The sequence below is a fragment of the Castor canadensis genome, chromosome 4 (assembly GCF_047511655.1).
Source record: "Castor canadensis chromosome 4, mCasCan1.hap1v2, whole genome shotgun sequence".
NCBI classification, from domain to species: domain Eukaryota; kingdom Metazoa; phylum Chordata; class Mammalia; order Rodentia; family Castoridae; genus Castor; species Castor canadensis.
In genome coordinates, this window is record NC_133389.1 from 19860633 (window position 1) to 19915494 (window position 54862).

General features: G+C 43.5%; 1 protein-coding gene across 1 annotated transcript; it reads right to left on the reverse strand.

Annotated features, from left to right (window-relative positions):
• Positions 1 to 257: 257 nt before the first annotated feature.
• Onecut2 (one cut homeobox 2) lies at positions 258 to 52513 on the reverse strand. Its single transcript, XM_020170556.2, has 2 exons — positions 51219 to 52513; positions 258 to 14960 (listed from the first exon to the last, which is right to left on the reverse strand). Exons 1-2 carry the CDS (start codon positions 52444 to 52446, stop codon positions 14674 to 14676), a joined length of 1515 nt encoding a protein of 504 aa, XP_020026145.1. The 5' UTR covers positions 52447 to 52513; the 3' UTR covers positions 258 to 14673.
• Between the last annotated feature and the right edge of the window lie 2349 nt (positions 52514 to 54862).

Here is a 54862-nt window from a genome sequence, read left to right on the forward strand (position 1 = left end):
TTAGGATAGGTTATCTCTAAAGTGTAAATAGGTTGAGAATAAGGAAATCTATGAGGCATTCCTCACTTTGGTGATTGGCAGCAGGGATGACATTTGTTGATTATAAAATGTGCCTTGTATCCTTCAGGAATAGAAGCTACAGTCTCACCAAGTGGAACGATGTGTCTTCTCTATGAAACCACAATGGGATGCAGTAGGAGGAGGAGTGCTTAATTCTTTCCATCCAAAGAGAAGGAAGGCAACTGAGGCACGGTCAATGAGTTAAAGCAGTTTATTTGACATTACTTGCAGAGTTTACAGCACTACCGTTTAATGATAGGAATAAAAGAAAGAAAGAATCCAGTGTAAGCAACATGGCAGACGAAACATCAGGGAGGGAAACGAACGAACTTGGAAATTCAATTAACATTCAAAGAAAATCTTCCTAACAAAAAGGACCAGGAACTTGTCAGGTGGTGAGCATCCCCTCAGTAATGAAGAGTGATCCTCATCCCACCAGGATTTTAGGGCAGCCACTGAACATATACCCTGTTGACCATCCCTGGAAAATCTTTCAGCACAGTCTTGACTTAATACATCTGAGATGGATAATATGCCTTGGAAATATAGCTCAGGGTGAAAAGAAAATAAGAATGTGGCCCAGTGAGTTGGTTTCCTCTAGCCAAAGAGAAGGGAGTGCAAATCTTAGGGTGTGTTTTCCTGATTTTAAACATGAGAGGTGATGTCAAAGGGACTGAGTAAAAATAATCTTTTAAATGATTCCCCTATTATTTTCTTGGAGATAATATCTGTAAAGCAAAGAAACAGAGCAAGAGGTGCCTCCCTGATCACTTCGCCTCTGAATCTGGCTGAAGTCCTAGGACAGACAGGTAGCTGCATTTCTACTAAAGAGCTGGATTTCTGGACCGGTCACCTAGAAGGCAGGTGGCACAGCACGGTCTTTGACAGGGAGACCCACACTCTATAGCCATTTCTCCATGGCTTTTCCATTTTAAAACTTTAAACAGAGCTGGGGTAAATTCTCACTTTACAACCTCCCTTCTCTCATTATTGTTACCTTTATATACCATAAAGCAACCAATAGACTAGAAGAAAGGATTAGAACACCAACAGGCCAGCACATGAAATTAAATGGCACTTTTCATATAAAAAATAGACACATTCTGAGGCCAAGCCCTAATGTAAGAAAATAGCTAAGACTGACTTGGATCACAAGAACAAAACTTGGTGAAAGAGAAGATACCAGAACCTGTTTTCACTCACTTTGGCAGGAGGTAAGTTTCTCTTGCAAGAACTCACTGACCTAGAAAGATTCTATAGTACCTACGCAAATAAAGCTCTAATTTTGGTTAGAAATATTCAAATAGGAAGAATGAACAAGAAAAAAGTGGCTAGGCTCTTTGTCTTCAGTCCAGGGAAACACCTTTGAGAAAAGCAAAGGGTGAAGAAGAGAACTTACTAGAATGTTGGTCAATTCCTAATTATCCTTGCCCATGAAATTCTCAGCATCCTAGATTTGTGAAGATAAAGTCAAACTGTTCACAGATTGAGGGGGAAGATAAGATTTGGTGACTGGGGATAGGAATTACAAAAAATTAAAAAAGAAATGAACACAAGATTACCATCTCCATCTTTGCCTCTGAACTTCAGCTGCTCTTTATCAATTTGTGAAGTGTGGAGCTTGTGCTCTTATTTCAGAAATTTTGACATGCCAGGTGTTTTACCACCTTTCATGGCAAGACATTTCCTGGTACCATTTGGGCTTGTGTCACACAAAACAAAATAGAAAGGATAACACATTTTACCTTCATGAACTTGTTAATGATATGACTGCCTGTCTGATAGGAAGGTAGTCTTTGGATATTTAACTTTTCTTTCCAGGTAGCAGGCTCCCTGACAATCTGAAAAAAAAAAACAACTTATAGATAGTAAACTGACTCTTGAGTTAAATGCCAAATTGAGCCAAAGCAAGGGATATGAAGGGTGGGAACCCAAGCTCTATAACATTTTGAAAAAAAAAACTTTCAAGTAAAGATAAAATAGGCATTGATGGGTCATATCCTTGGTGGGCTCAATGGCTGTGGTTCAGTCTGTCCCTAAGCAAGACCAACAGCCTGGGTGGTGTGCATGGCCCAGGAGATGGGAGCAAGGCACAGAGAAACAGTGGGGTCTCCTTTTCCCTCTTGCACATTTCCAGATCAAAGAATTGGCAAGCTAAAATATAGCTTAGAAACAAAACTTTAGAAAACCCTATTCTATACCTTTCTTTGATTTTCAAATAATTATCTCCAAAAATTATAGGTGTGATAGCTAAATGATATGCAGAGGATGGCAGAGGAGGAGGTTTCTGACTTGGAGAAGCCCCACTGGACTGAGTGCACCTGGACCCTTTGTAGCAATCAAGATGGAACAGTCCTTCAGCGATGGTCCAGGTGGAGCCAACCAGATGGACCACCATAGCCTTGGCTGGGTAGCTGCCTAGTAGGTCACAGAAAATTCAAGGCTACCACTTTCTCTTTCTTTCTTTTTCTATATGAATTGGGTCTGTCTTTATGCTGGAATGTGCTCAAGGCAGAGGGGTCTCAAAGAGGTGTTGGGGTCCCAAAAGGGAGAGGTTAGAGAGTTTGGACCCAGCTCTCTTTAAAGCTGACAGACATGGAGATCACTTTCCTAGTGCCCCAAAATTACTTTCTGGCCCAGAACCTTTCATGTATTTCCCAGGCTGGGTCCATGAACTCCCGTGAGGACAGGATAGAAAACCAAGCTGAGGTAATTCCATAGTTCTCTGTCTCCAAGGAAAAGGACATCCATCAGCACAAAGAATCGAGTAAAAACCCTTTAATAACAAAATAACATTCACAATGTAGCTACTTCAGTTGTCTGGAAAACCCAGTTTACACTTGATTCAACATATCACTTTCCATAGAGTTAAGAAAAAAAGGACATAAAATGGCATAACAAAATATACCTCAAATTTTATAAGACAAGTCTTCTTGGCAAATCCTAGTGATCCAGACCCTTGTTTTGTCTGTAATAAAAAGGGCTGGGCACACTCATGTCTCAGATACCCCTCTGGTTTTTTGGATTGAGAAATGCATTTGAACTTTGTAGATACAACATCTGTATCAAAAGGAACAGTCTGTGGTTTTGTGAGTGTGAAAAGAATTCATTGAAATAAATATCGATTTGATTTATTGCAGAAAAGCTTTCTGGAAGATTAAACACTATTACAATCATCAATTGTCTTACAAAAGCCGATTTTAAAATTCTTGTATCCATTCCCATCTTTGGCAGATTAATAAAAGGAAAAAAGAAAAAGACTATATTACAAAGCTTTCGTCATCATAATCTCCTTTATAAGACCAAATGAAAATATGTTTCTTTGTATTATTAATGAAGCATGTTCCCTATATATTCTCATTGGCAGACACCAAATGCTCTACTGGCTGTTGGTGATTTCCAATATTTTGCTTTGAAGACTGTGCCTTTGCACCACTGTTTCCTAATCTGTATTCTTCTATGCAAAAGAAAGTGTGCTTGGCAGTTGATTTGGCTCTATGTCAAGCATATTTGCTTGGGAAATAGGCATGAAACTTGAGAATCAATCTCAGATCCCAAATATAAGAATATGTTTACCCAATCCACTGCAACTTTTTGAGATGTAGAGACCTCAGATAATTGGGGAATTTAAAGCAAAATGGTTTTATAAACTGGGTTTCAAAACTTTTTATATTCCTCCCTCTTTAGAAGATACGTGTAGCATTGTGGGACAGGTGAAGAATAAGTTAGAACGACCTCTTACTCAGAGGATAAACATGATGCAGCCATACAGGTGATGTTTCAGGAATGGCCATGTATTTTTGCCCAAACCACTGGAATAGTTAGTCGGTGGAAATGTCTATGAGATTGGGTAAAAAAGGTCAGAGATGAATTATTGATATAGATACCATTTGAGTCTCCACTGGGAACTGACCTGACAACAAAATACTAGAAAAAACCATACACAGTCAAAAATAGCCATTCCCAAGCACAGACCCAAGAGGCCTAGAGCTGGATGAATTAGCATTGTCATGCATGTAGCCCATTAGGTCTGAGGTCATGAACATAAAGCCAAAAGAACTCCTTTTAGTGGAAATTAAAAATGCAGAGGTGAGTTGCTTTTCAGTGGTCATTTGCAAACCCCTCTTGGATATGGTGATCTATCTGGGTTACGAGGATCCCAATTTGTGGAATGCAAGTTGGCTAACTCAAACTTGGAATGACCTTTCTCATTAGAAAATTTGAACCCAATTCAATCTGACTCATTTTGAAATCCCAACAGATGGAAAGGTATTTTCGAGGTGAGACATTTCCCAATAGAACCAACATTACCACTGTCTGAGGCTGAACTGTGTACATTTTCACAGTTTACTGTATACACAACTGTTCCACAACTGGTAACAAACAATAGGCGCCCATGCATAAATAATTGAACCAAAGGGGAAGATCTAGTTCAAAATGAAAAATGTTGCTATCAAGACCACAATGCATCACACTGCTAAGTTTTTAGTTTCATGCATAAACTTATAGCACTGATTGGCAATTGCTAATTATAATACTACACTGTTAACACAGAACAATTAATTGTTCAGACCAAGTAGCACAAATGTAGAAAATAATTATTCTTTTTTTTTTCAACAGAGCAAATGAACACAGATTGTTTCTTCAGCAAAATATGAAACTGTAAACTTTGGGCTCATTCTGCAACTTTCCCCAATCCAGAATAAATAAAATGCAAAAGAGGGGAGGGGGAAAAAAAAGAACATACATTTTCTTTTTAAGCGCACCTTTTTGTCTATTACAAAAGCACAACCTAAAACGTATAAAGCTTTTTTTTTCCATTTTTCTTTTTTTTAAATCACAGTTACCAAAAGAAACAGTGAATAACTTATTACATACGCTATAATAACATTACTCTAAACACTATTATCTATGAGGTATATCTGAGAAAATTCGGTAAGGAATTGCGCGGTCTGCATTGCCAACATGCCCAGGTCTGTATTAAAGCTTTGGAACCATGAAGAACTAGAAAAGGGGAAGGATGGGGAGGCAGAAGAGGAGACATAGAGAAAGAACCTTTGGTATTAGTACAAATCTTGTTCTTTGCAGGGCTGCTCTGCAAAGCACCACAGTACTTTAAGCCCACCAATTTACTGTATGGAGGCCCAGTTGAAGCTGAGGTATTTACAGGAAGGATTAAAAAAAGCACAGAGAGGTCCAGACTGGCTAAATCGTTGCTTTGGTTCAAGCAAGGCACTCGTCCCGTGGTTATGTCACACTTTGCAAGTGAAGCATGAGGCTGAGGGGGATTTGCTGAGGAGGGGGTCTGCCAATTGGGATGTTTTCTGTGTTCAGGCTGCCATTGCTCTTTCTGGGTTCTCTCTCGTAGGGGCGTGGTGGTAGGAAGGCTGGGGAAGGTGATGCTGCTCACAGAGGAGCACTCCTGCTGCTGCTTAATGAGTTAGGTCATCTTTGTTGTCTCCCAGGCATTCTGAGAAGTCTTATTTCCAATAGGAATTTGGGAAGAAAACGAAAGCAGTTTGCTGCTTGGAAGGAAGGCCTTACAGGTTTGTCTTATGTGAGGAGAACATTTTGTTCTGAGATGGTTTGGATAGGAAGGAACTTTCAACATGTCAGGATGATGCTTGGGAACTTCAGAAAGAATACGGTTTGTTAGTCTATCTTCTAAATTCCTCTACTAGCTACACTTTTGATGTATGGAACTGATGAGTTAATTGGTCTTTTCTTTTCATAGCTTTTTTGTCTAAGTGGTCTCTTAAAAAGCTCAAAGACAACTGTATTATGTGAAAGGCAAAACATTAGTACTCAATAATATAGACCAGAGGTAGGTATTTGCAGATGGAGTTTAGACAAAACTGAAAAAGATTCTCTGGCTAACTTACAAATCACTTTGATGAATGATCTTAATAGCAATTTAATCATTTAATGGAATCTAAAGAAACTGAAAGAAGACGATTAATTTTTTGAGTAAGAAAAAAGAGAGAAGCCACTTTAAGTAACCATTTTTTTAAACTGGCATATCCATTTCTCTGATGTTTTGGGGTCATTTTTCATTTAGAATGAATAACCCTTTAGCATCAAACAATGCAAGGCTTACTTTTCTCATAAATACAGTTGGGTTAGAAGTGACATGCAAACACACCTATAAGTGAAAAGGAAAAGGAAAAGCTGACAGCTGAAATGTAATAATGGCAAATGATGGTCAAGTTCCCTTTCTTGGTAAGTACTGATTTTAAACTATCCATAATAATTAAACTAAATGGGCCAAGAATGAACTTTCCTCCCCCACATTGAATTCATAGCTTATTTATACAACACTTTGTAATGGGGAGGTTCATGAGCAATCACACTGCTTGGATCAATATGTGCCTCCTCGGGCAGAAGCCCCTGAATGAGCTCTAATATTTCAAGGCTGGCCACCCATATAAGCAACTGATCATATGTGACTCTGGAGATACAGCTACAGAGATATTGAAAGTGGCTGTGATTGTTCTTACAGGATAAATATAGGAAGTGATGAGCCCCATCCCCTGCTCATTGCTTAAGGATTACCACTTTCCTGTTTGGAAACATGTGACCAGTCTCATATTGAGCTGGCAGGGCACTGGGGTGGAGCTCAGAGGCTTGGGTGGGCTTTGGCCCTGGAGTTACTTGACTTGAGTTACTATTCCAGCCTCCCAGCCACAGGGGGCTGTCTAAATGAATCCTAAGATTCCTCTCAACTCTCCTGTCCAAACTTAAGAGTTTCTATGGTCCACAGTTTGGAAATCTTTCCTGTGAAAGCTCCAGAGCAAGGACAGAGGTCCTGGCTAGAACTGAAGGCCATCTCCAACCAGTCTTCTTCATCAATTTGGAATTTAAGGAATCCAATTACAGCAGCATCCGAACTTGCATCCTGGATACGTGGAGGGGACAGTGAAAGAATGGGAGAAACACAGAAAATATCCCTTTCCAAATTAGCAGCCACCGTCATGTAGACAATTATTTCTTTGGGGTGTCTGAGCTGTGGCTGTACAAACCATGTCAGAGAGAACAGTTCAAATTATAAAAGAGCACAAGGCAAAATGCAGACCACACAGAGAAAGAAATCTTTGGTATCTTTGGTGTCATCAACACGATTAAAATTACAAATGGAAAAAGTCAGTGAGGTAGCCTTCTTTGGTTCTCACTAGAAATAGAAAGTTTTTGCTTTTTTTTTTCTTTTTTTCTGTTTTTTTTCCTCCTTTTTTGTTTTGTTGCTTTACACACACAGAGTTCATTCTTGGAAGCAGCTAGTGTAAGGGTTTCTCTCTTTTTTTGGTTTATAAATTTTTTTAAAATTTATTTTTCCAGTTTCCATATTGAAGCCCCGAAATCTAGGCTGGTGAAGCAAGGTCTCAGCTCATGTTTTCTGAATGCACAGGTTCAAGTTGAGTAGTCGTTGCTTGTCCACAAAATTTGCTCTGTTGTTCTGACAGCAAACAAACTGTAGTGCTCTCTGTTGTTTTAAATAAAAAATATAAACTATACAGTGCATCTTTCACAGATGCTGAATAAGTTAAATAAATAAGTTACAATATAAAGGCTCTGAGGGCCCCAATAATTAAGAGGTGAAGTTCGCCTGATACCAGGTGGGGCTGTGAACTTAAATTAAATAATTTAATAATCATTACTTAAACTATTTTCAAAGTTAATTCAAGAAGGAAAAATACCCCAAATTCTTTTTTTTAACCTGTATTTCTTCCCTGTCTGTAACAGAATTTCACTGCTTTATAAAGCAAACTAAACTTTGAGATTTTTCTAAATAGAATTTTGCATCTCTGATGCACACCACTGGTCTAGATTTTGATAAATAAGAGCAAGAAGTAAACTCAAACTAAGGAAGGATGATTAAATAATTACCCAAATCCTACATATTTGTGTACTAGAAGCTAATTTAAATAAATTAATTACATTAATAGTACTTAGCTTATTGGGTCATAACCAAAGAGACAAGTTAAAAAATATTTGGGGGGGGTGCCTTCATTTTTGATGGAAAAAATGTAAAATCTCTTTCTATACTCTAAATGAAAATAAAGCAGGAAATATAACCTCTAATGCTTTCTCACTAAAGACCATTTAGATGTCACAAGCATGAGAAAAAAAAATCACCATTCCCCACCAGTTAATGCAGCTTCCATGAGACTATGTCACCATTGTCTGAACCCTGGAAACCAGAGCCCACTTTTTCCCATTGGTTTGCACTTTAAGTTACTATTTTTTCCTTCTTGTTCTTTTTTTTTTTTGTCCTTTTTCAGGTCTTTGGATTTAGCTTTAGTTATGAGAAATCCAGAATAAAGCTATTCAACCGAAGTTATCAAGCATAGGTGTCATTCTAACCCAGATGATTAAATAATACCCAAGTTACCTTTATTAAAAGTTGAGTTTATCTTGGATGTGCCCAAATGAAAGCAATTCCAAGTGTACATAATGAAGATGCTGGGATACTTTTTTGTTGTATTCCTGCACTTTGGTTTTCAATGTTACAATAAATAATAATGAAAACAATGTACATTGTAAAAGTACCACATACATGTTACGAGGTGATTTAAAATTTATTTATTGTAATGGATTACAATATAGCTATGTAAATTAAGCATGTCTGTACACTTGCATGTACACAGTCTAGACACCTATAGGTAATGTGTGTGGATATAAAGACAACTATAAGAACACATGTTGAAATATGTATCTAAATCTGTATACATCCAAGTCGACAGAGTGTATCAGCTTTCTGCAAACTTACCTACCAAGGTTTGTGTTAAGTAAAGTAAAATTCCTGCTGTTAAAAATGGAGCCGAGTAGAAGACTTCCCTGGAATGTCCAAACCTGTACTGAAGTTTTTTCTTAAACACATTTTCCTCACTAAGAATGTATTACATGGTTAATCTCAATCAATCTAAATGAAAACCTCCATGGGAAAGCCTGGGCTCTGGTGCTCATTGTCCTCAGACTGTCAGAGTCACTTCAGTATCTGAGGAGAGTGAGCACTCACGGTCCTGTGAGAGTCACGCCAGAGTCCATCAGCCTCAATTATAAGCTTGTATCTATCTGAGTTCCTGTATTGTTTTAATAATTATTTTTCATAAGTACTTTGTGACACTGTAAAACAAACAAACTCTCTCCCCTCTCATAAAGAAGAAACAAATCATTGATAGAAAACAGTCATGGGGATATCCACATTTAAAGCCAATGTCATTGCCTGGGCTACTATTCTTCTTTAGTAAGGATTTTTGTGGCATTATTTTAAACTGGAATCCTTTATTACTTCACAAGTTACTTGGTTTTAGCTAAAGGTAAGAAATTATTAAGCTATCCAGCTGTGCAGATAAATATCAGAAACGTATAGGTACACCAGCTATATCCCTTCTCCTTTACCATTTCTCATTCACTCTTCCTGGTTAGACCACCAGGTCCAAATCAGAGTATCAGCAGGAGCTCTGATGTGTTATGAAACTAGAAAGCAACTGTCCAAGTTCTTGTGTTTGGGCTTTGTGGTCAACCTTAACCACAGGTATCACCTCTTTCTCCAGTTTGCAGTAGATTCCATTCTCCTTCAACAATATTGGAACCCAGTCTGTTCTTAGATTTGGAAAAATTCCAATTATAAAACCTCTTGAAGATCCAAGTTCACTCCAAAAGCATACTGTCATGATACTTTGATAATGGCAATCAAACAGATACTCCTAATTTTACAGACATTTAAAAAAGTCTGTACCTAGGTAGTAATGATTTTTTAAAAAATCTCAATTTTAATTTATTAGCACTATAGATGGATGCCCAATATAGACAAGAAAAAATCTGGCAATTTAAAAACCATTTATACATGGCTTTGAAATATATTGTTTGACTTGGAAAAATGTATATGTGTATGTGTGTAAGAGATTTACCTTTCTAACTTTGAATTTATTTTTAGCTTGAAATGAACATGAGCTTGGGTTTCTTTATCTTACCAGAGCTTCATGAGAAGAGAAGAACTGTTTAGGTAACTGATTTTTCCAGAGAAAGCATCATGCTAGATCCTTCCTGATTCAGGCTAGACTACATGGCACAATATAAACACTGTTTTCCACTTTGAGAAAAGTTTTAAATATTGGTATTGAGCTTCTGTTGCTGTTATTTTCCTTTAAAAAAGAAATGTGTTGGTTCAACTTTTTAAACATATACTGGAATGAAAGAATTACATTCCCAGTGCCAAAAGCATACTGAAAATAAAAATCAAGCCTAATTATGTAAAAGCATAAAGAAAAATATCTTCCCACTCTGTAGTCGTGAGGCTTTTGTTGCCTCAAGAATGTGAAACTGGGTTGACATCTGTTCCTTCACATTGTTACCACCCACCTCTTTTTTTCTTTTATCTTTTTTTTTTGGTGATGACTGAGGCATGTCTGGAATTTTTCTTGGATTGAAGAAATGGATTCTAAATGATAACAAAGTCCCAATGGTTATTTTCTCTGAAATTATTAATTTAAATGTCTAAAATCTTTGAGGAAACTCACTGGGTCAACAATTTTTTCCTTTCAGCTCTCTAACAACTTGAAATTTGGCAGGGCTTAAAAGTTTGACACATAAAGATATAGCTGCACATATTCATCTGTCTATGTACTTAAATAATTTTTTAAAAAGCAAACAGTTCTTTCTGGTATGACATTATTTGATGTAAGATATGTCAAGAGTCTTTGAAGGGAAATTTTTGCCTTAATTTTTCTTTTAACATTATGACATCTTTCTCAGATCACCAGAGCACTGGTTTGACCAATATTGAAATGCCAGGCCACAAATGCTCTGTTGGCCAAGACATCTTCGGAGGATGCCAGAGATCCAAATGCTGACACTAGTGTGCCAAAGAATCACTAACCAAACCAAAAGACTCGGTTCCTCAACCTGCTCTCAAGAATAACAACCATTTCCACTGGCGACAAGTCACAGGACTCATTCAGAAATACTCAAATTAAAATTCACTTTTATCAATCTATTTGGGAGTAAAGCATGCACTTTCCTGGTCCTCTGAAAAAAGGTTATATGGAATATGAGCAAGGGAAAAAGGGACACAAGGAAAAAGTCAAGGAACAATCTCCCAGGTAGGATAAATTATAAAACATCACAGAGAGCCACATTGTCCCAGCTCCATGTCTGGTGCCCACACAAAGGACAACTATGTGGTGAGAGTGAGGAGGTGGCACTGTGGGCAATGGGACTCTCTAAGAACAGGACTCTGGGACTCTTCCCAAAATCTGTTGTACATTTTCTCTATAGGATTGAGACACCTCCCTCCAACAACACCTCCACTGTCTCACCCCAGTGTCAGTGGTAGTTGCACAAGGGCTTGTGAATGCAAATTGGTAATTACTACCCTGAGGAAACCTGATCAACCCATTGCAACAGGGTTGGACTTCCCTGTGAGAAGTCTTTGGTGAATCTGCATCACTGCCCTGATGAACAAGGCATCTCCTAGAAAATGGATTTCTAAGCTGACATCATACTCCATTGCTGGTAGGAATGGCCCACTGAGCCTTCCCAACAGTTATAGAACACGAGCCTCCCTGCCACCCTTCTATTGTCAGTCGCCTGGCTCTGGGCCAGTCTGGTGGATATATCTCACTCACCACCTTGATCGTGGTTGAGGCATAGAATAGAGATGGCACTAAATACAAACAAAACTCACTTATACCATGAATCCATTCATTGACAGATTGAATGTTGAAATTCTTGAAGTAGAATTTCAACACTTCCCAGAAATTTTCGTACAAATCTGAGTACTCCAAGTCATCCACAGTGGCAAATTAATGCTGGAATGGAAGAAAAGTGAGTACAGTTCTGAACTAACACTCAGCGAATGAAGCGCATGACAAAAATAAGACAGAAATTTGGACAGCAAAAGTTTTGGGTTATTACCAATGTCAACTTGATCTATATATAAACTCATATATTATATATATCTTTCTTTAGAAATGCAACTTTACAGCTGATTTTTAAAAAGCTAATAGAAAAGTAGAAACTGGTCATAATTTTTACATGTTTTCCCACCCCCAAATGAAGCCCTGTTAAGGTGGAGCAATCACACGACAAATGAGGCTGTAAATTCCTCTACAAATTCTTTGGTTCTGTGGCTCCAGAGAGGACATGTCACCAAGACCTCTACCCCTCACCCTTGCTCCCTTTCCCTCCCAATGATGAGACTCTGAACATAGAAGGAACCAAGTCTAAGGGTTAAGCAGAGAACATTCAAGTGACAATACCATTCCCCATACTCTACTGAACAGAGAGAGAAGAGAATCGATCATTCAGTATCCCAGCATCTTAAACTTGGAGTCCATGGAACCGTCTGAGAGATTCCATGTTGGAGTAAATAGCCATAAAACAAAATTAAAGGGAAATGGTAAAATCAAATAAACGACCCTTTCCTTTCATTGCTCAGAGAAACAAAATTGATTACCTTTGTACAGATCAATGGCGCTATTAGTATTTTAGCCAGGCAAAAGGAGAAAATGAACTGAAAACAAAAGGTGTGAGAAATCCTCATCTTTGGTATTGTAGCTGTTGAGGTTTCTGTTGTTCTGTTCCGTGTTCTTTTGAAAAACTGCATAGGCACAAATTAAAGACAATCTTCAACTTTAAGATTACCGCATGAGTTGTCAAATGAAGCAGCAGCCACCGAGGCTCTTCCTTATTTTGATTCTTGTCTCAACCCTTTCTTTCAAATCTGCTTCCAAAAAATGTCCCAAGAGATCTGTTTGAACACAATGTGTCTTCCTGTTTTATTGTTTGTTTGTTTGTTTTTTTTCTGGCGTGCTTCCTTCTTGTTGGTGATTTCCACTGATTTACTGGTTTATTTAATGGGACAGTTCTATTTGTTGCAGAAGTAGGTGCAGAAAAAGTTTCTTTGGTTTCAATTAAGTAATTCATACAAAAGTCAGTCTCAAGTGTCTGTAAAGAATCATTGCAGCGTTTGGCTTGCTTTGAACACCCCCATGGTGCCCAGCTGGGGCCATTCACTGGTAAATACGCACATCGTGACCTTTGCAATCTCCCAGAGTTCTGTGGGTGCTCTTCTGCCTGCTATGGGAAGGTGACAGCCAGGAACCAGAGCTGGCCTGGTAAAGCCACTGCTTTGGTGGCTTGGCTAACATTCTTGGCATAGCTGGTCCACTCAGCAGGATGGTGAGTCAAATGCAAGAGCCGAATGCTGTTTGGAGTTGCAGAGGTTTTCTGATTTCTAAAAGTAATCACAGTATTTTTAGGCTAGAAAATGGCAAGTAATAAGTGTCTTTGGTTTGCAGTATTCTGCTTCTTTGGTGTGCTGTGTTTTCTCCAGATTTATTCAGCTATTTTGCAAGGACGAGTCAACAATGGAAGAGAAATGAGCGGACAGTCATGGTCAACATGTATGGTGGTTTGACTTCTTTCTTTCTTCCTTCCTAGAAAACACTGGAAACATCCCTACTAATGGATGGACAATGGAACAACACAAATCAGAAAAAGTGAGAATGATGTGGTGATCGTAATGTACAGTAGAAGGAACCAGATGACTAGTAAATCAAGAAGGATACATTAATAATCTAAAAAAAAAAATCTAGATCTTGTAAAATGCTGCATTTGCTCCATGTACCGTAACAGTTAAATTGGCCTCCTGAGTGTGCGTCTGCATTATGTACAAACAAAATTTGTCGCAAACTGCAAAATGTGCTTGAAGCCATATTCCCAATGCTTCCCTAATGACTTCACAACAGGTGTCTTAAAAATCCAGATGTGGTGAATCCGGAACCTTCTTATTTCTGTTTATCTTCGTTGTGCTTGATACTTTGAGCTCAAGTGAACTGATTTTTTTTTTATGTATCCAAGACCACATGAGATTTCCAAGAAGTAAAGACAAGAAAATCTTAAACTGGATCAACTTAAAGCTTTCTAAACCATTCAATGAAAAGATGCCTGAGTTGAAAAAGCAGGTCCTTGGACTTTTATTTTTTTTAATTCCATATTTAAAACTTGTGCTCAGTCATTACCATTCTGATTTGTGTGTGTGTGTGTGTGTGTGTGTGTGTGTGTGTGTGTGTGTGTGTTATGGCTGTGAACTTTGGTGTACTGTGATATAATGAGGCCAAGCACTTGGAAAGCAAATGAGGTCATTCTTGTTGCTAGATTCTTCTCTTATTGTAGTGTCTTGGAAGCCTAAACTCAGAGTCCTTACATAGGCCAAATTCCCACTGTTACCTGTGGAAACTGAATGCAAGAGGTTGACAGACCTGAAGTGGACTGTTGACATTTTAAGTGATCCTGAAATTAACTTGCTCCAGGAAGGCCCCATTTGGGTTTCTGGAATGCTTAGCATGCTCAGAGGACAGTGTCTAGTTCAGAGATTCATTTTCAGCTTGTACTTGGACTCTATAGCCATTAAAAACAACAACAACAACAAAAAAAAAGAAGACCTGGCCTATGATTACAGCTAGAATAGAGTTTCTTTTCAAGAGAATTGTGCTTTCAAATCACCAGTGAAGGGCCCCAGCGAAGAATCGGACGACTTTTTCCTTTTGCATTTCTTTTGGTATCTGTTGTCCTCATTTGGAGGTGACTTGTGCCCAGGTCAGAGTCCTTGTGTCATGCTTTGGTACAAGTGCTGGGGGTGGATGAGGAGCCCCCTGTGCTCAGGTCGTCTTGCCACTTTTCCAGGCTGCGGCGCCGGGCGTTCATGAAGAAGTTGCTGACAGTGGTGAGCTCCAGGCCCAACTGCTGGGAAATAGTGATCTGCATCTCCTTTGATGGGCGCTTGTTCTCCTTAAAGATGGCAAAGAGGGTTCGGCGTTGGAGGTCGGTGAACACCAGGCGGGATTTCTTCTGGGAATTGTTCCTGTCTTTGTTTGGTTCTTGCTCTTTGCGTTTGCATGCTTGAGGGGAAAAAAAAAGACGAAAAGTCAGTGGTTGAGTGAGAACCAGACATGATCCTTTGAAAACATTGACAAAGTCATACAGAAGGATGTAAACTGTTAAGCTTTATCATACAGATTGCCCAGCTGTCAATAACCAGCCTTCCAAGTCTGTTGAGGTGATGGAAGGCATCAGTTAGCATTGGGAGATGGGAGAAAGAAGACAAGGCTGGTTCACAGTCTGGTTTGGAACTGACTGCAGTTGTCTCTCTCTCTTTTAGCCCCTGCCTTCCCCTCAACACACCCTTAAAACTCTTCATTTCTGACTGCAGGTGCAGTCAAGGAAGGGAATATAAAAGAGGAACTACCTCACCAAGACCCTGAAGGGAAGCCTGGTGAGGCAGTTCCCCTTTTATATTCACCCCTAGAATTGCTTTCAGCTGAGCTGAAATTACCTTCTGGAGTCAGAACTTAAAAGTGCATATTTTTTTCAAAATCAAGTCTTCTAACCCATGTGAATCCAAAAATTGTTAACAGAATGGAATTAGAAGTGACAGAATAATGGTATCATCCTGATCCAAATCCCCTTCATCCAGACTTTTGAAACTTTAAAACAAAATAAAACCAAAAAAACCCAAAAAAACCAAAAAAACCCAGGAAGGGGAAAGACCTATTTTGGTTAGCTTGAAGTGAAGATGGGGTGAGAGTGGGAAGAGGCTCAAAGTTACAATGACAGGGCTTCAGGAATCCTAGCTATGCCCTCTGCTGTACACAGAGTCTCTTCGATTTAGCAGCATTGAATTTCTACACCTGATTGACATATGTAGCCAGGACATTTATTTATTTGCATGACCTTTCTCTGAGCTTGAAAGTCCCAGAAGGTAGGGACCATGTCTGTCCAATATTCCTAACTGACTTTTTTGGAGCATGGACACAGGGAATACTTGGGACAATGGTGACAAATAGTGTCTTGACTCTTTCAGGGAATTGGTACACTTTCTCCATAGCGTTGGCTTCTTGGAAGAATGACTTGGAAGGGTTAAATAATACAGTACATATAAATTATAAAGTTGACACATGAGAACATGGGTTAAAATCACTTGAAAGAAATCCCTGCAGCCTCAACAAAGCTGGCTGGGGAAAGACAGGGAGGAGATGGGAGGACTAAGTTGGGCAACCCCTCCCAGAATCAAATTCCACTGGACATCCGGCCTCCAGGTCAGGAATCTCTGTTGCTTGACTGACATTTCCATATGGTGAGCACTTGGGGTGGTGAGTGGATGCTTTTCAACACGTCTCAAAGCCCAGTGTATAAATGTGCTCTCCTAGTCTTTGGTCTAGGCATTTCCTGCCCATTATGTTCGTTGGGGAGCATCCTGTGCAGAGGGGCCATTTCCATATATCAGGAGAACATACTTGCAGACTTAGGTATCAGTATTAGCTATGGTATGAATGGCAGTGTCCTTCTGAGACTCTTATGTTGAAATCCCAGTCCCCAAGTTGACAGTATTAGGAGGTGGGGCCTTTAGGAGGTAATTAAGTCATGGAGGTGAAGCCCTCAGGAGTAAGATTAGTGCCCTTATCAAAGAGTGAGGACACATCAAGAATGCTGTCTATGAACCAGAAATCAGGCCTTCACCAGACGCTAAATATGCCAGCATCTTGATGTCAACAACTTCCCAGCTTCCAGAACTATGAGAAACAGATTTCTGTGCCATAATACAGTTTCTGGTATTTTGTAACAGCAGCCAAAATGGATTGAGATAGTATTTAACTTGAGGACAACACTCATGGAAACGATAACCTGGAAGTTGAACTTTCCCCCCATCTAACTGATCATCCTCCCAGGTGGATTTTTTGTGCCATACAGGAACACAAAGACCCACTCCTGAGTAAATGAAATGCAACCATACCCTCCTCAGAAGGCAGGAAAAGGAGAAAATTCCACTGGGAAAACTGCAGGACTGCATCATCCTTGCTAAACTCTCTTTTTTTCCTCATTAAAAAAAAAAAAACCAAACAACTAATCATATTACCTTTGAAAATTAAATGCACAAATCCACGCAAAGACAATTTGTTCCTATTTTAAAACCCATTCTTTTGGGGGGCGGTTAGGACTTTCTCGAATGAGGGGAGCTTGCCTGGCAATGGGAGCTCAAATAGCAGGGGCTGAAACCTCTTTCTGCTGTCCTTCCAAAACAGAGGTACTTCTTTGCCATTCCAGAAATTCTGGCATTTGGTTGGATTACAATAATTCCTGCATGGTTGCCATACTTCTAGTTAAGACTCTCAGATCTTCTATAGCAGTGCTTTTGAGCTTTATGGTAGGCAAGAGTCATCTGAAGAGCTCGTTAAAATGCAGACAGGGAGTTGTCACGGGTGGTTTACACCTGTAATCCTAAACTACTTGGAAGGCCGACATCAGGAAGACTGTGGTTCAAGGTCAGCCAGGGCAAATAGTTCCTGTGATCCCACCTCCAAAATAACTACAGCAAAATGAAATAGATTGGAGGTGTGGCTCAAGTGGTAAAATACTTGCTTTGCAAGCATGAAGCACTGAGTTCAAACCCCAGTCCCACCAAAAAAAAAAAAAAATGCAGATTGGGATGTAACCAGAGTAGGGTGGGGCATGAGAGTGTGCATTTCTCATGAGTTCCCAGGTGATGCCCACACTGCTTGTCCACATACCTGGGTTGGAGCAGCAAGGGTCTGCCTGATTGCTAAAATCTCAGAGGAGCATCTGATGCCTGGACAGCTCTGGAGTCATGTGTCTGGGTTCAAATCTGAGCACCTCCACTTCCAAGGCTTGGGAACCCACAAAACACTTAACTTCTCAGGATCTGCCTTCTTTAGCTGAACAAGGAAATGACAAAGCTCACCCCTGGAGGAGTCTGAATGAGGTAACATAGACAGATGTCTATTTGCCAAACTCCCTCTCATTGGATTACCCCATCAACTCTGAGCCAGGTAAATCAGGGTGAATGGGTTTTCTTTTAATAGGAAATAAATGCAGACCTAGAGAGAGAAAGTGATAGCCCTGGGGCCACATTGCAGGTTTGTTGACCAAGGCCCAGGCTCTATCCTTCGCTACAGAATGGCACCATGCCTGACTGCCCATTAGAGGGGCCCTCTGTGCAGGGCAGCTCTTGGGGCTTCACCTCCAAGATTCCGCGGGGCACAGATGGGGCCAAGTTCTGCACTCTGTGCTTTTATAATCCCTTCTCAGGCCCTTCTGAGATGTGGGAACCACTGTGCTAAACCACACTGCTGCTTTAGGTCCCCGGATCACCACCTCTGCTTCAACCTCCTAGGACTACTGGTGCTGAGTCTTCATCTGGAGGACTCCGAATAAATAATGGTGCATGGTAATCTTGTGATAACAAAATCTGGGCAAATATCTTCTGCAAATGTTGGCTGGGGTCCTCTGTCAATTCACACTCCTCTGGATAAGCATACGGCCCTTAATTTTCATACCAATATTGATTATTCTTCCTTTAAAAGCATTAGTGCTTTAGGCGGTTAACTTGACAATGTTGATACAGGTCCCCATTGGCTTGTCGTATTATATTTGATGAGATATAGAGAGATAAGGTAGATACTGGACATATATATATATTTAAGAGAAAAACTAAATTAAAGGCTTAAAATGTTCAGGAACTGCATGAAAAGAACAGATCACTAAGTTCTACCTCTACTTTCCCAGTAGCTTTCTGAAGCCATGAGGCTGCATCAGGAAGTGCCAGGCTGAAGTCTGAAGTCTGCAAATGCTGAGGCCCATACCTTGCCCAGAATCCTTGTAGCTGGCAGTTGCCAGCCCATGATTTTTACTCACAAAAGCCTGGTCAGGATGTGAAGGAAATAAAATTTCACTAGCTTTCAAAGTCGAAGACGAGGCTGACAGATTGAATGATGTCTACAAGTCAGTATGAGGCTGTGAACCTAAGCATTCTTAGAACAAGCTGTGGAGCCAGGTATCCCCAGAGGCATAAGAAGAGTGCAAATGGTTTGGGTGTTGTTAAAATAGTACACTCTATAGTCAATATGTACCCATTTCTGAAGGACTAGGAAAGTGCCAAGAGGCTTTCTACAACCCTGGAATGTGTTAGAAACCCAACAAAATAGCAGGGGTCCATAAGGCTGTTCACAGGTGGTATTGGTGGAGTATTGCCACAGGCTCATGCTGGTCAGTCTCTTTCAGGTTTCATCTATGGAAGTAACGAGGTCAGCCCTCTAGACCTTTTGGATCTGTTTTTCCTCCTCCTTCTACAAGAAGGAAGGTTCCATGAGTATAATGCCCATGAGTGAGATGGGAGTATAGACCCCAAAAGCTATCAGCCAGTCTTGACGTCCCCACCTTCCCTCACTGGGAGGTGGTTTCTATGGGGATGGGGAGCAAGAGGAAAACCAAGAGCTAGCTCATTTCCATTTCAAAGACAAGGAGAAATCACTGTTTACCTACAGTGAGGTGATATACCCAGGGTACAGTGCCCCCACCTTTTTTGGAATGTATTAAGATTGACGCAGATTGTAATGCTGAACTAGGACTGGGACAGTTAGGTATGTGCAGACCTGTGTATTATCTGTGATTCATGGCAAAGCAAGCAGTCAGCTACTATCTATGAATGTAGGTTCCTTGGTAGGCTAAGTTTTTAAAACCACTTGCACTGGTTGCAGGCACAAGCTCGCATGGAGACCTTGATATGTGACCTTGCCTTACCTGGTGGCCACCGTATTTTTCTCCCTGGGGGAGGGGGTCAGGAGCAGGATGAAGAAAATGCATCTTCAAGGATGCACTACTTCCCTATAGCTGATCCTTTCCAACCGGGAGGGAGGGAGGGAGGAAGGAAGGAAAAGAGAGAGAGAGAGAGAGAGAGAGAGAGAGAGAGAGCGAGCGAGAGAGATCCCTATATAGCCAGGTCCCATTTGCTTTGAGAGCAGCTACTCCTGGTTTTCTGGTTTTCAGCTCTGCTATATACCGAAGCTAACAGGCCTTTAGCTCTGTCCACTACCCACCATGGGCAGCATGCAGGCAGAGTTTATCAATTCAGGGATGATTCACACCTGTGAAAGCCCCCATTCGAGTGTGTGTGTAGGGTTAGGGGAAGCAGGTGGCTGGAGGTCATCCTGACACAACACTTTACCTTGACATCTGGTCTGTCCCACAGGTGCCTCAAAACACCTGAACATTTTTTACCTCGTATCTTGGTTTTCATCAGAGTCCTATACCTTTAAACCCTGTCTGGCCAGAGACTGTCACTTTCAAATGGGGAATGAGAGGCCCAATAAAGTGAGTCCTAGCTAAAGTACAGCATCTTTGAGACCAAGATGAGGCAGAGGTGTGGATTCACATGTTATACTTGGTGAAAGTTTAGCGACACAGCTTTGTTTAGAGTGACACAATTAGTGTTGAAGCCTAGAGTTGGGCTTAGTAAACCATTTCCAGCCTCCTTAGTCCTTCCCTGGGAGCACTGTGAAGCAAAAATGACCCAACCTCAGGTTAGAACACCCCTGGTCCTCTGTGCACTGGGGGTGAAACTTCCCACACTGCTTTGGATTTGGCACATGAATTCATATCTCCATTGAGTACCTTCCTGTGCTGGGCTGGAACCCTCTCACTGGTCTTCAGAGAATTAAACCTGATAATATGCAATAGAATTATTAGTATGCAATAATGAGAGCTCCTGCACAATAGCCCCACTAGATAGGAAGACATCCATTCTCTTTCCTCCCAGACTAGATGCTTCAAGGCTTGGAGGACAACCATTAACCAGTATTTTGCAACTACCTAGCAGCAGTCCTAGTAGGTGCTCATGGATTAGATGGGCTGTCCCAATCCCAGTCTTCATGGGTCACTGGCCCCAGCTGACCCAGCAGCTGACTGCAGATGTTCATGTGAGCCCAGCCTAGATCAGCCAAGTGTGGCCTGGATCAGCAGAACCACTCAGCCAACTCACAGACTCCTGAGCAAAAATAAATGCTGTTTTATGCCACCCACCTTGTGGTTCTCTGCTGTACAGCATTATTGTGGTGATACATAACTGACACTGAAGACAAGAACAACCTTTGCCTTTTGCCCAGGGAGTGAGTCAAATGTAGGGTAGATGCCTCAGCTCTGAGTCAAGACAGTTTCCACATACCACCTGCAAAAGCTTAAGCCTCAGTTTCCCCACCTATAAATTGGGGATTCTAATGCCCCCCATTCCAGGACATCAAAAGGCTAGCTGTAATGCTTAGCACACAGTAGGTGCTCAGTAAATGTAATGATTCTTTCACAGAGAATGAAAGAAAGGAGGTGTCAGGTGAGGTGAAAAATTCATCATTAGAAATACTTTCCCAAGCCTTACTCAATAGTAGATGAACTTTCCAGAGGACTAATAGAAAATAAAAGGTTAAATATTTTTGTTTTCCTTATGAAGTTTCTCATAGCCAATTTCCAGCCTTGTACAAAAGGTTTTTATATAGGTGTCAGAGACCCTAATAGGTTCTGGACCCTGGTGTTTCTGACATCACTAATTTATGTTCAGATACATTCTACATATGATGGGTATTGTTAGCCCGTGATAAATAATGCAGAAATGCTCCATTTGCCTAGCATTCAGTAAATACTTTCCCTGAATAGTTCAGTAGGATCTTGCCAGGGCAGAAAGTAGGGGTGGGGAAGGAAACCAATCAGGGTGTGCATTTCTCAGCAGACACTTAAGTTCTAAGTCTGTGGGTCTGAAAAGTATCCCTACAGGAGAATCTTTTTCCTGTTCCTGCTGGAGAGCCTGAGCTGCCCCTCTTACAAGGGCATGTGTGCAAAGGGTACGGAATGACCTTCTTTAGCAAGAAGAGTTCATCTAAAGAAAACATGGGGGCTTTAGTTGTGTTGGGAAGATCAACCAGGATTGTGTTGGAAAAACCAATGACAAAAGTAAATTCCTGTTTCTACTGCTGGTCTTGTTCCCTGAAAAACTTACAGGCTTTTGAAGAAAGAAGAAGGGAAATAAACTCCCTTTATGTCCCTGTTCTGAAGAGGTGGCCATTTGGTACTGACTGAATAGCAAGCCCCAGGGAGAGGTGATACCGTCCAGGAGACTACCCTTCCTCTGGAACTAATTTGCATAGCCAAGAGCCTCTAAAATAAGACTAATAGGATCCCTTGCATTGAAATAAGGAAGTAAACAAGAGGAAAAATGACATACTCTGATGGTGCATATTTAATGTACAGTAAGTCATCAATGCTGGTAAGTCTTAGTCATGCCGCTTCTCAGGCCAGCAGAGGGACAGATGCCAGCACACTGCTACAGGGGCTCGGGGAGGAGGGGCTGACACATGAGGCTTGGGCTCAGGCTCTAAGCAGTTGCATTGGACGCTGAAGACCAGCTGGAATCAGGGGCCCTGATCACCACCTACGAAGCAGGAGGGTTTGCTGCTATTTTTTTTTCAGGTTTTAATTTTTTTAATTTCCCTTTCTCCTTTTATTTTATTGTTTTTGCATTTACTTACATGTTTATATTGTTTATGCCACCTCCCCCCCAGACCCCCCCCACTTCCAGGCAACCTGTTCTGCCCTCTTCTTCTTCAATTTTGTTGAAGAGAAAACTTAAGAGATAATAAGAAAGACATAGTGTTTTTGCTAGTTTGGGATAAAGATTTGCTGCCATTTTAAAATCATTATTTGATTTTGTGCTCCCTAAATTTTGGAAACTAAGTAGTTTGCAGTTAGATGCCTTGCAGTTTCCCCTGCCTCTCTTACTCCTGGTTTATCACCAAAGCCATCTTGATCCAGATTACCACAAAGTCAGTTCCGTGAACTCAGCTCCTGAGAGCTATACTTTAACTTCATCCTCATTTCTCCCACTGTCCTTAGTCTGAATCAGATGGGAAGCCTAATGGCTTTGACTCAAGGTGGACAGCTGGCTTTTCTCTGTCTCCATGGACCAAGATGCCCATTCAGGCAACAAAACCAGTCACATCCATACCAACATCCGCTTGGGAAGCCAAGAGCAGAGTTAGGTCAAGGGATGGGCACATGGCCCTGGACTTGGGGCCATTCGTGATTGGTGGGTCCTTCCCTCCCACTCTCTTCTAACTGTGGGTACAGGCAAACGTGTCAAGACTAACCTCTAAACCTCTGAATTCCTGGCCACCTATTCTGCCTGTGCAGAACCCTGGCATAGAGGGAGCTCAAGTGAAGCTGCAGAGCTACATTCCTCCAAGCCATCCAGGAAGGCATGGGCTGTAAAAACAAATATTTGATTCTGGATAGGGACATCTGGCTTCAAATGGCTAGAAGAGCCTGAGGCAGCCTCTCCAACTGCCCACTAAAATCATCCCAATGACCAGAATACAAGCTAAAACTTACCACTCTAAAAACTACAACTGTAGTCACACTGTTTTGGACATTTCTAGGGGAATTATTACCTAGACACCAAGCCAATGGAAGTGGACTGAAAAATAGCACCTGGATTAAAAAAATAACATCTGAATCTTCCAACTGTTCAGAAAATCAAACTTAGTAGCCACTCATCTTTTTTTGGTAGGTGCTGCCTTTGGAACAGAGTGCTGTCCAATGCCCTCTACCTATCAAAGGAGAGTTGTGACTCTCAGAAAACAATTGAGCAAAGAAAACTGAAAAGTTTAATCAAACTTAAAAACACAAGAATGTGACATTCTTGTGACATTGTCCTAAAAAAGGATGGGCAAACACCCCTGAACTCTTTCCGAACACCCTAAGAGTTAGGACATTAAGAAAGTACATTCTGATAGTGCAAATACTGTATACACGTGTATGTAAATGGAAAAATGATACCTGCTGAAACTATTCCAGGAATGGAGGAGGGGATAAAGGAGAACAGTGGATGGGGGAATTATTCAAGTATGATATATTTGGTGTATTGTAAAAACTTTTGTAAATACCACAATGTATCCAAGCACAACAATAAAAAATTAAATAAAGAAAGAAAGAAAAAAGAAAGTACATTCTTTGGAAAGCTACCCTAGGGATCTGCAGGTGTTTCCTTTCCCAACAGGATCTTAATGATGTTTAAAAACAATTTCAGAACTAATGTTTCTCATTTTTTATGTGAATATGTGGTTTGAAATTCCCTTAGAAGAGTATCTGTTTCTCAGAGTTTAACGCTGTGGAAGTCTAGTTAAAGATGATTTCAGATGTCAAACATGAAAGACGAAGCAACTATGCCTATAATAAAATTAGAAGGAAATGTTTCAAAGTGCTAATGTTTCAGAGGAGGCTTACAAGCACCACTAAATTCAATATCATGTTGGAAAAGGAGCTAATGAAATAAAATAAAAATAAACAAGAAGTTGAAACTTAGAAAGTAGTGAGACCAATAAAATGACCAAAGCTGACATAAGGCATATATTCTTTCTTTGACAAACTCTGTTCTAACTCTATGAACTCAATTAATTTTGTAACTAATTATGAAGTTAATGGCATCAAGGTAAAAAGATCTCAGCAAATTTCTTATGGTTACACAGTAAGTAATGAAGCTGGGGTTCAAATTAGGATAGTCTGACTCCAGACTCCACTGGAGCACCTAACAGTTCTAGACAGAAACAGAACCTTCATAATTATATATGAATCTGATTTTTTACCTAGAAAACCTAAGAGTCTTCAAGACAAAATTATTAGAAGTAGTAAGGAAGTTCAGTAAGGTGACTAAACATAGAAAATCAATATCAATTACATGTACCTAAAAAATCCAAGTGAATACAGAGATAAACTGTTAGAATTAATATGAGAATTTAGCAAGTCTCCTAGACTCATAATCGGTAGACAAAATCCATGGTATTTCGATATAACACAACAAATAGAGGACAAAAAGACACAACTTATATGCAAGATTAAAACATCAAGTACAGAAATAGATCAAGCAATAGGTGTACAAGTCTATGATATGGAAAACATCAAGACTTTGCTAGACAAATTACAGTACACCTAAATAAATGGACTGGAAGAGTGAGTACTATAAAGAGTAATTCTGTCCCTATCGATCTATAGATACATTGCAATTTCTACTCAGAATCCCAGTGGATTTCCTTCCTCTCTTTGGAATTTGACAAGATGATTGTGAAATTTACATGAGAATGAAAAGATCAACAATATTCCAGTTATTCTTGATGAAGAACAAAATGGGAGACCTTGCTATATCAAGATCCTCAATGAGGCGCTCCTGGTTCACGCCTGTAATCCTGGCTACTCAGGAGGCAGGGATCAGGAGGCTTGTAGTTCAAAGCCAGCTTTGGGCAAATAGTCTGCGAGACCCTATCTAGGAAAAACCCATCACACAAAAGCGCTGGTGGAGTGGCTCAAGCAGTAAAAGTGCCTGCCTAGCAAATGTGAGGCTCTGAGTTCAAACCCCAGTGCTGCCAAAAAAAAAAAAAAAAGTCTTCAGTAAGGCTGGGTGGGGGGACAACTCTAGGCCAGAGACCAGAGCATGGAGCCCCAGCAGGATCGTCTGTGCACACATGGACACCTGATTTATTGACCAGACTAGCGTTGCAGGACATGAGGAAAGTACGTTCATTCCAGTAACAGAGCTGGGGTACCTGGCTAGGCCTGGTCGCAGGGCGTAACTCTTGAGCTCTACTTCATTTATACATAAAAAAACAAGTTCTGCATGGATCACAGATCTTAGTGTGAATGGAAAAACAACAAAATATTCAGAAAATAACAGAGTCTTATCTTCATAAGCCCAAGAAAGAGCTGTTAAGACTCAAAAAGCATTAACCCAGAGGAAAACAATTGATACATTAGGTGCCTTGAAAATTAAGAACTTCTATTTATCAGAGACAGCAATAAAAATAAAAAGGAGAGCCTTGGGTATTTGCCACACATGACTGGCAAAGGGCTTGAAGCCAAAGCACATGAAATCTATTGGAAATCAATGAGAAAAACCAGACACCCCAATATGAAAACAGGTGAAAGACTGGCCAGGCATTGCTCAGAAGAAATCTGAACTTCCCATAACTGCATGAAAGGATGCTCAAAATGATTAGGGATTACAAATTAACACCACTGCACACAATCAAGCATGGCATAAACATAAGAGTGTCTCAATGTCAAGAGCTGGCTCTTGGGAGCCCTCCCAGGTTGCTGTCAGGATGTGCATTGGTACAAGTTGGGAAGCTTCTGGGCAGTATCTTTAGTGCTATGTCCAGTGATCAAGACACCTGCTCCTGCAGAATCACATTCCCCATTAGCAGACTGCGTTGTGTGCTGGCCCGGGTCCTTGGACTTCACCACAGTGGGGCATGCCAGCCCCACTTCCAACTGCCAACACCTAAAGGCTTTCTCTGCCTGCCAGTTCCTGCCCTGTGCACAGGCAGGGAAGGCCGGAAGGGCTGGGGAAATACTGTCTTTTCCAGCAGGTTCCCCACCAGTGAATAATGCAAGCTTCCAGATAAACACCCAAGTGCCCTTGTTCTTTGGCTGGGACACTATTTGTTTTGGCGCCAAAACAAATAGTTTTTTTTTGTTGGTTTTTTTTTTGGAGTCAGCTCACTACAGAGGCGGCCCCTGGGTTGCTTAAGCCACTCAGCAGACTCCATTTTCCTCCTTGATTGGCTCAGTGGCTCAGTCAGGCTAGTTAGAGGGTGTACAGATTCCAAGGAGGGACAATGAGACTCAGTGACCTGAAGCCTACATTTGCAGGTGGCTTTTATCCACCACATGGAGAGATCTTGGGTCTGAGGGGATGGCAGTGGGGACTGAGATTTATAGAAACACTGTGGAATGCAGAATGGGCAGAACAGCTAAATCAAATCATTCCTGATGCCCACCTACTTAACATAAGCAATAAAGTCCCCTGCCAATTTGTGTCAGGTTTTCTGTCTGTAGTAATCAAAAAAAAAAAAAAAAAGGAAATGATAAATCCTAACTGGTATTAAAGAGATAAGGGGACTCAGGCATCCAAAATTCCAGCCCTCATATTTCCAAAAGGATTCCAGGGACTCAGTTTTCCCAGCCTTTAACCTTCTCAGAGAGAGAGAGAGAAAGAGATGTTGGTTGCTTACACCTTAGTTATTTACTTCCTTGTTCTCTTTGTCACCAGGCTCACCTTCAATTATACATGTCAAGATATTTGTTTTCTCAGACTGCCTTGCAGTTATTTGGACAGATTGGGCCAAAGAGACAAAGGGAAGTTTGCTGGTAGACTTTCAGGAAAGTCTCAATATCTCTCTCTCTACTCCCCTCCCCACTTGAACACGCTAGGCAAGTGAGCTCCACAGCTGCCTGCATGCTTAAGCTCCAGTTGCCCACACTGGGAGTGTACCCCATAAAACTACTCTCATTGCTTCTCCATTCTTCTATTGCTTTTCTGGGACTACCTTTCAAATAAACTACCTGTACCTAAGTCCTTGTTTCAGGGTCTCTTTCTGAGGGAATCCAAACTAAGAAAACCCCACATAAATGTATGCTTATATACATTGGGGTGCATATACGAGAATGTCCAGATCAGCTGTTTGTAATAAAACTGGGAACAACATAGGTGCCATCAATAGGAGAAAGGATTATTGCATATTGGCTTAACAGAATATTATATAGATATGAAAAAGAAGAAACTTTTACCTCGTGCAACAACACATAATAGCATGGACATGATGTTGGGAATAAAGAAACCAGACACCAAGGAATATATCTTGAGCAAGGCTATTTATATGAAGCTAAAATAAAAAATAGCAAAACTAAAGTATAGCCGTTAGAGATTCATACATGAATGTTAAGAACTATGAAATGTAAGCTGAGTGTAGTGGAACACACCTGTAATCCCAGCTACTCAGGAGGCAGAAGCAGAAGGAGCTCAAGTTTAAGGCCAGCTTGGGCAAAGGTAGCAAGACTCTGTCTCAAAAACAACATAAAAGCAAAAGGGTTAGGGACACAGCTCAAGTGTGAGTGCCTGCCTAGTATGTACCAGGTACTGGGTCCAGTCCTGAGTGCTGTAACAAACAATCAAAGACCTCTTGGTGTTTCTAGGAAACAAAGCCAGGAGGTGACAGTCCTAAGGTCAGGTTAGTGGGTTATTCCTCACCCCTGAGTTTGAGGAAGAGTTTTCGATAAGGAATGTGTGTTCCTTCTTCAGGGCTGGCAATATCCATTCTGCTTTAGAATAATTTATTCAGCTATATATTTATGCTTTAGGCACTCCTTAAATCCAGTATTGCATTTTAAAAAGCTATAGTTTTCTTGTACATCAGAAATAATCTATTCAAAAAAGCAACAGAAAAATAAATTTTTTTTACAATAGTAGCAGTTAACCAGGAATAACTTTAACCAAAAAATGGAAAGAGCCAATCTAAAACTTATCTTTCTTCACTGAGAACATAAAAATTTGTATAAATGGAACTTTGTATATATGTATAAATTGGGAAGATAAAAATAATATATAAATTGAAGCCCACTCTGTAATTCCTCTGGAAGAGTGAAAGTGGAAGGGAGGCTAAGAAAATGCAGAAACAAAAGATGAAAAGAGAAAATAAGCCATACCAGGAGCTCAGGACATATTCAGTGAAAGTAATTTCAGTAATGTGATGTTGACATGGAAATGAATAGATCCACAGAATAGAAGAGAGCTCAGAAACAGGCCCAAGTATATAAGGCATTTTAATCTGAAGAAAACACTTCAAGTGGTAAGGAAGGAATAGTTCAGAAAACAGTGTTGGGTTAAGGGATCACCCATTTGAGAAAAAATAGTTTGATCTCAATGCTGTATCATTTACAAAAACGAAATTGCAGGCAGATTAAAGAATCAGGTGTTTAAAAATGACCCAAAAGGCAAAACACAGAAAACAAAACAACAAAAAGGTTAATTTCACTGCATGATAATTAAAAGAAATCTTACTAAATTAAAAAATGGCATGGGAAAATATTTGCAACATATAAAATGAAGAGTGTGCATCTAGAATGTAAAAAGAACTACAAAAAATGAAGAGACAGAGGGAAAAAAGGAAAGAAGGAAGGGAGTGAGGGATGGAAGAAGGAAGGAAGAGAGGAAAGAAAAATCAGTGAAAAAAATGGACAAAGAAAATACATATGACCAATGTAAGTATATGAATATATCCAGGCTAACTAGAAATCATGAACATAAGACATAAAGCAACATCAAAATGCCATTTTAATACAACAACTATGAAGAAAAGAAGTAACGAGGATAGTACATTTTATTTTGCAAATGTGGGGGAAATAGCGACTCTGCATCGCTGAGGGGAAGCCATCAGAGTACATGCATTTCCACCACCCAGCAACCCACTTCTCAGTGCTACCCCAGGAAGCACTTGCACACAGGTTCACAGGGAGGTTTGCATAAGACACTCACTCGCCACTGCTTAGCAAGTAAGGCAAACAGCTAAACGGCAAAGGTTTAATTGCTGGGCATGGAGGTGCATATCTGTAATCCCAGCACTCAGAAGGCAAAGGCAGGAGGATCGTGAGTTCCAGGCCAGCCTGGGCTACATAGTGAGACCCTGTCTCACAAACAAACAAACAACAACAACAACAAAAAAAAAAACAAAGAAAGAAAGAACCCCCCGTGTAACTGCCCATCAATCTAGGAATGACTAAATAAATGAAATCATCCACCCCATGGAATTCGAGGTAACAGATTCAGGTTGGGGAACCTCGTTCTATGCAGAGGCTGGGTACACAAACTTCTCAATGAAAGAAGGGCGCCTCAGAATGATGCTACCACGTGGTACCAGCTGTGTTAAAACAATGCTCACACGCAATGAATGTCCGGTCAGGAACAAATGCATCCCTGATTGGCAGACAGGTTTGTAGCCGTGACAGTGGTCATCTCTGGGAGGTAATGAGGAAGACTGGGATTAAGGAGGTGAGCAAAGGGGACTTTATCCTTCATCATTACTGTTTTGATTTCTGGGGGAGATGGTGGTACTGGGGTTTGATTCAGGGCTTCGCTCTTGAAGGTAGTCTCTCTACTGCTTGAATTCTGGCTATTTGGGAGATACGGTCTCATTTTTTGCCCAAGCTGGCCATAACCACAGTCCTCCTATTTTAATCTTCTCACTTTGCTGGGATGACAGGCACTTGCCGCCACGTCAGATTTTTTCCATTGAGATGGGGTCTCTCAAACTTTTTGCCCAGGCTGGCCTCAAACCGTGATCTTCCAGATCTCAGCCTCTTAAAGTAGCTAGAAATGAAGGCATAAGCCACTGATGTCTGGCTAATGGGTTGATTTTTACAATGAGAATATTTGAATGTATTATAGAAGTAATTAAAAACAATGTTGACAAAAGCAAAAATATTAACGTGACTGTCTTGGAGTTGCAGAAGGCTTTGATTTTCTATTTTTCCATTCTGTAAAAAATTGAGCAAGCATTACGATATAAATGACAGTTTATATTGTAGTATAAACTGTAAATGACAGTTCTTTTTTTCCTTGAAATTGTGGTGAAACACACATAACATTTACCATCTTTCTTTTTTCTTTTTCTCTTTTTTTAAGACAGGGTCTCTGTAGCTCCAGGCTGGCTTTGAACTCCCTGTGTAGCCCAGCTGGCCTTAACTTTCAGTCCTCCCACCTAGTCTCCTGAATCCTGGGGTGCCAGGCACGTGCCACCATGCCCAGCTCTCACTTTAATTTTTTTTTTTGGCACTGAGGTTTGAAGTCAGGGCCTTGTGTTTGCTAGGCAGGCGCTCTACTACCTGAGCCATCCTGCCGCACTTTTTTGCTTTAGTTACTTTTCAGATAGGGTCTCACATTTTTTGCCTAGGTCCTATCTCAGACCATGATCCTCCCCACTTATGCCTCCTGCATAGCTAGGATTACAGAGCCAGCTGCTTTTTAGCTTCTTTGTTGAGGTGGGGTATCCCTAACTTTTTCCCTGGACTGGTCTTGAACCTCAGTCCTCCTGATTGCTGCCTCCCAAGTAGCTGAGATTAAAGGTATGAACCACTGTGCTTGGCCATTCGTCTTAATCATTTTTAAGAATATAAGCTCCATAGTGTTAAGTATGTTAACACTGTGCAAACTCCAGAACTTTTTCATCTTGTCAAACAAAACTCTACACCCATTAAACAATGACTTTCAATTTTCCTCTTTCGCAAGCCTTTAGTCATTCTACATTCTACTGTTTCTATGAGCCTGACTACTCTAAATATCTCATGTAAGTGAAGCCATGTGGTATCTGTCTTTTAGTGTCTGGCTTATTCCACTTCAAATAATTTCAACGCTCATCCATACTGCAGCATGCATCAGAAATTCCTTCCTTTTTTAAGGCTCAATAATATTCCAATACCTGTGTGTATGTGTATACCACACTTTGTTTCTCTATTCATCTGTTTATGGACACCTGAGTTGCTTCCAGTTCTTTGTCCATTGTGAATAATGCTGCAATAAACATGGGTGTGTGTACAAATATCTCTGAGACCTTGCTTTAGTTTCTTTTGGAGTATGTACCCAGAAGTGGTATTTCTAGGTCAGTTAATTTGATTTTTACTATTCTAAAGAATGGCCATACTATTTCCATGTAAGACAGCAACTGTGCTACCTCACATCACCACCAGCAGTGTACAGGCTCCCCATTCCTCCACATCCTCGCCAACGCTTATTCTCTGTTCTTTTTTGATAGCAGCCATCCTATGGTTAAATAAACTTTTCATCAAAATGCTGGAATGCCAGAACTCTGAGAAGGAACCAGGCTTCCAAAGTCTAGCTCAGTGCCTGGTCACACAACTGCACAAACTAAAGAGCATTTGCCTTCCTTACCTGCTCTACATACAAGTTCTCAGGGCAGATTTTACTCCATCCTGTCCTTAATCCAGTTGCAGAAGATGGGAAAATGATGTCCCCCTCTCTAAGACACTGCTCTCCTTTGCTGCCCTGGACCCCCTCCTGAGGACTGATCCTTTCCCTTTCTGCATCCAAAGGGCAGAGACGAGGGTTTAGCTGTAACCAGACCCCATCGGAGCCACCCGAGATGTGCCTGTGGATCAGAACTAATGGCATTGGGCAATCACTCAGGGAATAGAGCCGCAATTACCCCTTGGATGCTTTCTCCAGGATGACCACATGCAGAACACCAAGAGAGAGGAGAGTAATGAATCACCAAGCGAATTAACTGGAAGCTGCTCTAATTAGTGTTATAATTTTTCATGAAAACACTAATGAATATGAAATAATGTGGCCATGAAAGCACTAGGACAATTAATGCTTGGGAGTAATTTGGGGTCAGGAAAAGATACTGGGGACTGTTTAAATAGACTGGCATGTTGACAATTCAGAGGCCATGGCTTCGATAGCTTGCATTAGCCAGTAAGCTGTTACTCCAGGGAGAGCAACAGATGGTGTCTGTGGGTTTTCTCTCTTGTTTTCTTTTCTTATTAAGGCTCCTAGGTTTGGAAATAAAGACAATGCTGTGAGCCAAAACAGGGGCCCTCCAAGGAATGAGATGAGACCTACTTGAATGGTTTTGGGGAACCTGATAGAAAGGCAGGACCCAGACAGGTTGAAAACAGAAAAGATGTTAAAGAAGAATCCATTCTTCTCAGTATGTGCTGCTTCACAACTACCTGGGTGTCATGAAAATAACTTTCTGATAAGATGGTGGTCCCCTCTAACTCATGATTGTTACGGACATAGATGAATTGAGCCTTGTTGGTTCAGCTGTGATTTTCAGGTGTAAAACTCTGTGAAATGCAGAATGTTTACTCAACATGCACCCTACTTGCAAAATGGACTGATGTCTTGCCAGCATAAATCTGCAAGGATTCAGATGCAACCTACGATACACACAGTAGGCTTCTGGGTTCTAAGTGTGAGCTTAGCAAAAGGCCCATGACCATTAGAGAATCTTAAAAGGACACGGGGGAGCAGGGAGTGAGTAATTCTTAAGTGTGTTTGACCAGTCTGCAAAGAGAAGTATCCAGTGACACATGTAGAGTTTGGCAATTTTGCTCATAAATTCCACAGCTGAAGGTGACACTCAAATCATGCTGAAGAGCGGAAGTGTCCCTGTGGAATGAGTGTCATCTTCAGAATTAAGGACACCAGAAGTGAATGTGCCAGTTAGGTGTACCTTTATGGTATCTCGTTAAATCTGCAACCAGTGAGATGTTGGCACCAACCTTAAGAGAGCTGATACTCTCCAAAGGTAACCCTTTGCCTGACGTCACAGGGCTAGTAAGCAGTGGCTCACACACAGGCTGGATCTGACTCCAATACTCATGATCTGAGCCATTGCCAAGCAATACTCTTGAAATATAAGATCTATGGGCCAAGTCTCCTGCTGATGTCTAGAGAAGCCATAAAAAGTAATCAATTAACCAATTATTAATAATAACCGCTAAAATTGTAAACATTTATGACACACTAGTTGTCCAAAGTACCTATATGCACTCATTCATGCAAAGCTCATAATAATTTCACAATGTACCTATCATTATTTGAGGAACAGAAATAAATGACATAAATCTTGAAGACCCTGAGATATTCTCATGAATTCAGGAATGTGTGAAGGCTAATGAACAATGCAACCCAATGCAGTTCTTTGGGATTATTTTATACAATAGTAAAGCAGTGTTTATGGGATGCCAACTCTCCCATTCAATTTCTATTGCCAGAGCCTCTTGACAGAATTAATGGAATGACCATCTCAATGAGAACCAGGATAAAACAAGAGGAGGGTCTGTTTTTGGCCCTTAGTAGCAATGTAGGTGAAGGAGAGAAATAACAGCTTGCTCCCGTGTCTTCCTTCCAAAGATGCAAAACATTGGGAGTTACACCTCTTCCACTGGGTAGTTAACCTTCTGCCAACTTATCCTACTGGCCTTCCAATCCACGCTGGAATCCTAGCCCCTTGGCCATGCAAACAAGATCTCTGTATGCTCCAAAGGAAGTAGCTGCCCTGCGCTGGACCATGAGCCTGTAAGCAGGAGTCCCATGACTCCAGCTAATCTATGAAAGGAGTGATGACTTTTGTTCACAATGCAGATTTAATGAGATACCATAAGGGTGCACCTACCTGCCACATTCACTTCTGATGTCCTTAATTCTGAAGATGACAAGGATTTTGTGCAATAATTGGGTGAACATGCTTAGTAACTAGGGACAGCTTGTTGTGAATAACAGGAGACTGCATCTGCCTGCTAAGGGTGGCATTTCCTCACATCCACGGGAAGTGTAAGCTCTGCGTATTGATTTATAGGTTGTCATTTCATATGTATGCAGAACAAATCCAGCTAAACAAAGTTATCTGCCCAATGGAACTCAAAAATATTTCTCAATTTAATTTTAAACAGACCTTGAAGTGAAGGCAATTTAATTATGTAAGTAATATAGAACACAATGAAATGTCCATCAAAATTGCTTCCAAAGGTTTAAAATGTTTTCCTTTTCAGACAATGTAGTTAGAGCAGCTGAGATATCTATGTTAGTACCGTGTCTTGGAAAGCAGGGCCTGGAAATCGATGTGATCACCTCTCTGAATTAAGTATGCACAGATGAGAGCAACTGAGATCCATATAAATCAGCTCAAGTAGCCCTCTGTGTAGCAGACATTAGGGAGAGGTAGAGAGGAAGATGCAAATGAGGACATTATCTGGAGCATGCGTATTAATGGAAGACAGCCCTTAACTTCTGCATGGAGATTCAGACAAAACTGTGAATTAATTTTTAACACTGCTTATGATTAAAAAAAACAACCAAACTCAGATATAGACCCTGAGTCTTATAAACAAAACCAAACTAAAATTTAAGGCAAAATTTGGGAGAGTCACAAATGAGTACATCTTTTTGGTACTGCCTCCAAATTACTTCTGTGTTCGTTGGCAAAACCCTATACAATGTCCATGTTGTTTAGATTTTGTTGATATAGAATAACTGAGATCTGAATTGAATGCCTTGACTTCCATAAGCATGAGACTGGGACTTTTGTTCTTCAAATATTTAATGATTATTGCAGTGGAAAAAGATTCCAAAGTTAAAAGTGAAATCTTGCTTTAAAATACATGTTGAGCTACATGCAATTGCCTGGTAGGGCTGGAAGAGACTTCTCCCCTCATACTAGAGTTGTGTGACCCTCAGGGTCATTTAGCCTTGTGTATTTGTTGAGCACTAACTGTGTGTTAGGCACTATGGCCTATCCAAGGGAAAGATGGAGGAGAGCAAAGCTCAGAGCCCCTGATCGCTATCATCTAGCAGAGAAGGTCAGGCACTTCACAAATCACCTCTGTACAAAGAGACATGGCTTCTGTCCAGAGGGACACAGGCATATTAACTTACAAATGTGAAATACTTCCACATTTCTCTTCTTTGTTGCCAAAATTAGCCATACCCTTATTAGACATCCCCTCATGTCTATCTATCACCAAGTGATGAACAAATGAGCCAAAATAAGAAGAAGAAGGTAGAGTACCATAATAATAATAATATAATAAAGCAAAGCTCCAATCTTTACCTTTTCCTGTAGCATGTGACCCTGCAGGGCCTTCCTCCTACACTGTCTCTGGGCTTAGTCATGTGACTTGTTGTCACCAATAGGATGTTACAGAGGAAATTGTTGCTGGAGCTCTTTACCACTGATATTGCCATTAAGAGGACACGCTCCGGGAGCCCAGTGGTCCCAGGATAGGATGGAAAACATGTGGAGCATGACCAGTCTGACACATGATCTGCCAAGTTGTGCCACAGATGGATGGGCAAAGCCAGCTGCACCAGCCTAAGTCAGTTGAATCCTCTCTGTACTGTGGATTTCTCTCCCTTCCCCCACCAACTCAGTCCCCTGCCTACTTCCTACTCTGCCCTTTTAACTAACTATCCTGTGGAAACTAAAGTCTGGGCTCTGGATGCAAATTGTTCAAAGAGGAGAGGGCCTTGCAATGCTGATTTCTCCTGGTCCCTTCCACTTCCTCTGGCAAAACAGCATGGTGGAGGAGCAGGCTGAGGCACTGGGGAGAAGAGCAAAAAGGAAGTATGTGGCTTCTGGTGCCAGCAATGTCCCTGAACAGCCTCGGACACCCCTCCCCCACCATGGGAGCCACAGGCCCTTCAGAGTGGCCTCAGAACTGCCTCCTTTTTGCCCAGCCCTGCCCTGTCTGCCACAGTATCAAAGGAAACTTGGTTTGGTTATGCAAGGCACACAAATAACAGTCACTTAAGTCAATTGCTTACCACGCAGATCTAATTATCATGCAGCACAGCAATGCACTCAATTAAAGGAATCCAAAACCAAAAGGTCCAGAACGTTTTAATTTTTAACATTATATTCTATCCACATATGCTTGCTCTGTATAGTTTTTACTCCTGTAATATAAATGTCAAGGAATAATGGTAAAAAAAGATAAAATATTACAAGGCAATACATTGTTTCCACATAAGACATACAGGCAAGGAAATTTTCTTAGTTTCAGTTTAATAGCAAAATCTATCCTTTCTCAATTCCATGTGGATATTGGAAATATACTTGAGGATTTATCCATTCAAATCTTTAAAATTCAGCAAAATCAAATGGGAAAAAAAGCTAGTTGAATTTTTTTCCCCCATCCTTAACTATTTAGTTTAGTACTGTGTTGGCAGGACTGTAGTTATCCCTAAAATATTTGAACTATTAAGTCTTAAAGATTTCAAGTAACTTTGTAAATATTTTGTCAAAAAGTAAGAAAATGAAAAAGGAAAAGGTTAAACCTACGAATACAAAAATGTGACCTTTGCCTTTTTTTTTTTTTCCCTTTCTTTTTCTTTTTGATGGTACTAGAGTTTGAATTCAGGGCCTTGTACTTACTAGGCAGGCACTCCTCCAGCCCTTTTTTGCTTTATTTATTTATTTTAGGGTCTTTTTCTTTAGGGCAGGCCTGGGACTGTAATCCGTCTATCTTTGCCTTCCTTATAGCTGGCCCAGATTTTTTTAGCTGGCCCAGATTTTTTTCTTTTCAGGTAATTTTAAGTCAATAAAAAGCTAAGAATTTGCAGTATGCCAAGTAATGGTCATTTACATTTAGTTTGCTAATTAAAATGATTTACATGAGGAAAGATTGCTGGCTCATTGCTTTGAGGTGGGTGACATTTTTGGCTTTATATGGAGGAAGATCAACCTTTGCTAATAAACTATACTATCATAAGCAGTGCTTTCTCCATATTAAGCTTATGTTTAATTTCAGGTTAAAACTGGAATCCAGTTTTCACTATGTAAGCAAGTATTTTTGTTAAGGATCAAATCTTATCTAGAGAAAGCACCCATTTTAAAAGAGAAACTAGAATACAAGGACAGAGACAAGTAAACACACATAACCTACTCCTTTTAGGGGACTGAAGTTACTGGTTTCTGTAGACTGCAATCAACTCACTTGAAAAAAAATGCCTCTGTGGGTTTGTCCATGTAACAGCAGCCAGGGGACAAACAAGGTTGTGCTATCTTTCCTCTAGACCCATCAACAAAGGAAACACGGAAAAGACCTAGAGGAAATTGTTAGAAGAGCTAAGAAGCTATATTATCTAGTTTAGAACAGATGATTGTAGCTGGAGTTCAGGAAAGGGAGAGAAAGAATGAGCTGCACTAAGCTAGGAAGTAGAGTGGGAAAAGCAAAGAAGGATGGAAATAAGGAGTTGGGGCATTCCAGGGAGGAGGAACAGACATGCAAAGAGGACAACACAAGAGCAGAGAAGCAGAACTCTAATTAGAGCTGGTTATCTTGGGGGACTAGAGACAGCAGGTAAAACGGTCCCTGTTGGAGTGTCTACTGGTCCTTATTTCACACTCTTTGCCTCACTGCTGATAATCTGAAGCTTTGCATAAGACTTAACTCCACTTTAAGACTTCCTTCAAAATTAATCCATGGTTTTGTATCTTAGCTTTGGGTGAAAATGATATTGATGAGAACCTGATATTGTGAAATATTAAATACTTCTAAATGATGCCCTGGTTCAGATTATTCTTTTTTCAAATACCACCTGATTTGGGGAACTATGGTGGACAAAAATCGTGTTCTCTAAATGAAATGTATGAATAAATGTTTACAAATATTTATAGCCTGTCTGCTATATGCCATATATTGTGTACCCAGCTTCTGTTCTCCTGGCGCAGTGGGGTGACAAGTATCCTGACAAGTGGGCAGGGGATCCTCATCTGTGTTTCAAGTACAATGGAAAGGGCAGCTCAAGAGATCCTAATTTAAGAGAAAGACCTGAAGTTGAGTTCAAGTAAGCTGCGTGGGGGAACCCTGCTACAGGTTAAAGCAATGGCTGGATGTGTCTGAGGAGCTGGGGCAAGGATAGCTTGTGTGCAGCCCAAAGTGAGTGGGTGGGATGGATGGTGTGAGATGAGGCAAGCACAGGTCAGTACCCATAGTGATGGTATGCTTTGATCAGGGACCTGGACTTTGTTTCAGGGCCACAGGGAACTAACAAAGAGTTTTAAATAGGGGATAATGTGGTCAGATTTGAGTTCCAAGAGAATCGTTCTAATTTAAGCATGGAAAATGGATGAGAGGGCAAGACTGGAAACAGAGAGATCAGTCAGGATGCCGTTGAAATTGATGATGGCCCCAACTAGGGCAGCAGCAGACAAAAAAAAAGAGACACAGGCAGATAGCTACGAGGTATAATCTACATGGCTAATATGGTTGACTGATGGGGAAAGAAGAAAAGGAAGGAATCCCTGCTTTCTGACTTCTGGCTTGAAAATGTGTATACATGGCAATGTTATTCAAAGAGGGAATAAAAGAAGAGACTCATATTTGGTGGTAGTGATAAGTGGGGCTGGAGAATGGGGAAATGAGTTCACTCTGAGATAAACTCTGTTTTAAGGCATTCAGGCAAAGATGTCCAGATGAAGAATGAAATAGGGACTTGGAGCTTGGGAAAGAGATAGCAGACCTAGAAGTTCTCAGCAGGGACAGAAAGTAAGATGGATAAGATCTTCCAGATCTTATTCTTATTCAGATATACTGAATGAAAAAATAAAGCAGGATAGGGTAGAAAGTGGAAAAGAAACTGAGGAATAGGCAGACAGTGTTTAAGAAATCAAGGGAAGAAATGGTTTAGAGATAACAGTGTGCCAAATGCTGCAGAGACCAAGTTAAGAACTGAGAAGTGTCCACTGGATTTAGCTATAGAAACCTCTACAGTGACACTGTCAGGAGGAGGTCTGGACATAGGAGTGGGCAGAATCAGATTGCAAAGGGCTGAAGATGAGTGGGCAGGTAAGACAGATACTGAGTGACAGCAGCTGTTTCTAGAAATGAAGGGAGGAGAGAGACAAAGTTGGAATAGGTACTAAGGAGCACTTTAAAAAAGATTTGGAGAGACTGGAGTGCACACACACACACACACACACACACACACACACAAATACTAATGGGAAGAAACCAAGGAAAGGAAGAGGTGGTAAGTAAAGGGAAGAATGGGATCCTGAGAGGGTGGGAGAGGCAGGGACCCAGAACAAGTTAGAGCATTGGGCTTTCAACAGGAAAACCAGTACATTTTTTTTCCCAGAAGAATGGAGAAAGGATGAGAGGGTGAATAAAGAATCCACTCTTGTGCCTTCAATATGATCTGAAGGGAACGGGCAACTGCATCCAAGACTTTTTTCTATGTGTCTTAGAGTTGGAGACCTATGGCATGGATTTCAAAAACATAATTATTTTATTACACACATTTAAAAATATTTGGAGTCAAAGAAGACTATAGAAGAGGTCCTGTTTACATGGCAGTCCTATAAAAGTATCTTTTAAAAACTCTATTGAGTTCACTAGAAAGAAAATGTACGTGGAACAAGTCCTTGTAGAAAGTAATACCTTATTTTAACAAGATGTAGTGATACATATAAAATAGATTTTATAAAAGGCTATACCTACTGTCAAATACATATTTTACTGGAAAATGTTTTGATAGCATAACTCAACAACTACTTAGAAATGAGTGACTGCAAATTCAAAGACTGCACAGCTTGAAGAAATTACTTTGGTCAGAGCTTATTAAATACATTTGGAAAAAATTCTCCAAAATACATTTAGAGTCAGATATACTCCTGCTCCTTTTTTAGAGGGAAATATTAGGTATTTAGACACACAGAAAAAAATTTCTTGACATTGAGTTTGAAAGTTTTACCAAATTTGTTTTATTTGGGGCTGGATTTTCTCTCTTTTCATATAAGAGCCAATTGGAATTCAAAGATGAATTGTCACAGGAAGGTAAATCTCATTCAACATATCCTTGACTCTTTTAAAGGAGGTACACTTTTCTGTTCCTAGAGCCCTTTAGCAATTAGTCTGAAGTTCCTTGAAATAAAACATAAGTTTCCACTTTAATTAGCATTGGAAAGTCAAGGGCCATTTTACTACAAATGCAAAGACAAGTGAGTTGTGCCCAATCATTGACCAAAAAGGACCCACTTGCCTCTATTCTCTGGAATAAATACACGAATAAAACAGAGTCACTGACTGACAAAGACCAGAGTCAGGGGTCAGCCCCTGTCAGCTCTCACACCAGCCAGTGTCATATGATCCATTGTGTAGCCTAACGGAAGTGACTCAACATCCCTGGCTCTTTGTATGTGTGTGTGTGTGTGTGGGAAGCAGAAGTAGTGGAGATGTTCTTAAAGAAAGCCACATCATCAATGACGCTCAAGAAGTCAAGCTCAGTTTCTACATTTATATGAGGCAGTGATGCCCCATATCACTGAGACAGTACTGCTAATTCAGTGTGAGAATACTGTTTAATATAATGAAGACCGTGCAGGTGGGGAACAAAGGCATCCATTTGTGTATGTGTGTGTGTGGGGGGGAGGAACACAGACAATAAACCTTGAAAGGAACTCCTATTTCTGGAATACATGTTGAGAGTGACAACGAATGCCTGCAGAAGACGGTATCGAGAAAGAGAGCTAAATCCCGCTACCCGCCCCCCCCCCACAAATAGAGGTCCCCTTCCTCTGTGCAAGGCAAGGGTCGTTAGCCTCTGATGCCTTCTCTCCCCACTGTACCTCCTTGCCCTTTATTACTACTAATGTCACACAGAGAACACGAGAAGCCAAGGGGCCTGATAGCAAAATCCGAGGCCCTTTTCTGTCTAGGATATCCAGATCTACAGGGCTACAGACACTGGTCAGGGTCTTGCCAGCATATAATACCAGTAGAGGGCATGTATGCCTTCTAGATGCCCTGGAGATGGAAACTGGCTCACACAGAAGCCGGGGCACACTGGCTGGAGGGGCGCTGTGTGGTGCTGTTCATGGTGCTGAAGCCCGCGCAGAAGCACGGAGGCTCTGGGATGCCAGGGGCTGGGATCCATGTGAGTCTCGATACTGCTGCCCACCGAGCTGTAGTCAGCTCCACAGTTCTGCTCCAAATGTAGCTAACTGGCTCACTTCTTTGCAATTGCAAAACGATTGGTTCACTTTTTCTCTTCTCAGAAGCCACCTTGAGCTTGCTGATTTGGCATCTCTCTTTCTCCATGGTATCCTAGCAGATGGAAATTCTGTTCAATCCTCTGTTCTTTATAGAATATTCTTCCTTTGCAGAGCATCTAATATTTATCACAGTTCTTCTTGACACCATCAACTAAGCCATCCTTCCCATGCCCCAATCCTCTTCTCTTCTCTCCCCAACATACTTCTCACTTTCTCTGCCTCTCCTCCCCAAGCACTTCCCAACGAAGCAAGACACTTCTGCCTCAAAGTACACGATGGGCAAGTCACCTCACTTATGATAGACTGTTGATTGGATTCTCAATGGCAACGAATTAGAAGAGACAGACATTAGGATTCCAAAGGACCAGGAAAAAGACCCTCACAATTTATCTAGGAAGGCAATGTTTGCATGGGTGGTGATCTGATGATTCAGAATTGGGACACAGATTCTGGGGACCAAGTGAAGGAGGGGGCACAGATCTTGTGGGAGGTGCAAGGTTGATTACAGTACAAAGACTAGTATCAGGTGGCACCATATTTCCTGGTACTAGGGGTGGAAGCCTCTGCTCCCATTCCATTTTGAACTTTTCTTTTGCCCAACAACCTCCCAGCCATGTTTGGTGGTCTGTCTTCTTCTTGACCCAAGTACTTATCCAAACTATATTCTTGCTAAAAGCATCATGAGCACAATTCTATTTACTGTAAGGCACAGTAATGAAGGGACTATAAATAGAAAAGAGAGGGGTCAGTGGAAGGATTTTTTTTTTTCTGTGATTGATGGTACTCAGATCAAAACTGTTTAATCATCAATAACATGATTCAGCAGTTGGGAAATGTAAACAAATTGTGCAGCTGCTTGCTTTGGTCAAGGCCCTGGAGGGGCACACAGGGCTGGGCCGAGCCCCAGGGAGGGCAGTGCCAGCAGGGTGCCCCCTCCCTGCCACCAGGGCTGGCTGGCTGTGCTTACAGACTGACTGGCGTGACCTTTGGCTTTTGCAGCACACACACAATTGGGCTGGGGTTAATAGCACTTTGCAGGGAGCTCCAATTGAGTAAACAAAAAATGCCTTGCCCTGTTCTAATGGAGCACATCATTCCCAGGCCTACGCCTTCATCCAGGCCCCTGCAGCTGCTCTGCAGGTCAGTGCTACCAATAAAGCAATTAGCCAATGAGAAAACTCTTCTTTCCCGAGGGGACTTGAGGGTTTTGTTGTAGTTGGTGTGCTTTGCTTTGGGTTTTTAAACAGGCAATTCAAGTTGATCTGAGCCTCTTACATCGGACTCTAGGATAAGGAGTGAAATTGTGTGTTTGCTGAGTGTGATATTTTAAGGAGCTGGTCCCTTATTCAACACAGCCTGGAGTACTCACTGCTTCCTGTTCAATTAACCTGAACCATAGCTGAACTCTGCCCTTTGAACTTGCTCAGCAGATAAATACATTAGCTCACCTACAGAATCATTAATATTTTTCAATCACATAAAACAAACATGAATGTCCAAAAACAACCCAAGAGATAGCCAATTAGGAATAGCTCATGTACCATGTTGAAAAAAAAATCACAAATGGATGTTATTTGCAGAGCAAAAAAAGAGTCAGGAAAGAAATGAAATAGACCATGCCAACAGTTCTTCAGACAAAGGGGACTTTCATTTTTTTTTTTTTATCTGCAAGCAAGAGGTACACTAAGCAATAGTCAGCAACTTCGATTCCATCTACACTGCTCTACAACAAAAGTTGAACCTTATTCTTGGTCTACCTTCTACCCCCTTCACTTCCTTCCATCAGAACACATGGCTAACTCCAAGCCCCATCTCTTCCTAGGGGCTTCAGTGTTCATGCTCATATGAAAAGTCCAAAACATTGCATTTCTAGGGACAATTCTATTCCCGATTTTCTACAAATGAACCCAAATAATAATTGTCTCAATATTACTGCTTTCTAGTGAACCAACTTAAGGAAACAAGTCAGTGGCTTGACTGAAGTAACTTTACAGTAGAAAATGATGTTCTTAAGACATAGTCTGTGTATATAAACTGATTTTTTTTCTTTGTGGGGGGGGGAATGAGAGAGAGAGATGCTAGATGCATCTATTTTGTCTTTATCGCTGCATGTCATCTTAAAAAGAGTGAGAAAAACATCCCCAACTGGGTCATTACACATTTCAGTTTGATTTACTTTCACTTCCCACAATTCTGCCTCCTGACCCCCTCCTCTCCCACCCCTTTTTCATTTTTGTTTGGTTTGGAGTGTGGGCTTAATGCCCAGCTATCCTAGATGAGAACACTTAAAGGAATATCACAAGCATGAAGGGTAAATCTATTGAACGGGGGTCTTTAACTATGTGGTTTCCTTAAAGGGAAAGGTTGGATCAATAGGATCAATATGAAAGGTTTCCCTGGCCCTGCATAAAAGGGTAAGGGCTTCTCTTTTCACTGGTTTAACTTTACTCTCTGACAAATGCAAATCAATGGATCTGTGTTTACAACAGATTCCCTAACAGACTCAGCTTGGGCAAAACCCAGAGTCTTGCCCTGGGGGGGCAGGGAGCTCAAGCTGCTCTAGGAGGATGCATTAGGGCAGAGCTTCTTGCTCAGGACTCTGGGGGCAGGGGTGGGAAAAAGCTGGCAATGTACCAAGCACCTTTAAAAGAAGGGGCTTGCTGTCTGTCCATCCAGACCCTGCTGCCTGTTACCTCCTCAAAGAGGGTAGCAAAATGGAACACCAAACAGATTTCTTTAAGAGTGTCAAGGCAATGTAAACATAAAGCCCATATTCTCAGAACTGGTGAGCCAGTCAACCTAGCTTTCTATCAACATAGCTTTTGGAGGTTGACTGCGAAGCTGTAGCAAAATATCTGCAATTAAGCAAGGTGAACATCTGAGCTCTAGGCATGCTCTTTTTGCCCTTTCTAAGGTGGTAACTGGCTCTTCTTAGTAATGACAAGGTGAACCACTAAAACTGTGGATTCTTTTCCCCTTAATTTTGCCTTTCCCTTTAAAAACGTGATGCTTTCCAGAGATTACATGACTTCAAGTCAATACCAGTTACAGAGAAATTATTTTTCTTCCTGCAGGAGAAAGTATATGTATATTTGATTACACGAGCCAAAGTCCAATGCTGATTAAATTACATTGGAGGTGTGCTTCCAACCCAAACAAAGTCTGCTTTCTACTGAAAGAGTAATGGATCCTCAAATGGTGAGAGAGGCGCCAAGGTAGAATGAAGAGCCTCCCTGCCCTCTGGGACAATTTGTGTGGGACAGTTTTTCATAATAAATGTCCACAGCTTCTAGGAATCCCACTCCCCAACTGAGACAATCTCTGCACAGTCCATGGCATGTCTCCAAGCCTTGCCCATTTGTACTGGGTTACCCAGACAACTCCCCTACCTCCTCCCTCCCCACCGCTACAAAACCCCATATGTTTTTATCAGTCATTGCCTTGTATGAGACTTGAAAATCAAAAAGCCTTACCCGGAAGGCAGTGAGGCTGGTTAGGGGGAAACTGGGTGGAGAGCAGTGGTGATGCCCCTCCCCTGAGTTTTGGTTCTGCACCTGACAGAACAAATGACCCCATAGGACTTCTTCATAATGGACTCCCCATATCCCCCAAGAAAAGTTATCCCCCAGAAGGAAGACACTTTCCCCAGTTCAGCAAGTGGGGGGAGGGGCAGGCAGGAGGGGTTTCCTAAAAAGGATCTGAGTAAACATAGTCCAGAGTCTGCAGACAAAGTTTAAGGCTCAGGGTACCTCCATCGTCACTCTCTTCCCCAGGGCCATTTATCCAGGCAGTTATTTCTATTTATGCCCTCCTCATTTCCCTTCCTTTGGCAAGAACGCAGAAACTAAATCTCTCTGCTTCTCCTTTGAGGGTTTCATTTCTCTAGGGATCCCCCTGCATACCATTTTTCATACAGTTTTCCCAACTCCAGACACTAGCCATGTTGTGGGGCCCAGTACTTTCTTCCTGGGAGCTCTCCTATCCCATTGCTCTGTTCTTCCTTTAGAAACAGATGGTTAGAGGCCAGAGAACCTGGTGTGTGTGTTGGGGTGTTTCTCCCTTACATCTAGAAGTGACCTTAAAATGAAGTCCTGAAAAACTGGCCCAGGATCCTTTTGTCTCTGGGCAGGCCTGACTCAAGAGGAGAATAGAGTAGGGACACAGTAAGAATGTGGGCCAATCCATTTATCTTCTGCCCTACTCGGAGGACCCTTCACCAGGATTCTGCTCTTCTAGGGATTCTAAGATGGGGTAGGGTGGAGACAATCTAGGACCCCACTCACCAAAAGCCCCCTCACCACTTCTTAAGTTTAAAAGTCCTTCGTGTGGGGCTATGGGGAGGAAGCCAGTTGCCTTCCACACTAGAAGGTAACCATCCACCCTCCTCGGTGGTGGCATCTGGTCACTTGACCTCATTCATGTAGTTTTAAGGGAGAAAGTAGGGCTTTATGACTAAGAAATGAGGTGGGAAGCTCCTTCGTTTAAGGAAAGCCACTGGTAAGAAGATGAGAAAAAATACCCTTGCACTCCCTCCCACATCTCAAAGCAGAACAACACAAGATTTGCTTCTCTGCACTTTCCTTTCTCTTTTTTTCCTTATTGAAGAAAGTAGGAAAACAATTCCTTCCAGAATGAGATCGTCTCTTGAAGGGAGAGCTTAGTTTTCTTAAACTGAAGGATTTATAATTTCAAAAAACTAGAACAATTTAGTACCTATCCCATTTCCTACTACAGTCTGACCTTCCCATAAAATTTCTTCCCATAAAATTCACCTCAGTTGTCCTTCCAGAAGAAAAAGCCACCCTTGGCAAGGAGAAGGGTTATCAGAGTGGGACGGTCCCCATACGCAGGAAGGAAGAGCTGAAAAGGTTTCTTTTCTAGTCAACGCTGGTATCTCAGAGAAAATTCCCCCTATCCAGGATGGTCCTTCGACCCTTGCCTCCAAGCCCCTAGAGGAGGGCATAAATAGAAATAATTGCCTGGATGAATGGCTCCTGGAAGGCGGGGTGGGCGTTCTCCAGTCTATTTTTCCTACAGTCCTCGGAGTACAGACAAGATTCTTGCAGGGTGGATCCAATTAGTCCACGGAATTCTACCTATTCTGAGGGATGAAGTACAGACTTTTGTTGCCGGGCCTGCGTTTAATTGCTTAACTAAGGTATCTGTGTAAAAAAGTCTGTGAGCGGAACTTTTAGTAAGGAGGGGGAGGATCCACCGAAGTTAAAGGTGAGAAGTTCGCAGAATCTTTACTATGTCACTTGCAAACATGGTTGTTCTCATATATCGAGACCGAATTGCGAAATCAATGGGCCTTTCCCGAATGGTTTGGATGAAAAACAAGTTGCCTCGAGCCCTGTCGGGCCAAGGACAGGAGAACTGGGAGGACTCGAGCGCCCTTCGGTGCAGCGCTTTCGCAGACCCAGACGCCCTGGAGACCCACCGTGATCAGAGAACAGCGTGCGTGCACCGCAGGGCGGACGGGGGGCTGCGGGAGAGGGAGGGGGAGTCCTGAGAGAGGAGGAGAAAACCCTGGCGAGAAGCCGGCTCAGGCTGCTCGGGGGAGGAGTTGCGGTCAGACCCGTGAACCTGCCCCGGCTGGCGAGCCGCTCAGCCAGAGCGCCGGGGAGCCTGGACGCTGGCGAGCGCTCTGCTGGGAAAAGCGCGCCGTCGGACTTACTGGAAACGCGCCGGATCAGGTTCCAGATCAATGAAATCTGGGTCCACACGTTTACGTTATTGTTGCCAGCATTAATGCTCTTTTAATCTTCTAAACATTATCAGCATCGATCTCCCTCCATATACACATTTGTTTGAGAAAGTGACATAACCACACGGTGGAAAGCCTGAAATAAAAATAAATGCGCAAGCCCCTCGCTACCAGGGCGCTCAGCGGCTTGAGATCCTTCTAGCACTCGTATTCAATCCCCTTCCTCGCGTCCCGCCTGCCTCCTCCACCCACTCCCTGTCCACCCTAATGGTAGGAAGGCGTTCTTCGGGCACCCGGGACTTGACAAAGCAAGCTTTTCAATTATTAATCCCATCAGCCGGCAGGCGAACACATCGTCTGTTTCGTGTCGGTGTAGGTTGCGCTCAGTTTTTCGGGCTCAGATCCGGAACTGAACCCCTGGGAGAAGTGGGCTGGATCCGGAGTCCGGGAGTCCGGAGGAGTCCCAGATGGAGGACATAGGGATTGGATGGGGATGGAGGAGCGCTGTGAAGGAGTACCTCTTACAGCAACTCGGCTTCAAAGTCGGCCGGCGACCCCGCCTTGCCCAAGAATGTGCCCCACGCAACAAGAGATATACGTGCACACTGAGCCCCTTCCCGTGGCCGCTGCTGGGACACACGGCTGTCAGGAGGACACACGTCATCCTGGGTTGTTTAAAGGCCTGTGACCGCCTGAACTGAGTTGGCCATTGCGGCTCCTACTTGGGGAAGGTTGTGGGTCAGTCCGCAGCGGGGACTGGAGCTCGGGACAGGCCACCAGCGGAGTGGGGTTCACAGGAAACCTAGGCAGGGAATGTAATCGCGGCTCCTCTCTGACGTCTGCCGTTGGGGAAAAACAAAACAAAACAAACAAAAACACCATCGCCACAGAGATCTCGGGTTTTTTTTTTCCTCGGCTCTCGTTCAGGTTCTTGCCAGAGTTCATGTTTGTGCTTGATGCAGATGCCCGTTGGGTTCAAAGCCTGAGAATGAGTGTGTCTAACCCGAGGGAATTTATCCTCATTGCATCTTGCCTGGTTAATAAAACCACCCGAAGGTCAGGCCTTGGGAACCCTTGAGGAGACCAGACTGGCAGGGTTGCAACCACCAGCTGCCTTCCACCCTTTCCGACGAAACTGTGCATTTACAGTTTCTTTCTCTGACATCTACTGTTGGGGAAACCTGGTTTTCCCCGAAGTCTACCTCCTCCCCTGTAAGTCCTCCCACCCCACCCCTCAGCTAGGTAGAGAGGAGAGCAGGGGAGCACTCCAGGGGCAGGAAGGACCTACCTTTCTGATGACTGGGCATACTTGATCCGTGGTGGGGTTTGCAGGTGCTAGCCAAATCAAAGTCTTAACTCTGGGGCCTATCAATCCCTCTTTGGTAGGGCCTCTGAGTCCCCAGAGGGACTCAAAATGAGAAAACAGAAAACGAGAGAGAGAGAGATACCCCGACAGACTCAGCGGCATGGACACCTTCTCTTGAAGGGCAGAGAGTCCAGCGAACCACCCTTGGAGGCTGGCTTGTTTAACCCCAGCCACCCAGAGGCATGTACCCTCCCTGGTGTTCCCGCGGGAATTAAAATCGATACTCCTGGCAGAGAAGGCCTCCCTTTTCTTTTCCACTTGCTCCTGTCCCCTAGCGCTCCTGGGCACATAATACCTACTTACCAGTCCCAGCTTCTGTGTCTGAAGAGACTGATCTACTGACCCCAAACTGAAAAGCCTCCTATGCAATAATAACCACTCAACACACTTGTAGTTGCAGATAAAATGGCCAGATAAAAAGGCTGAAGCTGTTGTCCCTTTTCAATCCAGGGCAATAAAACAGCCGTACATCTGAATGCTTGAGAAAAGCTGATCCTCATCAGGGCACTTCCAGCTCGCTGAGGAGGCATTCTGACTCCCGCCAGAAGGCTTCAGTGAGCTCCTCTGCCCCAAATCTCTGCAGCGTGATCTCCTAGGCCAGACCCAGAGGGGTCATCCCTGGACTCCCCCAACGCCACACTCTCCTGTATTTCAGCCATACTTGCGGTCAACTGTAAATGCTGAAAGACGCTAAAAAATGAAACACATGCTTCCTACATCATTTTCAGACCTACATAGGCAGAAGGCAGTGTTTTCAAAAAGCTATGTCCTTTGCATGACAGGCGTGAGGGGGCGGCAGCGCTCTGAGATGAGCCGGAGTAAAATAGCTGTCACTGTCTTTTAAGTGTACCCCTAAGGGCAGCTACCAAGTTCCTATGACCCCCCCCATCCCCAGGAAGCCACCCATCCCTGGAGCCAGCCTAAGAGGGCCTATGACATTTGGGGTATCTAAAACAAAGAGGTACTACAATAGGCCTCCAGCTTATTCCTCACGGCCACTCTCTACTTACTGCTTTATCTTTGCCAGGAACTAAGAGCAAGTGTGAGAAAATTGTAAGAGAGGATGAAGAATAAGCTGAAGGAGAAAAGAAGATGGACTTCTAAATCCACCGATTTGGGGAATGCTCTGAGGGCAAAGCTGTTTTTTTTTTACCTCCTTAGATCAACACTGTCAGGCGGTGAGTGGGGATTGAAATCTCCGAGCAGTGGGCAAAGGAGGGGACTGCCAGAGCGCAAACACCCCCTCCCCAAACCTGAGTGAATAAGCTGCCTGTCATATTCCCAAATCCTGTTGGGCGTCAGTACAGTGCACCCTACAAGCCGGGTTCAGCCATTTGGGGAGGGGGAGCCCTGGGGAGCAGAAGTGGGAGTTTGAGCTCTGTGCACAGTGGGTTCGGATCCTCCGCGCTATGCAAACCAATGCTATCTCGAATTGCTCTCCCAGAGCGCCCGCGGATTCTAAGAGATTCTCTCTCCCCACCCCCAGCCCCGTCACCACACACACACACACACCAGTCAGGAGAAGCCGCCCACCAGACTCGCAATTAGGTATTGTGTGTGTTCCTTTGTGGGGAATTTGGACACTGCCCCTCTAGGCTCGGTTCTGAGGACCGAGCAGCTGCCACGCGCGCGGCGCCGGGTCTTCGCGCACAAAAGCGCGCAACTGCGTGCCAGTCGCAGCCACTGCTGCGCCTTTCACTCTAGTTCCCGCACCCGCCGCCCACTCCGAAGGTTTCTGTGCTCCTAGAACAATAGAGGGCTGTACCTCGCGGCTCGGCCGCTAGAGGAGGCACAAAGAGCCGAGCCGGCTTCAGAACAATGTAACCCGCGCGTCGACCCGTCCCCTCCCGCGGGCGGCCAGCCCTCCCCGCTGCCCCGCTACGCGCACAATCACCGTCCGCTTAATGCAAAGGCGGAGCTAACAGCCTGCGGTCGAGATGCATTAAGTAACCTGCATCTTAATTTCTCAGTATCTCTTCCTGAGAGCTCCTAGTCCCGGCATAGCTGGCAAATACCAGCAAAAGGCTGGGAGCCAGGCAAGGACGACTAGTGAGTGAGGCAGGGAGCTCTCCACTCTGTCTCTTGTCTCTTGTCTTCCCAAAGCGGTGAATGTGGCAGTCCCAACCTTCGTCCTTGCACCCTACCCTTTCTGTAGGCAGTAACACTGGAGCTGGCTGGACCCCTCTCTTTCGGTCACAAAGTCCCTGCAAGAACACCAAGGCCGGAGATGGGCTCCGGAAGCAGTGTTGTATCCCGGCCGACAGTTCCCGGCGCGGGCAAGGTTGTGCCTCTTGCCAATGACCAAAGAAGTTTGCTTGATATGATGGATAGGAGGAATGGAAAGCTCTTTTTCCCTTCTAAAGAGCAAAGCTCCGTAAAGGGATACTAGGCAGCCTGGAAAACTGAAATGTGATGTCAAAGAATGAGTTCAGGTACACCGGTTTCAAATAAGGGCAGTTCCCGCTTTCTGTGAGTCCTGGACACAGAGGACTCCTAGGGGACGCCGCGCGCCTCCTTCCCCTGCTGGAGAAGGTAGGAAAGTTAAGGCAAAGGTTGACACACTGAGAGGAGGGAGAATGAAATGGGGGGGGAGGAGAGTGACAACTCAGGATCGAGGAAGAGAGGAGGAAAAAGAAAAAGACAAGGGAAGAGAGAAAGAAAAGCGAAAGAGGAAATGGAAGAAAAAGACGAAAAAAAGGGGACGTGAATGTGTGTGTGTGTGTGTGTGTGTGTGTGTGTGTGTATGGGGGTAACCAGAAGACGTTCCTGGGGGAAAAAGAACCCATAGGAACCCCGAAGTTGTCTACCCAGCAGCTGGCCCCTGGCTGTCCGCTGGGCTTACCTGCCAGGCGTAAGGCGGACATGCGCTGGAACTCGGGCTCCTGCAGCCACTTCCACATTCTGCGGAAGGTCTCCCTGCCAGATTTGAGTTTACTCCACGGTTTTGGATTCCGGAGCAGGTCGGAGAGAGTCCCCTGAGACCGGCATAGCACCCTCTGTGCGAAGATCGCCTGTGGGATGCTGTAGCGCTTCAGCTCGGCGGTGATGCGCTGGGCCACCTCTTTGGTGTTGATCTCCTCCAGCTGGCCAGACGTGGCCACCTGCGAGCCCGACGAAGATGAGGGGGGCCGCTCGCGGCTGGGAGCCAGCACTGGCCCATGGGACTGAGTGTGGCCAGGGTGGTGCAGGCCATTGAGGTGCGACATCATGGCCGCGGGCGGGGTGCCCAAGCCCCGGGACAGGTGCTGCTCACCGCGGGTCAGCATGGCAGTGTGGTGCGCGTCGAAGTTAGGGCTGAGCATTTTGTCATGGCCCGGCGGACCGTAGTTGGGCAGGCTCTGCTGTGCATTGTGGAGGCCACCCAGCCCGTTGCCCAGCGGCGTGGCAGCCAGTGGGGACAGGCTCTGACTCATCCCGGGCATCTCCTTGTAAGGGCTGTAAAGGTTGTTCATGGCCGGGAGCCCGCGCTCGTCGCGCATGAGGGTGAAGCTGCCGCTGACGTTGCCCGACAGACGCTGGTGGTGGTGGTGGTGATGGTGGTGTGGGTGGTGGTGCGGGTGCGGGTGGTGGAACTTGTCCGAGACAGTGGAGATGGGTGGCAGCGGCTGGAGCGGCGTCAGCGTAGTGTAGGTGTTGCTCATGCCCATACCGGGCGGGGATGAGTCGCAGGACATACTCATGGCGTGGTGCAGCGGGATGGAGAGCTCGGGCCGGTAGTCACTGCCGTCCAGGATCGAGGCCATGCTGGTGACCATGGCCGAGCGCGAAGCAGCCGCTGCTGCGGCCGCCGCGGTGCCCAGCTCCTGGTGCGCGGCTGGCGGCGGCGGAGGGCCCCGCAGCGAGCCGGCGGCTCCACGGCCCGCGTGGTGGGGGCTGGGGCTGGCCAGCAGCTCCTGTTCATGGCCCGGGCCCCCGCCGCCGCCCCCGCCGCCCCCGCCCCCGCCCCCGCCGCTGCCGCCGCCGGCCGGCCCGTGCAAAGTGCCCAGACTTTCCATTGTCAGCTCCGGGTTCATGGCGCAGCCTTCTAGGTCTTTGGTGAGGCATCGATAGGCGGTGTAGGCAGCCTTCATTCAGTCCATCGGGGCCCGGGGGCGGCGGGGTCGGTGGGGGCGGCCGGCGGGCTGGCAGGGTGCGCGTGGCGGGACTCGGCCGCGGGAGCGGGGGCGGGCGCGATAGTGCGTGAGTGTGTGCAGGGGAGCGTGCGTGCGGGTGTGTGCCCCGGGCTGCCGGCGGGCAGGCGGGCGCGCCCGGGGTGGGGGCGGGGTGGGGGCGGATGGGGCGTGCGTGCGGGAGAGGGAAAGGGGCGGGGAGGGAGGGAGGGATCACCGGGCCCCGCCGCTTGGGCCGGCGCGCTGCCTCGCCATGTCCGAGCCCGCTCCGGCGCCGACGTCTTCTGTTTGGGTGAGCGGGAGCTGTCCAGAAGGGCTCTGCCGCTCGCCGGGACAGCCAACCTACCCTCCCGGGCCCGGGGCGGGGCCGCGCCGGACTGGCGCCACAAGAAGCCAATCCTCAGTCACTCCTTCCCCGGTGGGCGGGCCTTCGTCATGCACCTACCAATGGATTTGGAGGGGGCGGGGCCGGGCGTTTCATGTTTGGCTGAGGGCTCGGTGCCTTTTTTTTCCTCCTTTGCTACAGGAATCAAACGTCAAGGGAAGGGAGGGAGCAGAAGGGGGTGCCGGGGAGAGAGAGAGAGGCTAGAGTGCGGACCGAGGAGAGAGATTATGTGAAAGATGCCGTGCTAGGTCCCTCCAGGGCAGCTCGATCTGGGGAAAGGAGCTTTGCTTTGGTCCCCTTTGCCTCACCTCAGAGCTTTTTTTTCAGGCTAGTAAGCTGGGAGGAAAGGACTCCGCTCAGCGCTGGTGTAAAAACAAACGCGCGTCTCCAACCAAACCACTTCCCGAGAGTCCCCAGCCGGGATCCAGCAGTTTAGCTTTTAAAATGCAGGAGCTAATGTCTTCTAATGCATGACAAATTCCCGAGACTGGGGCGTGCATAATCTACGGGGCGAAAGGAACTCCGTCGCCCTCGCTGCCTGCGAGCTGCGGCCGGCCGATGGCCCACGGGCGGCGCGGGCAGCCGTAATGCATGCAAAGTTAACACAATAACATCATTTAATTACTTGGCGAGCCCATAAATCTCCCAGTTATGAGGCCTCAGAAGGGCTCTGCTAGATTGCAAAACAAAATTAGAATTCCGGGAGCTGCGGTTTCAAGGTGATTAAGTGCTTGCTTCTTCAGCGACTTGGAAAGATGGGGGAGAGACTACTGTAACTCGTGGGGTGAGGGTGAACAAACTTCTGGGGCAAGGTGTATGCAAACTAGCCGGGACGACACACGCGGATCTTTCCTCTAAGACACACACACAGCGTGTGTGGAATCCCGAGAGAAGAACGTCCCGGGGTACCGCGATGGGTAGATGACGCCAGCCTCGGCTTACATCTGCATATTCAAACCTTGTTCCTGAAAAGACCGGAGCCTCCCGGTTGGCTCCACCACGCTGTAGAACGCTCGCAAGCCGTAGCTTTAAAAATGCACCTTAGAATTTCTGTTGTTGGATGGAGAGGTGGGAGTAGAAGTGGGGCGAGAGGAGGTGGTGATTTCCGCGGCCTGTGTGTGGGGGTGGAGGGGAGGTTAGAGACAGCCAGCGAGGCCAACACACTGCATTGAAAGCCTTAAAAGTAACAGATTCTTCCAATGCAGGTTGCGCTCTGTTTGCCTCCGAAGATTCAAGCTAGCTGAGGTTGCGCAGATGTTGCCTTTGTTTAAAGAGACAGTAATTAAGGACAGGGTGGACATAAGTTTGAGAAGCGTGACCTATTTTCTTTTGATCAGCTGTCAAAAGAAGAGCAGGGGGTCTCCTGAAGACAGCCCCCTCCAACCACTTCCAGCTGTTAGAGAAAACTTGATAAGAAAACAGGGACAGCCTGGAATACTGTATGCGCCTTCTTAGGGGCTAGAGAAAGGTTTAATTCATTTGAAAAACAGTTCTTATTCGCAGTGACCTTTTTTTTGCTGCCCTGCTGTCCTAGCTACAGAGAATCTCCCTTCCCCCCTCACACACACACACCATCCTGTCACATTAATGTACAGTGAGGTTATTCATAGATCAACTTTATTGAGCTTTGGCCAATACATTGCCAATTACTTCTTCAAATAACGTCTTCTGTGATCTCAAAGCCTAGGTAAGAACGCAGCACATACCCGGGTTTGCCAAATATAGTTTTCTGGCTTTTCTCAGTGTCACAGTAGAAGACAGGTAAAATAACTCAGCTTTCTGTTGTTTTGGTTTCTTCCTCCCTTTGCCGCCTCCTACTGTATTTGTTTCCACTCCCTACCTTATATATGGTGACTGAGCACTTGGAATAATTTAAACCAGTTAATGTTTCAAATTCATGCTGAGTAGAATGAAAGTTCACAAAACAGCAACCTGCTGTTGGTGCCCAAGTGCTCAGTGGTTGAAACAGGACAGAAGAACAGGACTGGGAAA

Coding starts and splice junctions, on each gene's coding strand:
- Onecut2 (XM_020170556.2), bottom strand. CDS start 52,446: ATGAAGGCTGCCTACACCGCCTATCGATGCCTCACCAAAGACCTAGAA. Junction 14,961..51,218: donor GTCCGCCTTACGCCTGGCAG/GTAAGCCCAGCG, acceptor TTTCCCCTCAAG/CATGCAAACGCAAAGAGCAA.